Raw genomic sequence first — 72,089 nt, 5'->3', positions numbered from 1 at the left:
ATGTTTATTATCTGAAATGATTTACCACTTTAAGAATTGCATGCTATCTGTTATTTGATATGATTGGAAGCATGTTAGACTGCAACTGAATCAGAACTCGATCTCTTGAGAAGGCATGGTGTGCTTATCAGAGGCGGACTGAAACAAAATTGTGTTATGATATGATGATGAGTTGTACACTAATATGTTTGATTATCATATATGCCTCCTCGACCAGCACCGACTACTAGACAGACTTTGGCAATGAATCAGCCAGAACAGACTAATGTGGCACAGATACTAGTGACAGCACTTGAACATGGACAGAGTAGTACTTCTGCTGATGTGTTTGGTGATGCTAATCCTATGGAAAAACTTCTGAAACGATTTCAATCCTTCAAACCACCGACGTTACAAGGAACTGAGAACTCTTTTGATTGTGAGAATTGGTTGGAGGATATCGAGCAGTTATTTGAATCTCTTGATTATACAGATGACCGTCGGGTTAGACTGGTGATTCATCAATTACATGGCCTTGCAAAGAGTTGGTGGATAGCGACGAAGAGAGCATTTGAAAATCAAGGTACTGTCATTACCTAGTTAGTGTTTCGAACTTCTTTCTATCAACGGTTCTTTCCTGTTTCTTATCGAAAGGACAAAGGAGCAGAGTTTGCAAGTTTGCAACAGGGACAGTTGAATATCAAAGAATATGTTGCAAAGTTCACTAGCTTGTTGAAGTTTGCTCCACATATTGCTGTTAATGATGAAGTGCAAGCCGATCAATTCATCAATGTCTTGAACCCCGATGTGTTCACTCTTGTTAATTCAGGAAGATCGAATACCTTTGCCGATGCTCTGAATCGTGCAAAGGGGGCTGAAGCAGGAATACTGAGGCAACGAGGAGCACAATTTGTACCACATCCGATGAGACAGCCGTAAGAGCAACCACAGATTCCACCACCACCTCGATTTGATGCTGGAGGTAGCAGTAGTGGTAAGAAAAATTTCTTTAAAGGCAAAAGCAAACAGTTTAAGCGTCCAGGTGGTAGCTCTTCGAGTTCAAGTGGATCCAAACAGTTCAGGGGTGGACAGAAATCCAGTACTTCTGATGTTTACTGTTCCAAGTGTGGAGGACGTCATACCAGTGAACAATGCTGAGGAGTTTTTGGTACTTGTCACATTTTCAATCCGACAAGTCATTTTGCGAGAGTATGCCCACGGCGAGGTTCTGGAGGTGCACAGGGTGCAAGTGGATCTCAAACAGTGACACAGCCTGAGAGGCAAGCATCTTCGGTGCATTCATTCCAACCTCAGCAACCGTCATAGAGCCGTACTGGAGGAAATCAAGCTGGGAGTCAGCAGCAGAGGCAACAAGCTCGAGTGTTTTCATTGACTGAAGAGCAAGCACAAGCTGCACCTGATGATGTGATTGCAGGTAACTGTTCTCTTTATTGTTATCCTGCGTATGTGTTAGTTGATACAGGTGCTTCACACACATTTATATCTGAGCGATTTGTTGCATTACATGAATTTCCTGTTGAACCTTTAGTTACTATAGTAGCTATATCGTCACCATTGGGAAAAGGAATAGTATCTGTAAAGTTTGTCAGAAAATTGTGTGCTACAGTACGAAGGTAGTGAAATAGAGCTGGATTGTATTGTTCTTGGTTTCACTAGTAGAATTTATGCCTTTTACTTCGCATATTAACTGAATTCGTAGATAGATAAGTACCGAAGTAGATGCACGTGAAGTAATAGGTACCATTTTACTTCGCTTAATAACCGAAGTATTAGGCATGAAATTACCGAAGTAATAGGGTACCATTTCACTTTGCATAATATTGGACCGGTTCTGAAGTAAAAGCATGCCTTTTACTTCAGCATTTACATTATGTGACGAAGTAATATAACATCTATAACTTCGCCATTTACGTTGACTGACGAATTAAATGCGCGTATTTTACTTCGGCAGTTTTCTTAAGTGACGAAGTAATAGAACTTATATGACTTCCATTGATTCATTAAACGACGAAGTAATAGAACATATATGACTTCGGTATTTACATTGAGTGATGAAGTAAATGCTCTATTTAACTTTAAATGTTATGTAACTTGGCGAAGTAAAAACATGCCCTTACTGCAGCAGTTTCATTAATTGACGAAGTAATAAAGTACATATGGCTTCGGCTTTTACATTGATTGATGAAGTAAAAATATATGTATCACTAAATCAACATTAAACAATTTTAATTAGATACAATAACACCATTAATATATATATATATATATCTGAAACGTAAAATACACTAATTAGATTGATAAATTATCCATCCAAAAGTACATCCATCAATAAAAAATTATGCATCCACGAGTATTTCTACAAAAGATTGATAAATTATCCATCCAAAATTATATCCATCAATAAAAGTATTATGCATCCCAACGTGCATATGACCAATTTATGAACCTACATAGGAGTAGACGAATTCGCTCCATTCACTTCTAATTTCGTCAAATTGAGCTTGGTCGTAATATTGGTTCCTGATGGATCCTGAATACTGAAATGTAAAAAAAATAAAATACATTAGAATAAAATTTAAGATCAAGGATTCATATTTTCCAGTTCACAAATAAGGGTAACGACATATGCAGGTACTGATCACAGGTTGTCATTGCAACAGATGATTAAATTAAAAAATTACTAAATTGAAAACACAGTACTCTATCAAGGATACATATATATTTGTCATTTCACAAATAATTCCAACAGCTAGCTAATGAAAAGCTTGAAGCTTCAACATAATAGATCTAAAGAAAAATTAAATAAAAGTATTTGTGGGTCTATAGCATCACAAGCCTTGCCTCGACCATTTGCAGCACCAATTATTGAAATTCTTGCAATCTTATTCCTTTTTCATATTACGTTTTTGGTTTGGAAATGAGTGCTAAATTTGCAGAATTAGGGAGGCAGAGAATGCGAGAACGAATGGACAGGTGGTGAGAGATAGAGAAATAGCCAATAAGTGCAGAATCAAATGCCCAGAACATAGAACAGTCGCACGAAATACCATTGACCCAATCCAAACTAGAAACAATAATCCATACATCATAGAGCAGTCGCAAGTAATCTCAGACAATTTTGATTCCAACATTTATCAGCATGGAATAATGGCCTTTTTCGTACGAGAAAATATGATATAAACCAGCGAGCAAGTACAATATGTCAATATCTCTGAAAAAGAGTTGTTTAAAAAATAATTATAAAACCCTTTCACCACTAACAGTGCTAAGACAGAATTTTTGGAAAGAAGAATGCCAAAAATGCCAACTTCAAAACAGAGCCTACCATAAATGCCAACTTCAAAACAGATGCCAACTTCAGATTCATTTATGAGCAACTAAGTAGCAAAAAAGGATAGAAACAGATTTTCACGTAAACCAAATCATAAAATGAAAAGGAAACTCACCATTTTATCCAAATGTAGATTTTCACATTCAACTATATCTTTCATATACTTCATCACAAAAAATCCGCATTCAACCGAACCACTTTGTTTTATATTACCCTACAATGAAATAAAAAAATATTTCAGCAATAAGTTTAGAAAAAAAAAACTGAATTAGGTAAGCAAATTAGTAAAGTTCTCAAATATAATATAACACTATAACACTAAAGTTCTCAAATATAATATAACACTAAAATTTCCGAATTAATAGAATACATTGCGTGGATCAAATTGCACAGGTAAATAATAACCAAACACAGTAAAACCACAAACATAAGGAATTGATTATTTGATAGGAACAGTTGAAGAAACACAATTCTGTTTCTTCTCGATTAAGATTTCAAGGGACATGAACCTTTTGGATTTGCTCCAATGCACCTCAAGTTATAAAAGTCTCCTTCCCATTATCATCCACTGTTATTGCTAAAAGTTTATCCAAGGTTACACCAGCTGCGAATGGATGACCTGGATTACTGGTAAACAGTGGCACTATGAAATGGTTGCTTTGGGTTACATTCAGATATCAGGGGAGAAAGAAGCAGAGAAAGGGGGAAGAAAGTAAGGATGAATCCGGTATAAAAACCTGCATACCTCTCAAGATCCTCGTATCTGATGTGAATGTTTGACATTGAAAGCTTTAAATTTCCGATCACTGTATTGATTAACGATCCAAGCCAAGATTTATTCTAACAGAAAGAAAGAGCGTGAAAAAAGGTTAAAAAATCATGATCAAAACAATTCACCAAGAGCCCACAAATTATTCTCAGTCTTCTTTGAATATGATTCAGTATATGCATATATGTACACACACATACACATGCAATAGACCACCACATTCATGCCTGCTCCAAGTAAGTTTCTAATTGCATTTGGTTATTTTTTTCATAACAAGAAAAACAATGTACAGGGGAGGAGGCCTGCCAGTTCCTCCCAATAACTGAAATAGACCAACCGATAAGGATTACTAAGCACACGAAAATAAGATACAAGCAAACACCATAAGTCATCCTGGTGGTATAACATAAGCATAGGCACCCAATCCATGAATATCCTGTGCCTCAAGAAACTTTTTATGCTCCTCTTCCGTCCATTGTTCCCTTTGTTTTGTGATCGTATACTGCTTCCTCACCTGTTTGAACATCACGACAAAAACAAAATAAGCTGTCAAAATGCAAGATAAGTTGAATATTAGCACAAAATTGTTATGATATATACCTAGGGAGAAAACTCTTCCCCATTATGAAAACTGCTCATTCGAAAGAGCACCAGCAGGTGTACCCATTTTTAAAAGAGGTTTATTTCTGCTGCCTGACCCCGTGCCCCCATCTTGTTCCTATGGTATGAGAAATTGCAGCGACATGACGATATCCATAACCGGTGTCTTCAATACCATTTTGTTTCAAAATCTGGAAATCGATGCTGAGGTATACTCCACAGATTTCCAACAAAAACCAATACAATCCTTTGCAAGAGGACCATAAACCTTTTCCTGACACAGTCGACCTCTCCGAAGTTGCGCTGGACCGATGGGATCTGGCCTCAAAGTGGAGATCAAGAATGGAGATCGAGAGAGGAACCCTAAAGCATGCCATATACATAATTCTCATTCCCATTAAAACTCTGCTCAAGTTTGTGTGAAAGAAGAACAAGAACTAGCTTTTGGTGCACTTGCGAAAAAATGTTAAGAGAAGTAAACAAAGGATTCTATTACAAAATACCTTTACTGTCCAATTTGAAGATCTTGCATACTGATTATTTGTTCTGAACTGCATAATCAAGGAACAACTAATTTAATGTAGAGTTTCATAATGGGAATATTGCCAAACAAAAAAAAAACTTCTCATTACATCTTTAGGAACATCCTTGGGACAGTCATAAACTGCATCTAATGGGTAAAATTTTGTAATTTCCATCAAACAACCATCTGGCAACCTATAGCATCAATTCCAAACCATTAAACCACACATTAATAAAGAGAAATATTAAAATTATAAATGATGGATATAAGAAAATCCACGCATACACGGGTTAGAGCCTGAAAGATGATATTGTCATCAAGAATATAGAACATGCCAAAAAAGTTCAATTAACACTTGAATATTGAAACATAAATCTCATATACATATAGACACCCATGTACCAATAAATTTCAGCACCTGTGGCTACAAGAGATTTTGTAATAGCTCATCCATAGCCATTATCATCAGCTAAACTAGTAATAAATTCCCTTTTCCCGGAATAAAGTATAATCTATTATATGTATGATTCTCTGTATGGAAATACTTTATCCGTTTCATTTCTATTTGGTTTTAAGATTTTGAAAAAATTTATAAGTGACATGCTATGATCGCCAAAGATCAATAATCACTCTGTATAAAAAAATAATTCAGGTTTTCTCTCATTTTGATTGGATAACATTGGCTTCAAATCAAGTTTTCATATTTTATTGATCTGTTTCCGAAATAGTTATCTGTGACTACACACAATAAGAAGATATTTGAAATACTGTCACGGAAGCGTAAAACAATTTCAAAATCATAACTGGAAATGAAGTCAACATCCGAGATTGGTTCAACCATAACTTCAACAAGTACCTGTTCTACAAGTCTCAAGTGACACAATATATCTAGGAAAATCTTGTAAGAGCTGTAACAAAACCAATAGAAAGAACCTTAAATCATTAGTACGGATTATATGTAAATATTTACATCTTTTAGTTTAAACATCCAAAGCAGTCTGAAACTCCAATAATAATCACATCATGACCATAACAACATAAATTACTTAATAAATTCATAAAATTTAAGGAAAAAAAGCAATGAAGTAGATAAAGAAAAGGAAAACAGAGAGTGATCAAGATTCAACAGTAACATTGGAATGCAACTCCACGGCCAGATCATCGTTTCTATCAGGAGAAATAAAATACAACAAAACATCAAACACGGATTTCTCATACGGACAAGCATGATTCTGTCCAAATTCAAAAATTCCATCCATCATTAAGAAGATAAGAGAAAGAATAGGTACCAGAAAGTAGGAAAAGCTCAATTATAAGAACCTAAAACCAAACCCATTAATATTATCAAATCAACAAGATATATACGAGATAAGACTTGGCTGCCTCAACGTGCAGCGGAGCACGAGGTTAATCCACTGAGCAGAGAAAATGAGTTGCCAAATGTTTCCAAGGACACATTGTGGATCGCTTTTTGGAGCATCCAATATCTCAGACCTTTTTCTCCCATGACCAAGCACCTAAGAAAAACGCAAATTCAAAGAACAAGACAAAAAAAATAACATCAAGAAAACATATTTCAAGAAATAAAAAAGAAATTGCGCAAACATTGTGTTGTAGTATGAATTGATGGCAGACATACAAGCATCTTAACAAGTTCTCACTTCTTACTTCGTAACCCCAATTGTATAATTTCATTTCACCTTTCATCTCTCTCTGTAATTATGTTCTGGAAACCTAGGATTTATCTTGTGGGTTATATATATGGAAGTCGGAAGCTTGAAAATGCTATTTTCTTTCCTTTTCATAGTATATTAGTATGTGCATTTTCTCCAAATTTATCTACTTTCTATAGATTTTGACACGTCCAAGAGAAAGCAAAGTACTTATGCAAACATAAAGATGTAGTCAGGAAATTGTGTTTCATAAACAAGAATCTTAGATCCAATCTAGTTAATGACATCCAATTTAACACACATTTTCCTTCTCACTACATTGTCAAGTCAAGTGAAGTTCTACAAGTCCACCCTTAATTGAATAAATAGAATAAAAAATTTTCCTGACTAAATATGAAATAAGAAAATTTGCCCATTCTTAAGCAAGATCGAGTCTGAAAGCCTACGGCAGTGAACGGTGGACTTGCGGCGGCCGTGACTGAAATATGTCGGAAAATTTGAGGAGGTGCCATAAATCTCTATAAAACTCAAATCCAAGCAACCTACAACCAGAAAACACCAAAATCGATCGAAAAACGGCCGGAAAAACGCAATTAATTCCAACAACCGAAATAAAAATCTGGAATTTCCTTATGGAATGGGTATCGAGAGAGAGCTTGCGACGAGATCTTACCAAATATGTAGTCAACTGAACATTTCCGTCAAAGAGGCGGAGGTGGAAGGCGAAGATGCAAATCGGCGGCGATTGGGCTGGAGAAGAAAGGGAATAGCGTTTAAGGATAAATTTTAGATAGAAAAGTGTGAGGGAAATTAAAATCTAAGATACCCGGTTATTCTTTTTACTTCAGTAATTATAATTATAAATTTTATTTTTTAGCTTTTTACTTCGCCTAAATTAAAATACTGAAGTAAAATGTTATCAAAAATATAAGTGAAGCCCATGTTTTTTAAATTCTGAAGTAAAAAAATAGTTTTTACTTCACCAATGTTATTACCGAAGTTGATTGTTCCATATTACTTCGTCAATAATAATTGCCGAAGTAATAGGTGGCGAAGTAAAAAGCCAAAATTCTACTAGTGTTTATCTGATTTTGATTGTATTATCGGTATCGATATGCTAACCAAGTACAGAGCCACGGTTGATTGCTTCCAGAAAATTGTGAGGTTCAAACCGGAGATGGCTGAAGAATGGAAATTTTATGGTAAGGGTTCACGAGCCAAAATTCTTTTGATATTTGTTCTTGCTATGACCGATTTGTTGCAGAAAGGGGCAGAGGGATTTCTGATTTATGCAGTTGATGTACTGAAAACTAGCCCGAAATTGGATGACTTTCCAGTGGTTAGTGAATTCGCTGATTTCTTTCCTGGTGAGATTCCGAGATTGCCTCCATTTTGAGAGGTAGACTTCAGTATTGAATTGATTCCAGGTACACAACCGATATCGAAAGCACCTTATCGTATGGAACCAATTGAATTGAGAGAACTGAAAGAATAGCTTGAAGATCTGTTGGCCAAAGGATATATTAGACCAAGTGTTTCCCCATGGGGTGCCCCAGTATTATTTGTTAGAAAGAAAGACGGATCGATGAGACTATGTATTGACTACCGGAAATTGAACAAAGCAACGATAAAGAATCGTTATCCTTTACCTCGTATCGATGATTTATTTGATCAATTGCAGGGATTGTCGGTATATTCGAAGATTGATCTACGATCCGGTTATCATCAATTGAGGGTTAAAGACGAGGACATTCCTAAGACTGCATTTAGAACCAGGTATGGCCATTATGAATTCATAGTCATGCCTTTTGGTCTAACGAATGCACCAGCAGTATTTATGGGACTGATGAATAGAGTATTTCAAAATTATCTAGATGACTTCGTGATCATATTTATCGATGATATTTTGATTTACTCCAAGAATTTATGTGATCATGCTGACCACTTGAGAACAGTTTTGAAGACGTTGAGAGAGGAGAAACTGTATGCAAAGCTATCCAAATGTGAGTTTTGGTTGAAACAGGTGGTATTTTTGGGTCATATTATTTTAGGAGATGGTATTGCAGTTGATCCAAGTAAAGTTGAAGCTGTGATCAGTTGGCAGAGACCGACATCTGTACCTGAAATCAGAAGTTTTATGGGCTTGGCAGGATATTATCGTCGATTCATCCGAGATTTCTCATCTATTGCAAATCCTATTACTCAGCTTACACAGAAGAATGCACCGTTTGTGTGGTCGAAGCATGTGAAACAAGTTTTCTTGAGTTGAAGAAAATATTGACTACAACACCAGTCTTGACAATCCCTTCAAGTACTGGTGATTTTGTTGTTTATTGCGATGCTTCTCATCGAGGTTTGGGATGTATTTTAATGCAGAAAATACATGTTGTTGCTTATGCTTCTCGACAACTGAAATCACATGAAATCAGATATCCAATTCATGATCTTGAATTGGCAGCAATCGTTTTTGCATTGAAGATCTGGCGACATTATTTGTATGGTGAGAAATTTGAAATATTTTTTGATCACAAGAGTTTGAAGTATTTGTTTTCACAATCTGAATTGAATATGCAACAACGAAGATGGCTCGATTTATTGAAATATTTTGACTGTGAAATTAAATATTATCTGGGGAAGTCGAATGCAGCAGCTGATGCCCTAAGTGGGAAGGTATGTGCTTTATCCTTGTCTACTATAGGTGTATCTACTTTGATTGAAGATTTCTGTATTTTTGGTTATATATTTGAGACAGATCGAAGACCGATGAGAATTTGTGCTATCAGTGTTGAGCCTAAATTATTGATTCGAGTCAAAGAAGCACAATAATCTGATTTGAATGTACAGAAGTCGATTGAAATGATCAGATCAGGACATCAGTCTGAGTACAAGGTTAGTGATGATGATATTCTGTATGTGAATAACCGAATTGTTGTTCCCGATCTTTCAGATTTAAAACAGAGTATTTTGAAAGAAGCTCATTGTAGTCGATACAGTATTCATCCTGGAGGCAGAAATATGTACAACGACTTGAAGAGTCAGTATTGGTGGAAACAAATGAAATCTGATGTGACTCAATTTGTATCAAAATGTCTGAATTGCCAACAGGTGAAGGCTGAAAGAAAGAAACCAGGTGGCTTATTACAGAGTTTAACTATTCCTGAATGGAAATGGGACCATATTTCCATGGACTTTGTGACGAAATTGCCACGATCATCCCGAGGATGCGATGCTATTTGGGTGATCATCGATAGATTAACGAAATCTGCGTGTTTTATTCCCTATCGAATGACTTATCGTCATGATCAAATGGCAGATCTCTATATTTGAGAAGTGGTAAGACTACATGGTGTGCCAAAGTCGATTGTATCTGATCGAGATCCTAGATTTACTTCGCACTTTTGGCATAGCCTACAGGAAGCTCTAGGTACGCGTTTACATTTGAGTTCCGCTTATCATCCTCAAACTGACGGTCAATCTGAACGAACTATTCAGACTCTTGAGGATATGCTTAGAGCTGTGATACTTGATTTTGGTGTTACATGGCAAGACTCTATTCCACTTGTGGAATTCTCTTATAACAACAGTTATCACTACAAGAAAATTGGCAATACACATCACTCAAAAGACAACGGTTTTATAGAAAACCGTTGTCTTTTGGCCTTTAACAACGGTTTTTAGAAAAACCGTTGTTAATGGGCGTTTTTTTAAAATTTACGACAACGGTTTAATAAAAACCGACGTTGTTTTGGGTCTACGACAACGGTTTTTAAAAACCGTTGTCTATGAGCATTTTTTTAAAAAAAATTAGACAACAGTTATTCTAAACCATTGTCTTTGTGTGTTGTTGATCAAGCTTTGGATTATTTTTATTAAAAAAAAAGTTAAAAGATTAAAAAAAATCATAAAAGATGTCGTGAAATTTTCCCCCACAAATGTTTACAAGTACTAATTGGGGATCGGGAAAACTCTCGCTCCCATGGCGCCTAGACCTAAACCCATCGCGCATCATCTTCAGCTCCCCCGGTCGATTCTAAGTTTCTGCCCTTTTTCTTGAATCGATTCTCAGCCAGCTTCCTCTTTTTCTAAATCGATTGATTATCTCTTGTTGAGATTGATTATAAGTTTCTGCCCTTTTTCTTGATACGATTCTCATCCAGCTTTCTCTTTACCTAAATCGATCGATTATCTCTTAGATTTTCCCCTTTCGCTGCTCGTACGTTTATAAACATTGATCGATTATCTATTAGCTTATTATCTCCGATCCGACGGCGGCAGAAGGAAGCGGTGTGGATGCTCGGGAGCTTCGCGATGTGGTGGATTTTCCCCCTTTATGTGTATACTTATGTATCTTTTATGCTTTTCACTTCATTATTTTGAATTCATCACAGTTTTACGGCTATTGTTTCTTTTGTCAGTGTTGTCCTTGCAATTTTTTCTTTTTGCAGCTTTTATAACTTTGTTGTTTCTTATTTCTTTGTTCACACATGAATATCCGTTGTGGGCACTGGTTTTATTAATCTCATATTCTTTGTGTTTGTTGTCTTTATTGGTATATCCGTATCATATTACATGCTTTACTTGCATTTGATACGTTGAATTGACAAGTTAAATGGTATCACATATATTACTTGTTTATGAATTTTAATCTGGAATTCTGAACCAGATCAATCATGGTAATGTGAATACTGAGTGGTCTTTGATTAAATTATATTTCTTGAGTTGATTCACATGTTAAAATAGATTAAGAATGACAAATTGGGAGTGTACTTTGATGTAATTATATTTTTGGAAAATATATTGTGTGTTCATACCACCCACCATGTCTTCATGGATATGGTGTACTACTACATATCTTTTTTAATATGGTTGATTTGTTTGCTTTTTTAATACCCCGTCACATTTTCCATGTCTTCATGGATATGGAAAACCTGTAATTAGTTGAATGATCCTCCGCCAAAGACGAAGCGGGAAAGGGGACGGAGATAACATGGCCTCAACATAGATAATAATTGGTGGGTTTCTTCTTGCTAGTTTAGTTCTTCTACTACGCTGAGTCTTTGGGGGAAATGAGAGAAATTTATGGTAAAATTTGTTGAATAATTTAGGACCCATTTTTCTTTGCATGTGTCTGTTTTTTTGTCTCTATCGGCACCGATAGATAAGAATAATAATCAACTGGGAATGAGTCACGACACTCATGTGGATAGAATTCTATTTTGAATTATATATTACCATTTTTCGAGACACGGATTTAATAAACAAATAGAAAGAGAAATTAACAAAATAATATGGATGTATATTCCATTTTTGGTGAGTAAATGTGCTTAATGTGTATCAATTATGGATTCATTTTCTTGTAATAGCATCTCTTTATAGAGTTTGACTTCTTGTTCCTTTATATATTACAGAAACAGAGAGTGCGTTGAAGTTTGGGTTGTTTTTCTTGTTTTACTTGGTGAGTTTCTTATATGAGTTGTCATGGATTTTTGTATCTGCAAACTGATCACAATCCTTCATTGCATATCCTTACAGCTTAACATTGGCTTTTGTATATTTGTGGCACTTGCGCCTCCAATTGTTTTCAAAGGTAAATCCCTGGTGTAATTCTTCCTTGAAATTTTTTCATTTCATGATTTTCGCCTGCGAATCCTTGTTCACTTAATTTTGCATTATTTCATTTGAATTCGTGTTGTATTATCCTCGAAGCTTTTCGAATGATGTTTAGTCTGATCACGGATGATGGTTTTTACAAAGTATCATGCCAGCTATAGATATCATAGGCGATCATGTTATAGACGGGGTGAGTTTTTAATCCCCACTGAGCTGTGATGATGAGCAAGTAGTTTAACATATATGTAGCAGATTAAGTTTATGACTTTATTGATGCAAAAGAGATTCCTCCACTTTCTTCTGTAGCAGTAATTTGATAACAAAATAATCAATTTCACAGGTTTTCTACTTCATTGGGTTCGGTCTAAGCCTTTGGGTTATCCAGGTCTGACATGTTTTATCTGTTGCTTTTCTAGATATTCATTACATTTTGTGCAGTTCGTGAAGTTCTTGTAATAATGTTTCCATTGTTTATACAATAAGTGACATGGTTTTTCTTTTGATAGATATCCAACCATGATATTAAGGAAGGGGATCATTGTATTGAAAATTCATAGGCGCATTCTCGAATCTCTACATGGGATACTCCCCACAAGGTGAACTTCAAAGAACTAGATACGTGTTTCTCGATGGAGAGTGATACCAACATCAGACAAGCTGAAGGTTATAGCAAGGAACTTGATAATGTAAGAATTATGATATACAGATGTTCTTAAACAAACCTGCAAATGTGCCTCCGAGAGAGCTATTATATTTATTTTATGATTGATCACAACTAAAAATACATGTGGTTTCTGAAAAATCATGTCTTGAGTTGAAATGGTTAATAAAAATAGCTATTGCCTGTTGTTACCCTGACTTAGGAGGAATTTATTTATTTAACGACACATATTTGGAATCCCCTTTTCTCTGCTTCAGAACATTTTTTAGTTACCACTAATGTTCCTTTACTCTATAAAAAATCTGAAATAAAAAAATAAAAGAACACATGTACAAGACTACTGAAAATTAAAGACATGTGGAGGCAAATTGATATCTTTTCTCTCAAATAAGTAGATACATGTTTCTTTCGGAACAATAATTCTCTAAATGTCTTTTGGCCATTCAGTTTGCTATTCTCTTGGTCGTAATTTATTATTCCTGAACATATGATTCTTCATTTGTATGGATTTATATTTAATTAATATATATTATATCATGAAGGTCAATAATTTCCCACCTCTGCGGCTCCACCATGATCAACTCAGTGCCGTTTCCATGTCTCTGAAAAAATTAGGAAGGTGGTAAGTTCTATATATTCCATAATACTTTGTTTAGTTATTCTCGCTGCCCCCGTATGTTTGAAGTAACACGATGCCATCTATTTGATGATTTGACTGGAATTTTGCATATTAAATTTGTTTCTATTTTCCTTGATAATGATTTTGCATATTAAATCTGTTTCTGTTTTCCTTCATAATGATATTGCAATTGCATATTAAATCTGGAATTTCTCACCTCTGCGGCTCCATGCATTTGGCCTACTTCGTTCTGAAGATTCTTTCATATTCCCATTTTATAAAATCATTTCTAAAGTTTATCTCATTTGCGTCTACATCACTATCTCTATGGTATTTTCATTGCTTATAAACGGTATTTTCATCAGCTTATTCTTAAAGATTTTGATTTTCTTCTACTTGTTTTTATTTCGTTAGCAGTAAATTGAGTTAAATGAAAAGTCGTTCGTGGTTGATTTGAAGAAGAGGATTAAAGAAGGCTTTCTTGTTCTCTATCTGATTCCATGTTTATTATATATAGCTCTATATTCTAGTGTGCATAGAATATGATTCAAATTTTAATTTTTTAATTTTGAGTCATAGGTTATACTAAATTATTTTATAATAAATTTTATTTTCAATTTCATGTAATTTATAATATTGGAGAACCGTATATTAATTTTTTTTATATTTTATAGTTGAAAAAAGACAAGGGTGGAAAAACATTGTCTATTACATGTTTAAAACCGATGTTAAAGATCCTGTTGTTAAAAGTGTGGTGAAAGACAACGGTTTTTCACCGTTGTATTTTTAGCAAATGACAATGGTTTTTCACTCGAACAACAACGGTGAAAAACCGTTGTCGTAAACTCAAAATAACAACAGTGAAAAACCGTTGTCTTTGACCAGGCTTTTAACAACATAGCTTTTAACATCGGTTTTAGACCCCCTTTTAACAACGTTTTTTCACCCTTGTCTATTACCTTTTTTGTTGTAGTGTATCAGACGAGTATAGAGATGGCTCCTGTAGTAGCCCGTAACCAAAATCAGTAATTAAGGGATTAATCATAATTACTTGGGTAGAGTTCGGAAGCTCCGAAGGTGAGTTCGGAAGCTCCGAACAGGATCGGAAGCTCCGAAGGTGGATCGGAAGCTCCGATGGTATTACGTCAGGCATGACGTGTGGTTAGATCGGAAGCTCCGATCAGGATCGTAAGCTCCGATCACCCCTATCCGAAGTCAACAAGTGATATTTTGACACGTGGCAGATTAGGATCTTCGGAAGCTCCGATGGCAGGATCGAACATTCCGATCGAGGTTCGGATGTTCCGATCGAGGATCGGAGGCTCCGATCATTGTCTATAAATAGGAGGCCGAGAATTCATTTTCAATTGCCAATTACGGATTTCCTCTCTACTCTAGTCGTATTTGAGTTGTTCTAGCCTTCCTAGGCTTGACCCGGAAGTCGTCGAGGCGTTCGATAGTCGTAGCGGAGTTGTGCCCAAGTTCTGGAGGCATCGACATCAAAGGGCTAACGACGGACGAAGGTATAGCTTTTGCTTCCTAAAAATATTTAGGAGTATGCTTTAGCTTAGTTAAGGCTTTCAGAGCGCTATAATGATAGTAGTATCATTTGGCAGTGTAGAACAGACTATAGGCGTGGACCTAGAGTTGGTAGAGCTTGCACTGATTTGAGGTACGAAAGTACTGTTCGAGATATCCTGACTGAGTATGCATGTATTATGTGACTGCATGGTTTATATGTCATTAATTTATGCTGCATTCATTTGCATACTGAGCTATCTCCTTCGAGATGTCTGTTAGTAGGGTTTTTCCCTATCCTGTTAGTGGTTGGACTTCCATCGATTTGGGTCCGGCATATCCACTTGTATTTCAGTATGGGAGCCACCTCCTGAAGCGACGGCACAGCGTGCTACATACCAGGGCCTGGTCTGTCTCTGTTATCTGATCCTTGACCTCGAGTTTATAGGGAGTTCACTTTGCATGCATGTATACTCATACTCTCGTATTGAGCGTTTTATGCTCACTTCTCATACTCTGTGTTTCTGGACACCCTATTTCATGGGGCAGGTTTGCGATTGGACGAGGCTGGGGGATCCAAGAGTGGCTAGGCAGTGGTTGGCCAGCTGGAGCTTCGTCTAGGTTTTATTTCTTTTGCTTTGGGTTGATAGAGCTATTCGATTTGGTTGTATAATTTTTGGATAAATTACAGATTCCTTTTCTTGGGATTGTATTTATTTATGGTTTCCGCAAGATTATTCTGATATCTGTTTTATTAAGTTAATTGCATGACTAAGTTCTGTTTAGTAGGTGATCCGGGTAAGGGTCACTACATTTATGGTATCAAAGCATGCAAAAGTATTCTTGGGATTTAGTCTTATCATGAGGTATTTTTGTAGATGGCAGATCGTGATGACCAGAGTTCTCATGGCAGTATTGGTGGGCATTGGGGTGATGCCGACCGAGAGCATCGTCGAGAACGGCTTCATCGTCATCATGATGACGAGCGTTTCACTGTGCGTCGATTCTTAGCTATGGGTCCTAAGCCCTTAGTTGGAGGTGAGTCTCCGGAGGATGCGGAGAACTGGTTAGACCGCATGGAGATGACTTTTCAGACTTTCCAATGCACCGAGGAGTAGAAGATGGAGACCCTGGGTTATCTTTTGGATGGACATGCGCGCAGGTGGTGGAGGTTTACTTCTGCACCTTTTGTTGTGGCGAGAGGAGTGGCCACCTGGGCCGAATTCCGCACAGCTTTTCAGAAGCTATATTTTCCTCCTGCACTCCGACAGTCGAAGGCAGGCGAGCTACTGAGTCTGCGATAGGGAGCCATGTCTATCGATGAGTATCAGCAGAAGTTCTTTGATCTTCTATCCTATTACCCCGAGATTGCTGACAGCTCTGGGATGAAGTATAATCTGTTCCTTCAGGGCCTTAACCCTGAGATCCATGACCGTGTGGCAGTTGGCAACGACATGTCCTACGAGGGTTTGGTGAGCCGTTGTCACCAGGCGGAGGACAGCATTCGGCGTAACAGGTCTTTTCCTCAGTCGAGGCCTGCTAGTTCTTTGGGTCCCCGTGCCCAAACTTTTAAGAAGTCTGGATCTACTTCTTCCTCTGGTTCTGGAGGTGTTGTCCGTTTCGGTAAGAAGGACAAGTGTGATCACTGTGGGAAGAACCATCCATCCGACAAGTGCCGTAGAGCTTCTGGAGCTTGTTTCCACTGTGGAGAGACTGGTCACATCCGGAGGGATTGTCCACTTCTGGGGGAGGCGGTTCTGGTTCTGGTTCAGGATCTGGTTCTCAGGCCACCGTTCAGCAGAGGTCGTAGGGACAGCCTGATGGGAGTTCTCATTTGAGGCCACGAGCTTCTGGCCAGGTGTTTGCCCTGAGACATGATCAGGTAGTGGAGGAGAATGAAAAAGTCATCGCAGGTACATTTCTGCTTTATGGTATACCTGCTCTTGTACTTATTGACACTGGTGCATCTCATTCCTTCATTTTTGCACGTTTTGTTAAGAGGCATAAGTTACCATGCATTGCACTAGACGTAGTGATGTCTGTTTCTACTCCGATGGGCCAATATGCTTTGGCTAAGCGTCTAGTGATGGGTTGTCCTTTAGAGTTTGAAGGAAACATTCTGTTAGCGAATCTCATGGTCCTGGCGATGGACGATTTTGATTGCATTCTGGGAATAGATATGTTGACTACCTATCGAGCTTCAGTGGACTGCTATCAGAGATTAGTACGCTTTCATCCGGAGGGGAGTGAGAGCTGGTTTTTCTATGGAGAGGGCGCGCGACCTCCGATGCCTTTGGTATCAACCTTGAGAGCCTGTCGAGCTCTAGAGTCTGGTGGGGAAGGCTACCTTATCTATGCAGTTGATTTGTCCGCTGAGAGTATTGGGATAGATAACATTTCTGTTGTGAATGAATTCCCAGATGTATTTCCTGATGAGATTCCGGGTTTTCCTCCTATTAGGGAAGTCGAGTTTGGCATAGAGTTGATGTCGGGTACTTCGCCTATTTCTCGAGCACCGTATCGTCTGGCTCCATCAGGGATGCGTGAGTTGAAGAATCAGCTACAGGATCTTTTGGACAAGGGGTACATTCGTCCTAGTGTATCTCCTTGGGGAGCTCCTGTTCTCTTTGTGAAGAAGAAGGATGGGTTGATGCGGCTGTGCATTGACTATCGGCAGCTGAATCGAGTCACTGTGAAGAACAAGTATCCGTTGCCTCGTATTTATGACTTGTTTGATCAGCTGCAGGGCACGTCAGTTTACTCCAAGATTGACTTGAGATCTGGTTATCAACAGTTGAGAGTCCGTGATCAGGACGTAGCCAAGACTGCATTACGTACTCGCTATGGGCATTACGAGTTCCTAGTGATGCCGTTTGGTTTGACTAATGCACCGGCTATATTCATGGATATGATGAACCGTGTTTTCAGGGAGTATTTGGACAAGTTTGTCGTGGTTTTCATTGACGACATCTTGGTGTATTCGCGTAATACAGAAGAGCATGTTTCTCACTTGCGGTTGGTACTACAGACTCTTCGGGATGAGCAGTTGTACGCCAAGCTGAGAAAGTGTGAGTTCTGGATGGATCGAGTGGTCTTTCTTGGCCATATCATATCCAGGGAAGGGATTTCTGTTGATCCAAGCAAGATTGAAGCGGTACTTAATTGGTCGCGTCCGACGACAGTTGCTGAGATCCGTAGTTTTTTGGGTCTAGCAGGGTATTACCGTCGCTTCATTCTGAACTTCTCTCAACTAGCTCGACCTTTGACGCAGCTTACCCGCAAGGGTGTGGATTTCGAGTGGTCCTCCGAGTGTGAGGAAAATTTCTGTGAGCTTCGATGGCGGTTGACTTCTGCGCCGGTGTTGGCATTACCGTCAAGATCTGGAGGGTATGTGGTATACACTGATGCTTCTCTTCAGGGGTTAGGTTGTGTCCTGACTCAGAATGGGCATGTGATAGCATACGCTTCTAGACAGCTAAAGCTTTACGAGGACAACTACCCAGTCCATGATTTGGAGTTAGCAGCCATTGTGTTCTCTTTGAAGATCTGGCGTCATTATTTGTATGGCGAGAAATTTGAGATCTTCACTGACCATAAGAGTCTCAAGTATTTGTTCACTCGTGCGGAGTTGAACATGAGGCAGAGACGTTGGATGAACTTTCTTAAGGATTATGATTGCAAGATTAAGTACCATCCGGGAGCTGCTAATCTCACCGCTGATGCATTGAGTCGCAAGGTGCGACTATCCGCACTTTAGACTTGTTCGATGTCTAGTGCGATCAGTGACTGTTGTACTTCGGGATATACCTTCAAGCATAAGAAAGGTATGCAGAGTATCCAGATGTTTGCGATACTATCTGAGCCAGCTTTGTATTCGCGGATTCGAGATGCTCAGATGTCTGATTCGAAGACCCAGCGTTTAGCTCGTCTAGCTAACGAGGGTAGCTCATCTGGATTTCACTATCAATCAGATGGCTTTCTGTGTTTGTCTGGTAGGCTTGTGATTCCACAGGATGAAGAGTTGCGAGAGGAGATTTTGTCTCAGGCACATCGCACTAAGTTGAGTATTCATCCTGGGAGCAACAAGATGTACAAGGATCTACGTACTCGCTTCTGGTGGAAGGGAATGAAACGCGGTGTTTATTAGTTTGTTTCGAGATGTTTGGTGTGTCAACAGGTCAAGGCAGAGCACCGACAACCTGGAGGATTGCTTCACAGTCTGCCTATTCCTGAATGGAAATGGAAGTTTATCACAATGGACTTTGTGACCCATTTGCCGGTATCCCCGAGGAACTGTGATGCTATCTTGGTTGTGGTGGACCGACTCACCAAGTCAGCTCATTTCATTGCCTATAGCCGAGAGTACAATGTGGATCGTATGGCTCGATTGTACATTCAGGAGATCTTTCGACTTCATGGAGTGCCGGTGAGCATTGTCAGCGATCGGGATCCCAGGTTTACTTCTAGATTCTGGGGGAGTGTTCGGCATGCGATGGGTACTACTCTCAGTTTGAGTACTGCCTATCATTCGGAGACTGATGGTCAGTCAGAGCGCACTATCCGTACTTTGAAAGATATGCTTAGAGCGTGTGTTATGGATTTTGGTTCAGCCTGGCAGGATCATTTGCCGCTGATCGAGTTCGCGTACAACAACAGCTATCATACTAGTATTGGAATGACACCTTTTGAGGCATTGTACGAACGACGTTGTCGTACTCCACTCTTCTGGGAAGAAGTGGGGGAGAGACAGGCTGAGGGACCGGAGCTTATCTAGCAGGCGGTAGACATTGTCGATCAGATCAAGAAACGGATTAAGACTGCACAGGATCGCTAGGCCAGCTATGCTAACACCAAGCGTAGGCCTTTGCAGTTCGATGTCAGAGAGAAAGTGTTTCTGAGAGTGTCACCTTTCCGTAAGATTCTAAGATTTGGTCTTAAGGGTAAGTTGTCTCCCAGGTTTATCGGTCCGTTTGAGATCTTGGAGAGCATCGGCGATTTGGCTTATCGACTAGCTTTGCCACCGCATCTATCCAGTATTCACGACGTGTTTCACGTATCTCTGTTGCGACAGTATGTGGCAGATGAGTCTCATATTCTGCAGCGGTCTGAGGTTCAGGTGAACAAGGATTTGACTTATGTTGAGAAACCTATTTGTATCCTAGATTATAAGGATAAGGTTTTGCGGAACAAAGTCATTCCTTTGGTTTTAGTTCAGTGGCAGCGCCGAGGCACTGAGGAAGCTACTTGGGATCTTGAGGACAGGATGCATGAAGACCATCCTGAGTTGTTTTGATTTCAATTTTAAGTTGTATTCAGTTGCAAACTCTATAAACGTTTGATTTGAATAAAGAATGTTTCTGATTTCTATATTTCAATCAGTACTTAAGATCTGATTTCGAGAACGAAATATCTTAAGTGGGGAAGAATGTAGTAGCCCGTAACCAAAATTAGTAATTAAGGGATTAATCATAATTACTTGGGTAGAGTTCGGAAGCTCCGAAGGTGACTTCGGAAGCTGCGAACATGATCGGAAGCTCCGAAGGTGGATCGGAAGCTCCGATGGTATTACGTCAGGCATGACGTGTGGTTAGATCGGAAGCTCCGATCACCCCTATCCGAAGTCAACAAGTGATATTTTGACACGTGGCAGATCAGGATCTTCGGAAGCTCCGATGGCAGGATCGGACGTTCCGATCGAGGATCAGAGGCTCCGATCGTTGTCTATAAATAGAAGGCCGATAATTCATTTTTAATTGCCAATTCCGGATTTCCTCTCTACTCTAGTCGTATTCGAGTTGTTCTAGCCTTCCTAGGCTTGACTCGGGAGTCGTCGAGGCGTTCGATAGTCGTAGCGGAGTTGTGCCCAAGTTCTGGAGGCATCGACATCAAAGGGCTAACGACGGACGAAGGTATAGCTTTTGCTTCCTAAAAATATTTAGGAGTATGCTTTAGCTTAGTTAAGGCTTTCAGAGCACTATAATGATAGTAGTATCATTTGGCAGTGTAGAGCAGACTATAGGCGTGGACCTAGAGTTGGTAGAGCTTGCACTGATTTGAGGCACGAAAGTACTGTTCGAGATATCCTGACTGAGTATGCATGTATTATGTGACTGCATGGTTTATATGTCATTAATTTATGCTGCATTCATTTGCATACTGAGCTATCTCCTTCGAGATGTCTGTTAGTAGGGTTTTTCCCTATCCTGTTAGTAGTTGGACTTCCATCGATTTGGGTCCGGCATATCCACTTGTATTTCGGTATGGGAGCCACCTCCTGAAGCGACGGCACAGCGTGCTACATAACTGTAACGTCCCGTTTTTATCTTAAATGAGTTTATTTGAGTTAATCAGAGATTACAGAGTTCTCGAGCCGGTTTGTTTTTGATCAGGGTCCTGTTTGCAAATTTTGGAAATTTCAGGGACTAAAACGCAAATATTGATTTTTATATATTATCTACTCTTAGAAATTGATTGGGAAATCTTCATCTTCCTCCCCAAACCGTGAAGCACCATTGAAGCTTGGGGAAATGCCTTTCGAGCTTTTCCAATCTCGGTTTCCGGTCGATCCGTCCGTTAGAAATTATTTCTGAAGGCAGATTATCGATCACGACAACGAGAACTTCGTTATATCGTAAGTTCTCCTTCGATCCGACGCATTATAGTTTTTGGATGTTGTTAGAATCATTCTAGATTCGAGTATGTTGTTCTCTACAGTGTTCTGATCTTTTATTATCTGTCGGTTTTGAAATAGAGCGACGTTCGGAATTGTTATGGTTTTTGGAAGCCATTTTCGAAAGTTTGAGTTTTGAGATTTGTTGGGATTGCCTTGTGGTTGTGGTATTAGCATTGTTATGAGATTATATCGCTATTGAACTGCTGTCTGCGTTGTCGGTTTGTTCAGTTATAGCCGTTATGCCGCCGGTTTGAGTTTTAGAGATTTGAACCGTTTTTGGGCTGTTGGACTTTTGCTTGAGTTGAACGTTGTTGTTGATCAATTTTTGTCTCCGTACAGATTCGTTTGGAGTTTGTTAAGCCAGTGTTAATCAGCCTTTTGATCATCAAGAGATTGGACGAAGAACAGTAAAGAGATTCGCCTTGAACCGTTGTTGTTGTTTAAATTGTATAGCTTTTGATACAATCTTTTGTTGTAGCTTAGCCAGAGTTGGAGATACTGCATTGAAAGGTAAAAGCAGTCATCGTAGCGGGATAGCATACTCGGGACTGTTGGTTCTCGAGTTTCCCTTTTTAAATCACATATTGCATCGATACTTGTTCTAGCATGTGAAACTTGTATTTGGTTGATTGATTGAGTTTTGTTATGTGGCTTATGTTTATGTTTTTGTTATGCATTCATCTTGAGCCTACTTTTATTTCAGCGGGCAGAACCGCCTTTTTTGTTTAGACGTTTGGGAACTATGATTGAGTGGCCTAGGTTGTAGTATTTCGCCTAGTGCTAGCATACTCATTATGGTTGCTCAAAGTCTAGAGGAGTGGGATACGTGGCACCACCTCGATTGGGAGAGTCGGTGAGTCATTCGTGATCTCATCCTCGAGATCCCAAAAGCAGAGCAGTACTCCCTTGTTTATCAGAATTGATATCCTGGTTTTAAAGACATGCATATCATTAGCTTCGACTTGAATATGTTGTTTGATAGCATGTTGTATATTCATTACTTGTTATGTTGTTTTTATTGGGAATGTCATTCTCACCGGTTTATCCGGTTGTTGCTTTGTTTTGTATGTGTACTTGGCAACAGGTGGGGCAGGACCAAGTCAGCGAAGGCCTGGTTAGCAACAAGAGGGAGAGCTAGTAGTGAGACTCGATTTAGAAGTCGTGTCAGCATGTCTACCTAGTTGTATTTGAACATGTTTAGATATCGAACTTCGTTATGTTATTGTATTGTTTATGCGAGCTGTGTTGAAAGTTTGTCGTTACAAATCCAATACTTTTGAGCGGTTGTGTAACCCTAGAATTTCATGTATTAGTTGGAGAACTTGTGATTGTAATGCATGATAAAATGTTGTTGGTTTTGGACTCAAGTTCTAGCATGATTTATGCTGTTTTTTCTCTGTTTCTGTCACCGGTCGATCCGCAAGATCTTGCGGATCGAGCGAGGGCAAGCTGTTATATCCTCTGTTTCAAATTTTTGGTGGCTCGCTCGATCTGCAAGATATTGCGGATCGAGCGAGGGCTGAGTTTTTCGGGCAGTAACTTTGGCAAAGTTGCTCGCTCGATCCGCAAGATCATGCGGATCGAGCGAGGCACTGTTTCAAAAAAAAAAAATCTTATTGCTTTTAACCTTTGGTTATTGTATGCCTTATTGTTGTTTAATCCCGAGATTAGTTGTTTGGAATCGAGGTCTCACATTAAGTGGTATCAGAGAGTTAAGATTCTTGGTTGAACTAGAGTGAGCGGGTAGATCGAGTCTGCGTGTATTGGCTCCTCGCATGTGTTTGAATTATTTTAACTGTGTACTTAATTCCATGCGAGCATGCTTTATTATTGAGAATTATTGAATTACATGGTTATGTGATTTAATTTATAAAGCATGATCTACTTGAGATATAACTGTTTCTGCTATCGACTGGTATCCGGTATTCCAAGCGGTTGTAAGGTCACTGATTGTAGCGATTGAGATATCTCGTGTCCTAACCTTTGATTATCAGATGGGTCCTCGTCGAGTGATAAACAGAAACACACCGCCAGTTATCCCTGCAACTGAGCAAGCTAGCACTGAAGTTGATCAGTTGGATGCTTCAGCAACGCCTATGGAAACCTTGCTGAAGAGGTTTTAGTCTTTCAATCCGCCATTGTTGTTAGGTTCAGAAAATCCAGTTGACTGTGAAAGTTGGTTGGATGATATTGATCAGCTGTTTGATTCCATTGATTACACAGATGACCGCAGAATCAGGTTAGTCATTCATCAGCTACGTGGGGTTGCTAAGGGCTGGTGGATCATGACAAAGAAAGCAATAGAGAATAGAGGTACGGAAGTTACTTGGACTCTTTTTAAATCTGAATTCTATAAGCGGTTTTTCCCTATCTCGTACCGTAAGGACAAGGGAGCAGAATTTGCCAATTTGAGACAAGGGAATCTGAACATCGAAGAGTACGTTGCCAAGTTTGATAGTCTGTTGCGTTTTGCACCACTAATTGCCGGAGATGAAGAAGCTAAGGCAGATCACTTCATTAATGGCTTGAATCCTGACATCTTCACTTTGGTGAACACTGCTAGGCCTGACAACTTTGCGGATGCCATGAATCATGCAAAGGGAGCAGAAGCAGGCTTGTGGAGGCAAAGAGGTAATCAGGTGGCACCTCAGCAGCAGAGGCAGTATCAAAACCAACCGTCTCAGTATCAGAATCAACCATCTCAGAATCAGTACCAGCAGCAGAGGTATGAAGGTGGTAACAGTGGGGGAAACCGAAAGGATCAGTACAAAGCGAGAGGTAAACAGTTCAAAAGACAGGGGAACAGTTCTTCTAGTTCCAGTGGCTCCAAACAGTTTGGTTCAGGGCAGAGTTCTGGATCATCAACCTTGTACTGTAGTAAGTGTGGAGGAAGGCACTCACCGGATCAGTGTGTGGAAGTCTTTGGTAATTGTAACACATGTCAGCAACCGGGACACTTCTCTAAGGTGTGCCCTCAATGTAACAGAGATAGAGCTCAGAGTGGGAGTTCGTCTAGACCTGCAGTTCAGCCGAAGAGGCAGTTGTCTGCAGTGCACTCTTTCCAACCTCAGCAGCAGCAGAACAGACAGGGAGGTAGTACCACTACTAGAAAAAATACATTTCCTGACACTTTTTTAATGACATTTTGTAAAAAATGTCATTAATATATACATATCACGACATTAATTAAAAAAAGAAAATTTTATAAAATAAAAACCCTATTAGATATATTATTGTGACAATATTAAAAAAATGTCACTAAAAATATTACATTTTCACGCCTATTTTTTCCCCTCTCCAATCTCTCCCTCCAATTTTATTAATCAGACTCGCGCCTAGCATCCCCAAATTTCTTTAGCGCCCTAATCTTCGCTCACGCCGCAACAATCTCACTTCTGTGATTTGGAAAATCGTTTCCGCCGGATCCTCCCCCACCCCCGACGTCTTCACCCATCAGCTTCTTCTGCACCGTTTGTCACCAACACCGCCATCCCCACCTTCTGCCGCCCCGCCGAGGTAATCTAATTCTTCTCTTGTCTCTGGCAATCCGTAGCCCTGGGTCGTCGCAAGTTTTGTTCTCTATTTTTGAGTGATTTATTTTTATTTCTTAAAGAAGTTGTAATTTTAACCAAGAAAAACATGTTTATTTCCAGCGGTGATTTGAGTTTTGCAGCAGAGAAACCATCATTCCATTCCAACCATTTTGTTTGGGTATGTTTTTGATTTTGTTTTGGTTTTCATGAAGTGTAAAAGTCGATCCAGTATAATTTAATTTCATTGATTTAGTAGACTGCTCGTGAGATTTTAATTGTTGTACTCGACTAATTAATTTATCAAGGACCATACTGCCCTGTTTTGACTCGATTCGATCCGATCAAGTCTTGGTCGTAGGCAGTTTTGAGTCTCACTATTATAATATTAGCAAAGCATATTGTAAACTGGTTTTGTATTGGCCCTATTTCTTTTGAAATAGATGCTAGTTTCTGCCACAAGACAGGACTTGTGAGTTTGCGAAGTTAACTCCGATGCAGCTCCTTGAGGAGACTGAGAAAGCTGTTGGTAATCCTAGATTACCTGTTCAGCATCACAGTCTGATCATGAAGAGCCATTAAATCAAAATATTTGAACACGTTAGAAATTGCATATCTTTGTTTTTTTAAAATATTACCTCTTGTTTTGTATTGACTGCCGTTTTATTTTGCTTTTTTTCACTTGCTGGAGCAAGGCATATTGTAAGCTGGAATTTATGTCTCATTTTATTGAATATGGTTTCTGTAAAATTATGTAAGTTTCCTCCGTCCATAGCTCATATCATTCTGAATCTGTTAGTTCCTGGAACTGTGAGTTTCTAGTTTTTTGTGAATATATATGGAAATTCTTGCTAGTGTGAGCTCATAAAGAACTGTTGGGGGATTTATTTTAGTGACTGGGCAGCAGCTATCCTGTGCTAATTTATTTTCAATTCCTTAGTTATCACACGTAAAATAATGAATCAATAATATCTAATATGAAGCCAATAAAATAGTTGGGATGACATGCTGAAAATGTATGTGGGCTGCGGCCACGATGGGTAGTAATGGTTTCATGTGATTGAAATAATTTCTCAAGCACAATATTTGATGGGTCTAGATTTCTTGAGAGGAGAAAAAAAATTATAGAGAGACATATAAATGTTGTTAAATTTATTGCAAGAAGTTGACAGTTATATGTTTGTAAAGTAGTTGCAAGCATTTGAATTTATTGCACTAGCTGCATCAAATTTCCTTTGGAGCTTAAAAGTTTTGTAAACAAGTAGATGTTGGTTGGATATTCTTTGTTTGATTTGGATTTTTGGGAACAATGTGTTTGGGATTGCTCTGTCTTGAAAAGTAACTGAAACATGAAATTTTTTATTTGCATCAAATATTGTTTTCTTGCTTGAAATCTGGGGTGGACTAAAGAATATTGAGAGATGGGTAATTAGATGAGTTGATTTATATAATAATTCATCATAATTAAAATAATAATGTAGTTCATTGTATGAAAGAGCTAAGAAAAAATATATATTTATATATATATAATATTATGAATATTTTAAATAATATTTATTAATACATAAAATAATAATATTTGTCAAAAAATATCTTTTTTTTAAATTAATATAAAAAAACAAAACAGTACCAATAGGCAATAGTTATAAAAATAAAGTGAATTACCAAATTAACAAAATCTGGCTTAGATCGATACTTCCACCTTCATATGTTATAAATTACTTTCTTGTGTTAATTAAATTATGAGAAATATATTTTATTTTAAGATGTTGCATGTAAATTTATTTTAGTAATGTTCTCGCCAATTAATTATGAGTGAAGTAATTTTAGATTAATATTTTGAACATAGATTAATTTATAAGTAGAAGTTTATTATATAACATGTTGATTGTGGTGTGATTCTACTTTAACAACTTTTAAAAAATTAATATCATCTCATTTCTTATATTTATAATTTATATAATAATTTATAATTGATATGTCTTGTTTGGTATTCATACTCCACATATATATACATATATTATATGTTTGTTTTTTTGAACTTGTGTTAGTAGATCTTTTAGTAATGTCGACGTTTCTTGTAAAGTTATTTTAGTAATGTTTTCGCCAATTAATTATGAGTGAAGTAATTTTACATTAATATTTTGAATGTAAATTAATTTATAAGTAGAAGTTTATTATATTACATGTTGATTGTGGAGTGATTCTACTTTAAAAGCTTTTAAAAAATTAATATCATCTCATTTCTTATATTTATAGTTTATATAATAATTTATAATTGATATGTCTTGTTTGATATTCATACTCCACATATATATACATATATATTACATATTTGTTTTCTGAACTTGTGTTAGTAGATCTTTTTATCAAACTTGTGATGGATAAAACTTGGATGTATTTGTCGAGACAAACTGAGGAATACAGAAAAGGGCTGGAGAGTTTCCTAGATTTTGCATTTTCTAATGCAAACATAAATGGAAAAATCGCATGTCCTTGTGCAAGATGTAAGATTGGCATTTGTGTTTCAAGAGAGGATGCTTATGATCATTTGACGGTTGATGGATTTATCAAAGGTTATACTCACTGGGTTGCTCATGGAGAGATCTCATGTAGTGCATCTTCAATATCTAGTTCTGTTTCATATCGTGATGATGTAGATGATATGGAAGGGCTAGTTCACGAGGCTTTTGGGGTCCCACAACATGATGACAATATTAACAACACATCAGGATTTGAAAGGGATAAAGATATTCCAACTGGAGAGGCCCAAAAATTCTATAAATTAATTGATGATTCGCAAAAAGAGTTATATCCTGGCTGCAAGAAATTCTCAAAACTTGCATTCATCATTCGCTTGCTTCACTTAAAATGTCTTGGAAAAATGATCAATAAAATCTTCGATATGCTTTTGGATTTGTTGAGAGAAGCATTTCCTAATGCCATGAATGATTTACCAAAGTCATACTATGAAGCAGAAAAATTGATGAGGCAATTAGGACTTGGTTACGAAAAGATCGATGCTTGCCCAAATGATTGCACTTTTTACTGGGGGTTGGACAAAGAAAGAGTTCAGTGCAAAACATGTGATGAGCCCAGATGGGAAACTTCTGAAGGTGATCCTACTGGTGAGAAGAGAAAAGTTTCACGCAAGGTTTTATGGTATTTTCCAATAAAGCCTAGGTTACAACGTTTGTTCATGTCGAGCAAAACAGCAGTCCATATGAGATGGCATTCTGAATCTCGCACAAAAGACGGTTACATGCAACATCCAGCTGATTCCCCAGCTTGGCAAACGTTTGACCATAACCACCCGGAATTCGCAAAGGATCCCCGGAACATAAGGCTAGGATTAGCTTCAGATGGATTTAATCCATTCAAAAATATGAGTGTGGTGCATAGTATATGGCCAGTCGTTTTAGTGCCATATAATCTTCCGCCATGGATGTGTATGAAACAACCATACTTTATGTTGTCGTTGTTAATACTTGGTCCATCTGCTCCTGGAAATAACATCGACATCTACTTGCAACCCCTTATTGCTGATTTGAAGGATTTGTGGGAGGTAGGAGTGGAGACATATGATGCATCAACCAAGCAGAATTTTCAATTGCATGCCGCATTACTATGGACGATAAGTGATTTTCCTGGATATGCAACCTTATCTGGGTGGAGCACCAAATTTCAATTTTCATGCCCAGTGTGCCACAAATTTACTCATTCACGGTGGTTAAAAAATGGGAAAAAACATTGCTATATGGGTCACCGCAAATTTTTGAACAGTGACCATGAGTTTCGGAAAAATGCTCACAGAAGAGTACGGAAGACCACCACCCATACTTTTTGGAGACAGTGTGATCAATGAGTTGAAAAATTTTAAATTGAAATTCGGAAAAACCATGGATGATAATCCGAAACTACCGTACAATTGGAAAAAGTTGAGTATTTTCTTCGATTTACCATATTGGAAAGATAATGTGATACGTCACAACCTATCTTATGCATATTGAAAAGAATGTTTGTGAATTGATTTGGGGGACATTGCTGAATATGGAAGGGAAAACAAAAGATAGTATGAAATCACGTCTTGATTTGCAAGAAATTGGGATAAGATCAGCACTTCATCCTATTGAGAAAGGACCGAGTAGAGTTTTTCTTCCTCCATCATGCTATTCAATGGGGAAAAAAGAGAAAGGTATATTTTGCAAAGTTTTGAAAAAAGTTAAAGTTCCAGATGGCTACGCATCTAACATTTCACGATGTGTTCAACTGAAACCAGCAAAATTAATCGGTCTAAAAAGCCATGACAATCATGTTTTGATGCAGCAGTTGTTACCAGTAGCACTACGTAGAACTTTGTCTAAATCAGTACAGACTCCTTTGATTAAATTGAGCAGGTATATCAGAAAGCTATGCTGCAAAGTAATTTCTCCTACTGATGTGGTTCGTCTTAGGGGAGAGATTGTGGTGATCCTTTGTCAACTAGAGAAGATTTTTCCTCCCTCATTTTTTGACATAATGATTCATCTAACTGTACATTTGGCTACTGAAGTACAACTTGCTGGACCAGTTCACTATCGTTGGATGTATCCATTTGAAAGGTAATAGAATTATAGAAATCTCAGTGTTTGTTTATTTAAGTTACTATTTTTGCTATATAATACAAAATTTATGTTTTTGATATAAGGTACTTGGGGACACTGAAGTCTTATGTCCGAAATAGAGGTAGACCTGAAGGATCCATTGCTGAGGGGTATTTGGCTGAGGAATGTTTGACATTCTGTTCTTTATATTTAGCTTATTATGTAGAGACAAAATTCAATCAATCAACAAGAAATGATGATACAACTATAGGCTCAACATTCGCATTGGATGTGTTTACAAACTCTGGTTACCCACTCGGAAAGGCCATTGCAACAAAGTTTGATGATGAGACATTAAAGAAGGCACATCAATATGTGTTATTTAACTGTCATCACGTACAATCTTATATAGAGTATGTTATTTTATATTTTATTTAATTTATATATATAATCATCATTTTTTTATCAAATTATCGTTCTTAATTTGCAGTGAACACCGTGAGATTTTGAATCTTAGTTATTCCGGCCTTCCTCCACACCAAATTGAACGTATGCATAGTGAGTCTTTTGCCTCTTGGTTTGCCAAACATGTAAGTTTTTGTTGTAAACTTCATTAGTTATATATTCTGATTTTTTCATTCATAATTTATCAATTTGTTCTTGTGTGATAGATTGAAGATACAAATCTTCCACAAGAAGATCCCGTATCAAATGATCTGAAATCACTTGCCAGAGGCCCGAATTTCATAGGGATACAATATGCAAAATTTGTTTCCAATGGATTTAGGTTTCATACAAAAGAAGTTGAACGCAAGAGAAAAACACAGAATTGTGGTGTAATTGTTCGCGCCACTACTTCAAGTTATTCAAGTATAAGAGATCAAAATCCAGTATCAAGTGAACTTGATTATTATGGGATTTTGAAAAATGTGATTGAGTTAGATTATGGGGGAGGTCGAAGAGTTGTTTTATTTGAATGTGATTGGGTCTCCAAAGGCAAACGGCTAAAACTGGATGTTGATGGTTTTGTGTTGGCTAATTTTACAAATGTGAAGCGCCATAACGAGCCTTATATATTGGCATCTCAGGCCATGCAAGTTTTTTATGTGGAAGATCCAGTTGATTGTAATTGGCATGTTATTATCACCACTGATGCACGAGCAAAGTATAAAATGCAACCTATGGCAGATGTTGATGCATATCTTCAAAGTTTTATTGGTAATCCTGAAGACGATGATGAACCAGAAGAAGTCGTTTGGGTTTGGGATGACATTGCAGGAGAGGAAATTGATATTAATACATGATGAGATTTTCTAGAATATATATTTTCTATGTTTAGTTAATATGATATAAAGTGATATTAGTAGGGTGGATTTGCTAGATACTTGAAGAATGAAAACATTGTGAATTTTAATTTTCATTATCAATGTGGACCTATTTATTTTCATATCAAAGTACATGCTACTAACTTTATTTTTATTGGTAAATTGTAATTTTTGCTCTAGACAGGAATGACTCGTGAGGGCAAGACTGTTGGAAAATCTCATTTTCAAAATCAAGGTGAGATAGACACACAACCTCGAATTATGATTGCCAATCACGCAGCTCGAAACTCAAAAAAGGTAGCATGTTACTTTATGCATCAAGGATTTGTTTTCTAATGTTGTATAAATCTTATTTGAGTTTTTTTTAATGAATGTTCTGCACTTGTTCAAGTTGGTCTTGCAAAGCAACTTGGTGGCACGGTAGCTAGTGAAAAAGGTTAGAAATTTCTTGTTCATATTTAAAAACTCAGCTTGATTATATTTTTGTGTAATCATTACTTGTGCAGAATTTCAAAACATACAAGGTAAGCTGAATAACCAAACAGATGAAGCTTCAAATCAACAACACTATGATGCACAAGGTATTAGATATAAAAAAAAATATGAAACATAGAAAGTTTTAGATAAAAAATTAAGATTGGATATGTATAATGTTTACTTCATGTTTTCTTTATCCAATATGCAAAAATCTGTAATTTGTAAATTTTTCTTTTGATAGGAATGACTCGTAAGGTTAAAGCTGTTGGAAAACCTCATTTTGAACTTCGAAATGAGTTTGATGCACAACCACATATGATTGCCAATCATGCAGGTCAAAATTCAAAAGAAAATGGTAGTGTCTAATTTTATGAATACATAAACAATTTGTTGGTTGCTTCTGTATAATTCTTATTTTACCTTTTGCATTTTTATAAATATATATACTTTGTTCAAGTCGGTGTTGTAAAGGAACTTGGTAACATGGTAGCTAATGAAAAAACTAAACTTGCTTATATTTTGGTTTAATTAATATTTGTGCAGAATGTCAAAACATACAAGATATGTCGAATATCCATATGGATAAAGTTTCAATGCAACAACACAAAAATGCACAAGGTATTAGATGTAAAAACATATAAATCTGATGGATGTTTTTATTTCAAAAGATTAAGTTTGGATATAATTTGGTATAATTCTTATTTTATGCTTTATTTATCCTATATATCTTTTTTTTTTACAGGAATGACTCGAAAGAGTAAAACTGTTGGAAAATCTCATTTTCAACTTCAAGATTTGACAAATAATCAATCCCGGATTAATATCAACGATGAGGTAGCTCGATATTTAAAAGAAAAAGGTAGCATATCATTTTATACATCAAAAAATTGTTGGTTTCTTGTGCATAACTCTTATTTGACATTTTTCATTTATATGTTATGCACTTTGTCCAAGTCTATCATGCAAGGGAAGTTGGTATCGTGGCAGCTAGAGGAGAAGGTAAGAATGCTCTTCCTTATAATTAAAAACTCAAATTTCATATATTTTGGTGAAACCATACTTGTGCAGATTGTCAAAACATACAAGGTGCATCGAATAACCAAATATATGAAGCTTCAAATCAGAAACACCTCGAGTTGCAAGGTAATACCCTACAAATTAAGATATAAAAAGAAACGAAATTATAGTTTTTAGTGTCAATGATTAAATTTAGATATAACTTAGTATAATACTTACGTCATCCTTTATTTATCCTATATACGAATATACAGATTTGACCTCTAGGATCACATCCAACATTAACCCACGTGTTGAAAATACGGGTCATGACCAAAATGATTTTATGGATGAAGAATATGATCAAGGTAAATTATAAGAATAATGTAATAATTTGTTCCAATGTATTTATTCAATTATTTATTTTTCAATTTTTTTTGTATCTAGATGTTGATAGGGAAATTGAATCTGATGATGCTGAGAAGAAAACTAGAGGTCCTACATTTATGAAAGAAATTTGGGGTCGACCTAGCACGCTGCCACGTATTAATATTCAATGTGATGATATGGGGCGTCCTATAGGATCAAGAAGAAATAAATTTACTGACTTCTTGGGTACTTTGGCTAGAAATGGTAAATTTTGTCCAATTGATGTGGAAGGTTGGCATAAAATGTCATTGGATACTAAGAAAAAAATGTTAGATGTTGTAAAGGTAATTGAAATGTTATTGCATAATTTTTTTACTACGTACATTTTTATTACGAGGGTAAACTGCTCGGATGTCTTCGTAGGAAAATTATGACCTTCCTCCTGGAACAGAAAGTTGGACACTCAATTCAATAGCAAAAAAATGGAGAAACTGGAAGTCAGAACTAAAAAAGAAGTATGATCCTGAGTTGCCAATGCAATTTCTTCTGCAAGAAAGAGATCAAAGAGCCTTTGCTGAACAATATGTGAAACTAGTTGCTCATTGGAACACAGAAAAATCAAAGGTATGCAATATTTTATATGTTTATAAATTTTTTCATATACTTTTGTCTTTTGTATCAAGTTTAATTTAATATATTAGGAGAGAAGTGAAAAAAATAAAATTGCCCGAAAGCAAAAGATAATGAATCAGACAACTGGAAGAAGATCTTTCGCTCAAGTGCAACAAAAATTGGTAATTTCTCTTATTAATTTTTAGTTCTTCCTGTATTAGAATGTATAAATTGATAACCAATTGTAATTTTAGAAAATTGAAAAGGGGCAGATTTCATCACGAGTTGAATTATTTCATGCTTGCTTCACTCATGCCAATGGAAGTCCCTCGAGCAACATAGTGGCAGAAAAATTGGTAAGTTGCATTATAAATTTCAAGTACATTAATTTCAAAGATATTTGTTTCATCATCATTTTGTATAAATTATGGTTTTTGAATTTTTGGTAAAGGCTGCAATGAAAGAACTAGAAAATTAACTTCATGAAGATGAGGATGATGAGGTAGGTCAAAATGACATTTTTGCTCAGATCATTGGACCTGATAGACCAGGCCGAGTGCGTATGTTTGGAGATGGTGTTAACCCATCTGATTTATGGGGAGAAGTTCCAAGCCGTAGTACATGCAATCGAATAGTGATGGAGCAAAAGACACTGTTAGAAAAAATGGATGAACAAATTAAAAAGCAAAGCCAACACATCGCAATGTTAGAATCAAAGATTTTCAATCAACCAAACCAGAACCTTGGTTCGAACTGCAACAATATACAACATACTCCATCATCTAGCAGTCCATTACTTTCTGATCCAGCTAGTTTATCTCTGAGGGTAAAGTCTTTTTTCAGTTTTTTATTTTATTAATCCACCATGGTCTTTTTGGTTAAGAACATTAGTTATATTCATAAATGATTTTTTGTTGTTTATTTATTATGATATTATTTATTTTTTGATGTGCCATAATGAGTTGGATTTTGCTTACTTGTAAGCAACGTTTTGTGCAATTTGGGTTGGGAATCGAAGCATGAAATGCACCCCTTCTGTGGAAAGTTTGATTTTGTAGAAAAGTTTGATTTTCCGGTGGTGGTCCTATACTCTTCTTTAGTTTGCTTCTTAATTTAGTTTTTTGGCAGTGACTTGATCAATTGTTTTGAAGGTGGTTTTTAATGGAATGTAGGCTTATCTCTTTTCATCATGTTTTTTCCAGTTGTTTATGATTATTCTTAGTATCATATTTGTTTTCATGTAGATTGGATGTTCTGTCTCGATAAAAAGTCTATTTGATTCAAAAAAAATTGTTGCAAAAGGAGTTGTTCGTGGTATGGATGCGAATATTGAAGTAGGGAAACAAATGTTGGGACCAAATTGGTGTGAAATACAAGTCCTAGAACATGAAAAGAGTTTGATTAGGCCATATGATTTTTTACAAAAGTTTGGGGATGCGCTTGGAGGAATGATAGCCTGGCCTTGTCATCTGGTATGATATTCGAATTTTAATTAACTATTTATTTGTATAAACTCTTCATGTTATTGTCTTTTTAAAGCAATATCAATTATATTTGCAGTTGAAAGTTAATGAAGAATTCTATTAGCTGCATTTGGATAAATGTCAATTTGTCATTTGGTATGATGTTAATTAGTTTGAATTACATTTTAATCTCTTTATTTATTTTATGTGAATATTTTATTTATTATATTTAAACAAATATATGAATTTTTATTGTAGGTGACAAGAATATTATTAGATTTTGTTTAAGATGCGACGGATGAAGATGCGCTACAAGTTTCCAGATGTTTTTCTTTATGAGACATAGTTTTTTACTTGTTTTTAAACATGATATTTTGGATACATTTTGGTGTACGTAGATATTATTTGAGGTGAAAAATTTGTCATTAGTATTGCACATTATTTATTGCAAGATGAATGTCAATGATTTATTAGCCTTTTGATTTTTATTTTAAAATTTTTTATTTGTATATTTATGTTAATTTGTTATATAGGAATATTATAGAATGAAATCTTGAAATTGGACAATATTATAATACATGAAAATTCTTTATGTCACAATAGACAATAAAATCATGTACATAAAAATGTCATAGTAAAACTCATATGAAGACATTTCAAAAAGTCATTATAAATAAATATTAATGACGACGTTTAATGTCCATATAGGTAAGTATAAAAGACATTTATAAGTGTCACCATAAATTACATAACGAGACATTTTAAATTGACCTTATAAACTATCATTAGTGACATTTGTTATTGTCACTTTAAATAAAATACAAGGCATTTGTCGTTGTCTTTATAAATTATTTTAAATGACACATAAATTTGTCATTATTACCATAATAACAAGACAAATATAAATGTCCTTAAAACATGAGTTTTCCTGACATTTCATGTTGTCATTATATTATTATTTTGTGACACCTATGGAGTTGACATTAATATCATATAATGACATTACATAATGTCAGCAAACTTAAGACGACATTAGAATAGAGGACATTTGTTGGTGATGTCACTAAAACTTTAATGTCACTAAAGGTTGAATATAATGACAAATATGAATGTCACTATAACCATTTTTTCTAGTAGTGTACCAGTGCAAATCAGCCTCCGAGACAGCAAGCACGAGTCTTTGCTCTGACAGAGGATCAGGCTCAAGTAGCACCTGACGATGTTATAGCAAGTAACTGTTCGATTTTCGGTTATTCTGCTCATGTCTTGATAGATACAGGTGCTTCCCATTCTTTTATCTCTGAGAAATTCGTATTATTGCATGCTTTGCCAACTGAATTGTTGCCTACAGTAGTAGCTGTTACTTCACCTTTGGGTGGAAGAATTGTTTCTGTCAGATTAGTCAGGAACTGTGAACTGTGTTTTGAAGGAAATTTGTTAGAATTCGACTGTATTGTACTTGGACTGTCAGATTTTGATTGTATTGTCGGGATAGATGCTTTAACCAAGTACAGGGCAACAGTTGATTGTTTTCTGAAGGTTGTCAGGTTCAAACCTGAAATGGCAGACGAGTGGAAATTCTTTGGTAAGGGTTCTCGATCTAGAATTCCTTTTATTTCAGTGTTATCTATGACATGTTTGTTACAGAGAGGTGCAGAAGGATTTTTGGTTTATGCGGTTGATGTACTGAAATCTAGCCCAGCGTTGGTAGATTTACCAGTGGTTAGAGAATTTGCGGATGTATTCTCGGAAGATGTTCCTGGATTGCCGCCTATTCGAGAAATCGAATTCAGCATTGACTTAGTGCCAAGTACTCAACCTATCTCCAAAGCTCCGTATCGTATGACACTTATTGAATTGAGAGAGTTGAAGGAGCAGCTTGAGGATTTGATTGCCAAGGGATACATCAGACCTAGTGTATCGCCTTGGGGTGCTCCTGTGCTTTTTGTTCGGAAGAAGGATGGTTCTATGCGGCTCTGTATCGACTACCGCCAATTGAATCAGGCTACAATTAAGAACAGGTATCCTTTACCCCAAATAGATGACCTTTTTGATCAGCTGCAGGGTTCTTCTGTCTACTCTAAGATTGATCTGAGGTCAGGTTATCACCAGTTGAGAGTGCGAGAGGAAGACGTTCCTAAGACCGCATTCAGGATGAGGTATGGTCACTTTGAGTTTATAGTCATGTCATTTAGTTTGAGTAACACTCCAACGGTTTTTATGGGTTTGATGAACCGTATCTTTCAGCGTTATTTAGATGAGTTTGTCATTATCTTTATCGATGATATTCTTATCTACTCGAAGAACCATACTGACCATGCAGATCACTTGAGGACCGTACTGCAGATTTTGCGAGTTGAGCAGTTGTTTGCCAAGCTGTCTAAGTGTGAATTCTGGTTAGATCGAGTTGTCTTTCTCGGTCATATTATTTTTAAAGATGGGATTTCTGTCGATCCCAGAAAGATTGAAGCGGTTATGAATTGGCCTAGACCGACATCAGTACCTGAGATCCAAAGCTTCATGGGTTTAGCTGGTTATTATCGCCGATTCATCAAGGGTTTCTCGTCTATTGCCAAGCCTATTACCCAGCTGACTTAGAAGAATGCGCCTTTTGTCTGGACTTCAGATTGTGAGGCTAGCTTTGTTGATCTAAAGAGGAGACTGACCAGTGCTTTGATTCTTTCTATTCCGAAGGGTACTGGAGGTTTCACAGTCTATTGTGATGCTTCTAACCGAGGCTTGGGTTGTGTTTTTATGCAGCATAAGCATGTGATAGCGTATGCATCGAGACAGCTGAAACCGCACGAGACCCGTTATCCGGTTCACGATCTTGAACTAGCTGCGATCGTCTTTGCACTGAAGATCTGGCGTCACTATCTTTATGGTGAGTCTTTCGAGATCTTTTCTGACCATAAGAGCCTCAAGTACTTATTTTCGCAGGCAGAGCTGAATATGAGACAGAGAAGATGGTTAGATCTGTTGAAAGATTTTGACTGCGAAATCAAGTATTATCCCGGGAAGTCGAATGCAGTTGCAGATGCCTTGAGCCGAAAGCTTTGTTCTTTATCTCTTTCTACTATTGGTGTTTCTCAGTTGATCGATGATTGTTGCACTTCAGGTTTAGAGTTTGAAACAGATAGGGAGACTATCAGAGTGTTTGCTATTCAAGCCGAACCGGAGTTGTTTGTTGCAATCAGAGAAGCACAGAAGTCTGAGCCGAGCATTCAGGTTTCAGTAGAGAAAGTCAGATCTGGGCATCAGTCTTAATTCCAGGTTAGAGATGACATCTTGTTTGTGAATAACCGTCTTGTTGTGCCAGATATTGCGGAGTTGAGACAGCGTATTCTTCGAGAGGCTCATTGCAGTCGGTTCAGTATTCATCCTGGAGGTCGTAAGATGAACAAAGATCTGAAGAGTCAATTCTGGTGGAAGAGAATGAAGAGCGAAGTAGCGAAGTTTGTATCTCGGTGTTTGAACTGCCAGCAAGTAAAAGCAGAGCGAAAGCGACCAGGAGGTCTTTTGCAAAGCCTATCGGTTCCTGAATGGAAATGGGATCACATTTCTTTGGATTTCGTCACGAAGCTACCACGATCCGTTCGAGGATGCGATGCTATTTGGGTAGTGATCGACCGATTGACGAAGTCTGCTTGTTTTATTCCGTACAAGATGACGTATCGTCATGATCAGATGGCTGAGTTGTATGTTAGCAATGTTGTGAGATTGCATGGTGTACCGAAGTCGATCGTTTCAGACAGAGATCCTAGATTCACTTCGCACTTCTGGCATAGTCTTCAGGAGGCACTTGGTACTCGATTGCATCTGAGTACAGTTTATCATCCTCAGACAGATGGACAGTCAGAGCGGACTATCCAGACGTTAGAGGATATGCTGCGAGCGGTGGTGCTTGACTTTGGCACTAGTTGGCAGGATTCTTTGCCTCTTGTCGAGTTTTCTTACAACAAGAGCTTCCAAGCGAGTATCGGTATGGCGACTTTTGAGGCTTTGTACGGCAAGAAGTGCCGATCTCCGCTGTTTTGGGATGATTTGTCCGAGTCACCAGATTTGGGGCCGGAAATGCTTTGAGATATGGTAGAGCAGGTTAAGATCATTCAGACCAGAATGAAGTCAGATCAAGATAGACAGGCGAAGTATGCGAATGTCAGACGTAGACCTCTGAGTTTCGAGCAGGGAGACCGTGTTTTTCTTAAGATTTCTCCGTTCAGAGGCACTGTCAGATTCGGCAAGAGAGGGAAGTTATCTCCGAGATTCATCGGTCCGTACGAGATTCTCGAGAAGATAGGTGATCTTGCCTACAGACTTGCACTTCCTCCGTCTTTATCTGGTATTAACGACGTTTTTCACGTCTCTATGCTGCGAAAGTATCATCCAGATCCTTCTCATATCCTTCAGCCTGACGAAGCCGAGTTAGACGAGACTCTGAGCTACTTTGAGCGACCGATTCAGATCTTTGATCGGAAGGAGAAGCAACTCAGAACCAAGTTGATTTCGTTAGTGAAAGTTCAGTGGAGCCGTCTCGGAGTCGAGGAAGCGACTTGGGAGACAGAGTCTGACATGAGACAGCGTTTTCCAGAGTTATTCGGATGACGTGAGTTCTTCTTACTGTCTTTAGTTCTTTATTCTATCTTATGAGTTGTGATTCTCGTTGATTTCGAGGACGAAATCACTTCTTAGTGGGGGAGAATTGTAACGCCCCGTTTTTATCTTAAATGATTTTATTTGAGTTAATCAGAGATTACAGAGTTCTCGAGCCGGTTTGTTTTTGATCAGGGTCCTTTTTGCAAATTTTGGAAATTTCAGGGACTAAAATGCAAATATTGATTTTTATATATTATCTACACTTAGAAATTGATTGGTAAATCTTCATCTTCCTCCCCAAACCGTGAAGCACCATTGAAGCTTGGGGAAAAGCCTTTCGAGCTTTTCCAATCTCGGTTTCCGGTCGATCCGTCCGTTAGAAATTATTTTTGAAGGCAGATTATCGATCACGGCAACGAGAACTTCGTTATATCTTAAGTTCTCCTTCGATCCGACGCATTCTAGTTTTTGTATGTTGTTATAATCATTCTAGATTCGAGTATGTTGTTCTCTACAGTGTTCTGATCGTTTATTATCTGTCGGTTTTGAAATAGAGCGGCGTTCGGAATTGTTATGATTTTTGGAAGCCATTTTTGAAAGTTTGAGTTTTGAGATTTGTTGGGATTGCCTTGTTGTTGTGGTATTAGCATTGTTATGAGATTATATCGCTATTGAACTGCTGTCTGCGTTGTCGGTTTGTTCAGTTGTAGCCGTTATGCCGCCGGTTTGAGTTTTAGAGATTTGAACCGTTTTTGGGCTGTTGGACTTTTGCTTGAGTTGAACGTTGTTGTTGATCACTTTTTGTCTCCGTACAGATTCGTTTGGAGTTTGTGAAGCCAGTGTTAATCAGCCTTTTGAACGTCAAGAGATTGGACGAAGAACGGTAAAGAGATTCGCCTTGAACCGTTGTTGTTGTTTAGATTGTGTAGCTTTTGATACAATCTTTTGTTGTAGCTTAGCCAGAGTTGGAGATACTGCATTGAAAGGTAAAAGCAGTCAACGTAGCGGGATAGCATACTCGGGACTGTTGGTTCTCGAGTTTCCCTTTTTAAATCACATATTGCATCGATACTTGTTCTAGCATGTGTAACTTGTATTTGGTTGATTGATTGAGTTTTGTTATGTGGCTTATGTTTATGTTTCTGTTATGCATTCATCTTGAGCCTACTTTGATTTCAGCGGGCAGAACCACCCTTTTTGTTTAGACGTTTGGGAACTATGATTGAGTGGCCTAGGTTGTAGTATTTCGCCTAGTGCTAGCATACTCATTATGGTTGCTCAAAGTCTAGAGGAGTGGGATACGTGGCACCACCTCGATTGGGAGAGTCGGTGAGTCGTTACGTGATCTCATCCTCGGGATCCCAAAAGCAGAGCAGTACTCCCTTGTTTATCAGAATTGATATCCTAGTTTTAAAGACATGCATATCATTAGCTTCGACTTGAATATGTTGTTTGATAGCATGTTGTATATTCATTACTTGTTATGTTGTTTTTACTGGGAATGTCATTCTCACCGGTTTATCCGACTGCTGCTTTGTTTTGTATGTGTACTTGGCAACAGGTGGGGCAGGACCAAGTCAGCGAAGGCCTAGTTAGCAACAAGAGAGAGAGCTAGTAGTGAGACTCGGTTTAGAAGTCGTGTCAGCATGTCTGAAACGACCCTAACTCTCTAAATATAAATAAATATGCGGAATTTTTTTTTTTTAAATAATACTAAGTAAAATAGATGTACATACATGCCCATACATATATGCACAGAATAAATAGATTTTAAAATAAATAACTTAAATAAAAATGCAACCTTTAATAAATTAAATATCTGAGTCAAATATTTAATAAAATACTGACATAAGCAAAATAACTTAATTTAATTATTTAGGCCCACTAAGAAAATTAAATATAGCCCATTAATTTTATTAAACTAATTAGCCCAATTAAACACTTAGACTTATTAATTAACTTAAAAATAAAATACCCGAGCCCAACTAACTTGACCCGGACCCGGACCCAACTAACATAACCCAAGACCCACTGACTTGACTCGGACCACCAACCCGACCCGGACCCATCACTGAAACCCTAAACCCGTCGCACCCCCTACTCTCGTTTCTGCCGCGGCCGTGAGCAGCAACCACTCCTTGGCTGCTGCCAGCCTGCTCCGACCGCCCCTGGCCGAAGCGCCGCCGCCCAGACGTAGCCCACGTCTTGGCGGTTCGAACCTAGCCACTAACCCAGCCCCATGCACCCTAGAACCCTTAGCCGAACCCTACTTCCCGTGAACCCTAGTCTGCGTCTCCCATGGAAGCCGACCTGCATCAGCTGGTTTCCTGGGCTCGTTTGGCTCGAGCCACTCGAGCCATTCGAGTCTAGGCCACCCTCACACATCCTAAATCCCTTTGACCAGCAGTGGTACGAACCATGGCTAAGAAAATCATGAATATGATCAAGAATCACAAGAACAAACGCATAAACCAAAACTGATCTCGTTTTTCTAAAATTTTTTGAAGAAAACTGATGCTCACACACACACACGCATAAACAGTGATATGGCACATTAAAAACGAAAAGAAACATGCCTTGCACCGTAGAATGGAAAGAAGAAGACGTATATGACGATTCCGGGACGACGAACGACCAAAAATCCTCAAGAATTAAGCTTGATCGGCTACGGGGTTGATTTTTCTGATAAAGAGGCGTGAAGGAGGGTTGATGAAGATGTTGGAGGCGGCTGAAGGTTTTAATGTAGGGTAGAAAATTTGTTTTTGATTTAATTAGAATATAGGGTAATTAAAATATTAATAAGGGTTTTAAATATACAATATATATAACTTAAAAACTCTAAATATTAAGTAAAATCTGATAACTAACTTAAAAATCCCAAAATAATTATTTTAGGGAATTTTAAAGGTAATTAAAAGTCAATATTTTGGCTAAATTTGGATAAAAATGGACTCCTAAAATTATATAAAATTTAATACTAAAAATTTTGAGGAGATAAAACTCAAAATAATATTTTTGGGCTCTTAAAAGGCTCATGAAATAAATTGGATAGAAAGTTGTCATCTCGTCCGTCCACGGTCCCGTCTACGCGATAAAATAATTAAATGTCCATAAATCATGAAAAATCACTAATTATGGGTTAAATGCTTAAAAATAACTTAAAACATGCACAAATAATTTCACATAATTATTTAACCCATAATCTAAAATTCTAAATAAATAAAATCCCTAATTATGCATGCGAATTTACGTACTAAAAATACTGGGTGCTAAAATTCTCCCCCCCTTAATTTGAATTTCGTTCTCGAAATTAAAGTACTTACCCGAACAACTCCGGGTAGCGAGTCCTCATGTCTGCCTCGGTCTCCCAAGTAGCTTCCTCCTCCGAATGATTTAGCCACTGGACTTTGACCATCGGTATGACCCGCGTCCTCAATCTGCGCTCCTCCCTAGCCAAGATCCGTATAGGCCTCTCCTCAAATGCTAACTCCGGTGTCAACTTAAGAGGCTCAAAATCCAACACATGTGACGGGTTCGAGATGTATCTCCGAAGCGTGGATACATGGAATACATTGTGCACTGCCGCTAGCACTGGTGGTAGAGCTAAACGGTAGGCCAACGTGCCAACTCTCTCCAAGATCTTGAATGGCCCTATATATCTAGGGTTAAGCTTGCCTCTCCGGCCAAATCGCACTACTCCCTTCATAGGTGACACTCTCAGAAACACGTGATCAGCTACTGCAAACTCCAAATCTCATCGTCAAGTATCTGCATAACTCTTCTGACGACTCTGAGCAGTCCTCATTCGATCCCGAATCTGAGTCACAATGTCAGCTGTCTGCTGCACGATCTCAGGACCAAGTAAAATCCTCTCACCAACCTCATCCCAATGCACAGGAGATCTGCACCTCCTCCCGTACAATGCTGCATAAGGAGCCATACCTATAGACGACTGAAAACTGTTGTTATAGGTAAACTCCAGTTGTAGTGACCCTTACCCGGATCACCTACTAAACAGAACTTAGGCATGCAATTAACTTAATTAAACAGATATCAGAATAAAACTGCGTAAACCATAAACATTATAAAATCCCAAGTAAAGGAATCTGTAATTTATCCAATAATATACAACCAAATCGAATAGCTGTATAAACCCAAACAAATAATAAAACCTAGACGAAGCTCCAGCTGGCCAACCACTGACTAGCCCCTCCTGGATCCACCCTCCTCATCCAATCGCAAACCTGCCCCATGGAATAGGGTGTCCAGAAACACAGAGTACGAGACGTGAGAATAAAACGCTCAGTACGAGAGTATGAGTATACATGCATGCAAAGTGAACTCCCTATAGACTCGAGGTCAAGGATCAGATAACAGATACAGACCGGGCCCTGGTATGTAGCACGCTGTGCCGTCGCTTCAGGAGGTGGCTCCCATACCGAGATAACCGTGGATACGCCGGACCCAAATCGATGGAAGTCCATCCACTAACAGGATAGGGTACAACCCTAATAACAGACATCTCGAAAGAGATACAACAAGATGCAAATGAATGCAACATAATATCATGGCATATAAATCATGCAGTCACATAATACATGCATACTCAGTCAGGATATCTCGAACAGTACTTTCGTACCTCAAAACAGAGCAAGCTCTACCAACTCTAGGTCCACGCCTATAGTCTGCTCTACACTGCCAAATGATACTACTATCATTAAAGTGCTCTAAAAGCCTTAACTAAGCTATTGCATACTTCTAAATATTTATAGGAAGCAAAAGCTATACCTTCGTCCGTCGTTAGCCCTTTGATGTCGATGCCTCCAGAACTTGGGCACAACTCCGCTACGACTACCGAACGCCTCGCCAACCTTCGGACCAAGCCTAAGAAGACTAGAACAGCTCCAAAAGGACTAGAATGGAAAGGAGAACTCGGAATTGGCAAATAAAAGTGAAGCCTCGGCCTTCTATTTATAGACAACGATCGGAACTTCCGATCCTTGATCGGAACGTCCGAACCTCGATCGGAACGTCCGATCCTGCCATCGAAGCTTCCAAAGATCCTGATCTGCCACGTGTCAAAATATAACTTGTTGACTCCGGATAGGGGTGATCGGAGCTTCCGGTCCTGATCGGAGCTTCCGATCTTGCCACACGTCATGCCAGACGTAATATTGATCGGAGCTTCCGATCCTGTTCGGAGCTTCCGATCCTGATCGGAGCTTCCGAACTCTACCCAAGTAATTATGATTAATTCATTAATTACTGATTTTGGTTACGGGCTACTACATTATCCCCCACTTAAGATATTTCGTCCTCGAAATCAGATCTTAAGTACCGAATGCAAATACAGAAATCAGAAACATTCTTTATTCAAATCAAACGTTTACAGAGTTTTCAACTGAATACAACTTTAAAGAATGAAATCAAAACAACTCAGGATGGACTTTACGCATCCTTTCCTCAAGCTCCCAAGTAGCTTCCTCAGTGCCTCGGTGCTGCCACTGAACTAAAACCAAAGGAATGACTTTGTTTCACAAAACCTTATCCTTATAATCCAGGATACGAAGAGGTTTCTCAACATAAATCAAATCCTTGTCTACCTGAACCTCAGACCGCTGCAGAATATGAGACTCATCCGCCACATACCGTCGCAACAGAGATACGTGGAACACGTCTTGAATACTGGATAGATGCGGTGGCAAAGCTAGTCAATAAGCCAAATTGCCAATGCTCTCCAAGATCTCAAACGGACCGATAAATCTGGGAGACAACTTGCCCTTAAGGCCAAATCTGAGAATCTTGCGGAAAGGTGACACTCTCAGAAACACTTTCTCCCCGACCTCGAACTGCAAGGGCCTACGCTTGATATTAGCATAACTGGCCTGACGATCTTGTGCAGTCTTAATCCGTTTCTTGATTTGATCAACAATATTTATCGCCTGCTGGATAAACTCCGGTCCCTCAGCCTGTCTCTCCCCCACTTCTTCCCAGAAGAGTGGAGTACGACAACGTCGCCCATACAACGCCTCAAAAGGTGCCATCCCAATACTAGTGTGATAGTTGTTGTTGTAAGCGAACTCGATCAATGGTAAATGATCCTGCCAGGCTGAACCAAAATCCATGACGCACGCTCTAAGCATATCCTCTAACGTACGGATAGTGCGCTCTGACTGACCATCAGTCTCCGGATGATAGGCTGTACTCAAACTGAGAGTAGTACCCATCGCACGCTGAACACTCCCCTAGAATCTAGAAGTAAACATGGGGTCCCGATCGCTGACAATACTCATAGGCACTCCATGAAGTCGAACGATCTCCTGAATGTACATCCGTGCCATGCGATCCACAGAGTACTCTCGGCTATAGGCAATGAAATGCGCTGATTTGGTGAGTCGGTCCACCACAACCCAGATAGCATCACAGTTCCTCGGGGATACCGGCAAATGGGTCACAAAGTCCATTGTGATAAACTCCCATTTCCATTCAGGAATAGGCAGACTGTGAAGCAATCCTCCAGGTCGTCGGTGCTCTGCCTTGACCTGTTGACACACCAAACATATCGAAACAAACTGATAAACACTGCGTTTCATTCCCTTCCACCAGAAACGAGTACGTAGGTCATTGTACATCTTGTTGCTCCCAGGATGAATACTCAACTTAGTGCGATGCGCCTGAGACAAAATCTCCTCTCGCAACTCTTCATCCTGCGGAATCACAAGCCTACCAGACAAACACAGAAAGCCATCTGACTGATAATGAAATCCAGACGAGCTACCCTCGTTAGCTAGACGAGCTAAACGCTGGGTCTTTGAATCAGACATCTGAGCATCTCGGATCCGCGAATACAAGGCTGGCTCAGATAATATCGCAAACATCTGGATACTCTGCATACCTTTCTTATGCTTGAAGGTATAACCTGAAGTATAACAGTCATTGATCGCACTAGATATCGAACAAGTATGATGTGCGGATAGTCGCACCCTGCGACTCAAAGCATCAGCGGTGAGATTAGCAGCTCCCGGATGGTATTTAATCTCGCAATCATAGTCCTTAAGCAAGTCCATCCAACGTCTCTGCCTCATGTTCAACTCCGCCTGAGTGAACAAATACTTGAGACTCTTATGGTCGGTGAAGATCTCAAATTTCTCGCCATACAGATAATGACGCCAGATCTTCAAAGCGAACACAATGGCTGCTAACTCCAAATCATGGACTGGGTAGTTGTCCTCGTGAAGCTTCAGCTGTCTAGAAGCGTATGCGATTACATGCCCATTCTGAGTCAGGACACAACCTAACCCCTGAAGAGAAGCATCCATGTAAACCACATACCCTCCAGATCCTGACGGTAATGCCAACACTGGTGCAGAAGTCAACCGCCGTCGAAGCTCACAGAAATTCTCCTCGCACTCGGAGGACTACTCGAAATCCACACCCTTGCGGGTAAGCTGCGTCAACGGTCTAGCTAACTGAGAGAAGTTCAGAATGAAGCAACGGTAATACCCTGCTAGACCCAGAAAACTACGGATCTCAGCAACTGTCATCGGACGCGACCAATTAAGTACCTCTTCAATCTTGCTTGGATCAACAGAAATCCCCTCCCTGGATATGATATGGCCAAGAAAGACCACTCTATCCATCCAGAACTCATACTTACTCAGCTTAGCGTACAACTGCTCATCTCGAAGAGTCTGTAGTACCAACCACAAGTGAGAAACATGCTCATCCGTATTACGCGAATACACCAAGATGTCGTCAATAAAGACCATGACAAACTTGTCCAAATACTCCCTGAAGACACGGTTCATCAGATCCATGAATATAGCCGGCGCATTAGTCAAACCAAATGGCATTACTAGGAATTCGTAATGCCCATAGCGAGTACGGAATGCAGTCTTGGCTACGTCCTGATAACGGACTCTCAACTGATGATACCCAGATCTCAAGTCAATCTTGGAGTAAACTGATGTACCCTGCAGCTGGTCAAACAAGTCATCAATACGAGGCAACAGATACTTGTTCTTCACAGTGACTCGATTCAGCTGCCGATAGTCAATGCACAGCCGCATCGACCCATCCTTCTTCTTCATGAAGAGAACAGGAGCTCCCCAAGGAGATACACTAGGACGAATGTACCCCTTGTCAAAAAGATCCTATAGCTGATTCTTCAACTCACGCATCTCTGACGGAGCCAGACAATACGGTGCTCTAGAAATAGGCGAAGTACCCGGCATCAACTCTATGCCAAACTCGACTTCCCTAGCAGGAGGAAAACCCGGAATCTCATCAGGAAATACATCTAAAAATTCATCCACAACAGGAATGCTCTCTATCTCAATACTCTCAGCGGACAAATCAACTGCATAGATAAGGTAGCCTTCCCCGCCAGACTCTAGAGCTCGACAGGCTCTCAAAGCTATTACCAAAGGCATCGGGGGTCGCGCTCCCTCACCATAGAAAAACCAACTCTCACTCCCCTCTGGATGAAAGCGTACTAATCTTTGATAGCAGTCCACTGAAGCTCGATAGGTAGTCAACATATCTATTCCCAGAATGCAATCAAAGTCGTCCATCTCCAGGACCATGAGATTCGCTAACAGAATGTTCCCTTCGAACTCTAAAGGAAAACCCATTACTAGACGCTTAGCCAAAGCAGATTGGCCCGTCGGAGTAGAAATAGACATCACTACGTCTAGTGCAATGCATTGTAACTTATGCCTCTTAACAAAACGTGCAGAAATGAAGTAATGAGATGCACCAGTGTCAATAAGTACAAGAGCAGGTATACCAAAAAGCAGAAATGTACCTGCGATGACTTTCTCATTCTCCTCCACAGCCTGATCATGTCTCAAGGCAAACACCTGGCCAGAAGCTCGTGGCCTCAAATGAGAACTCCCAGCAGACTGTCCCTGCGACCTCTACTGTACGGTGGTCTGAGAACCCGATCCTGAACCAGATCCAGAACCGCCTCCCCCAGACAGTGGACAATCCCTCCGGATATGACCAGTCTCTCCACAACGGAAACAAGCTCCAAAAGCTCTACGGCACTTGTCGGATGGATGGTTCTTCCCACAATGATCACACTTGTCCTTCTTACCATAACGGACAACACCTCCAGAACCAGAGGAAGAAGAAGATCCAGACTTCTTGAAAGTTTGGGCACGGGGACCCAAAGAACTAGTAGGCCTCGACTGAGGGAAAGACCTGTTCCGCCGAATGCTGTCCTCCACCTGGTGACAACGGCTCACCAAACCCTCGTAGGACATGTCGTCGCCAACCGCCACACGTTCATGGATCTCAGGGTTAAGGCCCTGAAGGAACAGATTATACTTCATCTCTGAGCTATCAGCAATCTCGGGGCAATAGGATAGCAGATCAAAGAACTTCTGCTGATACTCATCAATAGACATGGCTCCCTGTCACAGACTCAGTAGCTCGCCTGCCTTCGACTGTCGGAGTGTAGGAGGAAAATACCGCTTTTGGAAAGCGGTGCGGAACTCGGCCTAGGTGGCCACTCCTCTCGCCACAACAAAAGGTGCAGAAGTAAACCTCCACCACCTGCGCGCACGCCCATCCAGAAGATAGCCAAGGGTCTCCACCTTCTGCTCCTCGGTGCATTGTAAAGTCTGAAAAGTCGTCTCCATGCGGTCTAACCAGTTCTCCGCATCCTCCGGAGACTCACCTCCAACTAAGGGCTTAGGACCCATAGCTAAGAATCGACGCACATTGAAACGCTCGTCGTCATGATGACGATGACGCCGTTCTCGACGAGGCTCCCAGTCGGCATCACCCCAATGCCCACCAACACTGCCATGAGAACTCCGGTCGTCATGATTTGCCATCTACAAAAATACCTCAAGATGAGACTAAATCCCAAGAATTCTTTTGAATGCTCTGATACCATAAATGTAGTGACCCTTACCCGGATCACCTACTAAACAGAACTTAGGCATGCAATTAACTTAATTAAACAGATATCAGAATAAAACTGCGGAAACCATAAACATTATACAATCCCAAGTAAAGGAATCTGTAATTTATCCAATAATATACAACCAAATCGAATAGCTGTATAAACCCAAACAAATAATAAAACCTATACGAAGCTCCAGCTGGCCAACCACTGACTAGCCCCTCCTGGATCCACCCTCCTCGTCCAATCGCAAACCTGCCCCATGGAATAGGGTGTCCAGAAACACAGAGTACGAGACGTGAGCATAAAATGCTCAGTGCGAGAGTATGAGTATACATGCATGCAAAGTGAACTCCCTATAGACTCGAGGTCAAGGATCAGATAACAGATACAGACCGGGCCCTGGTATGTAGCACGTTGTGCCGTCTCTTCAGGAGGTGGCTCCCATACCGAGATAACCGTGGATACGCCGGACCCAAATCAATGGAAGTCCATCCACTAACAGGATAGGGTACAACCCTACTAACAGACATCTCGAAAGAGATACAGCAAGATGCAAATGAATGCAGCATAATATCATGGCATATAAATCATGCAGTCACATAATACATGCATACTCAGTCAGGATATCTCGAACAGTACTTTCGTACCTCAAAACAGAGCAAGCTCTACCAACTCTAGGTCCACGCCTATAGTCTGCTCTACACTGCCAAATGATACTACTATCATTAAAGTGCTCTAAAAGCCTTAACTAAGCTATTGCATACTTCTAAATATTTATAGGAAGCAAAAGCTATACCTTCGTCCGTCGTTAGCCCTTTGATGTCGATGCCTCCAGAACTTGGGCACAACTCCGCTACGACTACCGAACGCCTCGCCGACCTCCGGACCAAGCCTAAGAAGACTAGAACAGCTTCAAAAGGACTAGAATGGAAAGGAGAACTCGGAATTGGCAAATGAAAGTGAAGCCTCAGCCTTCTATTTATAGACAACGATCGGAACTTCCAATCCTTGATCGGAACGTCCGAACCTTGATCGGAACGTCCGATCCTGCCATCGGAGCTTCCGAAGATCCTGATCTGCCACGTGTCAAAATATCACTTGTTGACTCCGGATAGGGGTGATCGAAGCTTCCGGTCCTTATCGGAGCTTCCGATCTTGCCATACGTCATGCCTGACGTAATATTGATCGGAGCTTCCGATCCTGTTCGGAGCTTCCGATCCTGTTCGGAGCTTCCGATCCTGATCGGAGCTTCCGAACTCACCATCGGAGCTTTCGAACTCTACCCAAGTAATTATGATTAATTCCTAATTACTGATTTTGGTTACGGGCTACTACACCACTAATGGCAGTCTAGTCTCCCACGAGCCCTGAAAGTCGATGACACAAGCTCTCAGTAGATCCTCGAGAACCTGGATCACTCTATCAGACTGACCATCTGTCTGGGGATGGAACGCTGTACTGAACAAAAGTCTAGTCCCCAATGCAGTGTGCAAACTCTTCCAAAACGCAGACGTAAATCTCGGATCTCTGTCTGATACTATCGACACTGGTATGCCATGCAGTCTAACAATCTCCTTTATGTAAAGCTCTGCATACTGTGTCAACGAGTAAGTAGTCCTCATTGGTAAGAAATTAGCTGACTTGGTGAGTCTATCCACGATGACCCAAATAGCTGTGCAACCTCTGGCACTCCTCGGTAAACCAACTACAAAGTCCATCGTAATGTTCTCCCATTTCCATTCCGGAATAGGAAGAGGTCTAAGAAGTCCTGCTGGACGCTGATGCTCAGCCTTGACCTGCTGACAAGTCAAACACTCTGACACAACTCTCCCGATGTCTCTCTTCATCCCGGGCCACCAATAGAATAGCTGCAAATCTTGGTACATCTTCGTACTTCCGGGGTGAATGGAGTACGGAGATGTGTGAGCCTCTGCTAGAATCTCAGCTCTCAACTGATCGACGTTCGGTACCCACATCCTACCACGGTACTGAACAATGTCATCCACAACTGTATACAGAAGACCACCCTTGGCCTCATCTCTCTGTCTCCAACGCTGCAACTCCTCATCAGTAGACTGCCCCTCTCTGATCCGATCCCGTAAAATCGGCTGCACCGTCAACACTGACAAGCTCGGTGCTTGACCACTTGAGTAAAACTCCAAATCAAACCTCTGAATCTCACTCTGCAGTGGTAACTGCACTGACAAACACGATACCACTGACGACTTCCGACTCAAAGCATCGGCCACTACATTAGCTTTACCCGGATGGTAGCTAATGTCACAGTCGTAATCCTTAACCAACTCCAACCATCTCCGTTGCCTCATGTTCAACTCCTTCTGAGTGAAGAAGTACTTGAGGCTCTTGTGATCAGTGAAAATCTTGCACTTCTAGCCATACAGATAGTGCCTCCAGATTTTCAAAGCGAAGACCACTGCTGCTAACTCCAAGTCATGTGTCGGGTAGTTCTGCTCATGAATCTTCAACTACCTCGACGCATAAGCAATAACCTTACCACACTGCATAAGTACTGCGCCTAAACCTAGCTTAGACGTGTCGGTGTACACCAGTAACTCCTCGTGTGGTACTGTCTTCGCTAAAACCGGTGCAGTAGTGAGTGCTTCCTTCAGCTGATCGAAGCTCCTCTGACAGTCTGAACTCCAAATAAACTTCGCGTTCTTCTTGGTTAAGGAAGTCAAGGGTACTGCAATAGAGGAAAAACCCTTGATGAACTTCCTATAATATCCTGCCAAACCCAAGAAACTGCGAATCTCCGAAGCATTCCTCGGAATACCCCATTTCTGCACTGCCTCAACCTTCGAATGATCCACTGCAATCCCATCTCTCGAAATAATGTGGCCAAGAAATGCCACCTGCTCGAGCCAAAACTCGCACTTGCTGAACTTAGCATACAAATGATGCTCCCTCAAAGTCTGCAAGGCTGTCTGTAGATGCTGCCTATGCTCCTCAATGCTCCTAGAGTAGATCAAGATATCGTCAATGAAGACTATGATGAACTGATCAAGATACGGCTGAAAAACCCGGTTCATGAGATCCATGAAAACCGCTGGAGCATTGGTTATCCCAAATGGCATCACTAAGAACTCGTAATGCCCATAACGTGTCCGGAAAGCAGTCTTGGACACATCTGCATCTCTAACTCGCAGCTGATGATAACCAGATCGCAGGTCGATCTTGGAGAACACTGAAGCTCCCTACAACTGATCAAATAAGTCCTTTATTCTCGGCAGTGGGTACTTATTCTTCACTGTGACCCTGTTGAGCTCTCGATAATTGAAGCACAATCTCATACTGCCATCATTCTTCTTCACAAATAATACTGGAGCTCCCCATGGAGAAAAGCTAGGACGAACAAAGCCTTTCTCTAATAACTCCTGTATCTGCTCCTTCAACTCTTTCATCTCGGTAGGAGCAAGTCTGTATGGTGCCTTAGAGATAGGCACGGTGTCTGGCACTAAGTCGATGCTGAACTCCACATCTCTTACTAGTGGAATTCCTGCAACATCCTCCGAAAAGACGTCCGGAAAGTCACGAACCACCTCTATCTCTAATAATGATCTGCTAGATGGTCCTGAGGCCGTGACAATACTTGCTAGAAAACCTTGGCAACCCCATTTCAACAGCTTCCTCGCCTGAATAAGAGATATCACTTGAGGAATATCACTGCTCTGAGATGCATGGAAGGTAAACGGGTCGCCTTCTGATGGTTTCACTGACACTGATCTCCGACGAAAGTCAATCGAAGCTCCATTGACTGTCAACCAGTCCACACCCAATATCAAATCAAATCCACTCAACGGCAAAACCACCACATCTGCACGAATGGAGTGCCCCTGAAGCTCCAACTCCAGTTCTTGAATGACACTAGAGGTAGAAATAATTTGTCCTGACGGCATAGTGACATCATAACCACTGTCAACAATCTTGGGTGTGATGCCTATCCGTCTGATAAACTCCAGGGAGATAAACGAATGCGTAGCCCCTGAATCTAGCAACGCAAACGTGGAGTTGCCTCCAACTAGAATTCTCCCTGCACGCAGAAGAATCCCAACAATTTCATACCACTACTAAACTTTCCCCCAAAGATAAGTCACTAATAACCCTTAATTATAATCACAAGTAAAACATGCTTCTTATTCTAACATACAGATAGGTAACCCAAATAACAAATTATTCCACAAATAAAAAAAATCGAAATTCTTAAGCAAAGGAAGAAATTATAAAATACTAGAGGTAAGATATACCGGTGATCAAGGAGGTATCTGGGTCTGCCTCCTCTGCCTGCATAACGAACACTCTACCAGTGGTGTTCTTCTTCCTCGAGCAATTAGCTATCTGGTGCCCTGGCTCTCTACAGTGGAAACAAACTCCTGCTCTCAGAAGACAAGGTCCCGAATGCATCTTCTGACAGTTCGGGCAAGTAGGAAAACCTCCAGTATTAGGGGCCCCGCCCCTCGGCTGCTGTGGCCTCTGCTTCTGGTTCGGGCCCTTAGACGGCCCAGTATACTGCTTCTTCGCAGGAGGCTGCGAAGATGGTCGCTGAAATCCAGACTGAATCTATCTCTTTCCGTGCTGCTCTCGCTGTATCTCTCTTCTACCCTCCTCTGACCTCAGTGCTCTAGTAACTGCCGCCTCATATGTAGCGACGTCCATCATACGTACGTCATGCTTGATATCCGCCTTCAGTCCCTCCACAAACTGCCTCATCTTCTCCGGTGGACTGTCTGAAATCAGAGGCACAAAATGACAGCCCCTCTCTAACTGTCTCACATACTCAACCACTGACCTGTCCCCCTGTCGGAGACTCATAAACTCCCGGATCATGCAAATGCGCACATCCTCCGTGAAGTACTTGGCGTAGAAGATACGCCTAAACTCTGCCCAAGTCAATGTAGGAAGATGTACTCCCCTGGAAGCACCCTCCCACCAAAGAGCTGCATCTCCCTTCATCATATAAGTCGCACAGTTCACCCTGTCGGCGTCAGTAATCCCCATGTATTCAAAGATGGACTCCAAAGAGCGAATCCACCCCTCAGCCACCAATGGATCGGTGGTACCTGTGAACTCCTTCAGTCCCTTCTTCTGGAACTGCTCAGCTACGTCCTCCTCGTGGGACAATCTAGGATGTGTAGCCTGCTGCTCCAACAGAGCAGTAATCCCTGCCATCATATTAGCATTGGCCTGCTCCAATGCTGCAAGAGGGTTTTGCGGAGGTGGAGGTGGAGGTGGAGGTGGAGGTTCCCCATGTCTGTTCATAGGTCTCGGAGGCATTCTGCACCACCACATATTTCTTTACGTAAATCGCCATGCATAACTAAGTGTTTTAACATTAATGCTAACTTAAATTCTTAAAATTAAATCATGCTATAAACACTTAAAACATACAGACCGGTAGCGTGTATTTCTGAGCTCGCATAGCAGTAATGACCCCTCCAAGGACTGTGCTTTGATACCAACTGAAACGACCCTAACTCTCTAAATATAAATAAATATGCGGAAATTTTTTTTTTAAATAATACTAAGTAAAATAGATGTACATACATGCCCATACATATATGCACATAATAAATAGATTTTAAAATAAATAACTTAAATAAAAATGCAACCTTTAATAAATTAAATATTTGAGCCAAACATTTAATAAAATACTGACATAAGCAAAATAAATAAAATTTGCACGCACTGAAAATATTTAAATAAAATGAGTAATAATATCCACCACTGAAAATAAATAAAATGTATGACATGATAAAAATATTCAAAACATGACGTAGACTCAGACAACGGTCACGGGGTTACTGCATGTCCGCTCATAGGTCCTCGCCACCGGTGGGTACTACGTCCTCCTCTACGTACTCACCTGTACCATATCAGTGTAGTGAGTCTAGATGAAACGCCCAACTACTAATAAATGCGGAAAAACTTTTTTTTTTATAATACTACTATACATATATGCCCATACATATATGTATAAATACTTAAAATAAAAGATAAATAATCTCATGCATAAAATAAAAATAAGTTTGCATGTTCCAAAAACACCAAGTGCGGAAAATACTAAAGTAAAAGTATAATTTGCTTAAAATCAACATAATAAAAATGTATCTGAAATAATCCTAAAACATGCAACGGTCACGGGGCCACTGTTCCGTGAGCTCATACGTCCTCACCACCGGTAGGAGCTACATAATATTCATCTGTCTCACCTGCACCATATAAGCGTAGTGAGCCTAGAGGCTCAATATGTCTAATCCTTTATAACAAGGTTAAAAATAATGCATCACCTAATTACTAATACATATCATATACCTGAATGGGCATGCTTAAAAATATCATAAACATAACATAAACTTAAATTAGACTTGAATATCATAATAATACATAAACATTGTTGAGCAAAGTATTTTCTAATATCGCATGGTTGTATCCATAGTGTAACCTTAAATCATACATTAAATACTGATCAGCGTGGAAACCAACGTACGTGGCGGTGACGAATCACCTCTTAAATTGGCAGTAAACTGCCCTTCAATAGTTCACATATGGGGACGAATCCCCCTTAAATTGTCACACTACTTAAACTTCCAACATAAAATTATTTTCTTTGCTCAACCTTAAACATTAAATTATGCCATAAAATTATTTCATGAATGCATGCACTGAAAATATGTCCGTAATATATATTTAATTAATTTTTTTCATAATATAATATACTTATAATTAAAATAGACTTTATGCATAAAATAAATTAAATATATATTCCGGACTTATTTATTTTTCATGGGTTGATCCAGACTGCTGGTCACTCACTCTAAGCCCATTAAACTTAAATAAAAGCCCAATAGTCATATCTTAGCCCAAATAACTTAATTAAACTTAATTGGGCCTAAATAAAAATATTTAAGCCCATTAACTTAATTAAACCCAATAAAATTCTAGACTGACCCAAAAATCCACTTACTGGCCCAAAAATTCCTATGGGCCCACGAGCCCATAAAAATTATTGGGCTAACTTAAAAATAATTTTAAAAGCCCAAATTACACTTAAACTCTTAATTGATTTAAAATTAAAATACCCGAGCCCGGCCCACCTAACCTGGACCCGAACCACCTGACCCGAACTTAAACACTATGGACCCGAACCGAACCCCCAGGACCCGACCCTGAACCCACCCCCAGCCCAAACCCGTACCCCCCCTCCCTACTCTCTTGGCTGCGCGAGCAGCAGGCCTTAATGGCCTGCTGCCGCCCGGCTCCAGCCGCCCCTGGCCGAAGCACCACCGCCCAGACGTAGCCCACGTCCGGGCGGTCCTAACCCACCAGGCCTCACCCTCGGCTAGCCCATGCATGGCTTGAACCGAGCCCCCTTCCAGAAACCCTAGACCTGCGCTTGCTGTCCTCCTAGCCAAGACACCCTTCGGCCGAGCCTCTAGCCACCCCTCCCTTGGCCATGGCTCGGTCCCTTAGACCCTACTTGACCCTTAGAACCTCTGTCAACCGTCTGAACCAAGCCCCATGCCAAGAAAATTCGACCCATGCAAACCGTGTGCAAGCAAAAGAAAAGAAAACACTAACATGCTTCAAACCTTCAGAATTTAAACGTGTGAATCATAATATTTCTGATAAACCATGAAGTAATAGCTTATATGGTGTTTAATGGAGGAATTAAACATGCCTTTTATTTATTTGACGAAGAAAGACGCGTATACGAGGCTCCAGAACGACGAACGACCAAATAAATCCTCAAATAAAAGTTGATCGGCTATGGTGGCTTGGTTTCTGCTGAAACCATGAGGAAGAAGCAAAAGATATGGGGGAGGCGGCTAAGGAGATTGTGGTGGGGTGTAGGGTAGGTTTAGGTTTAATAATAAGTTAAAAAAATATATTATTAAATAATATAAATATTATTCCATAAAACTAATATTAAAAAAAACCCTTAATAAATAATAATAATCTGATAGGAAATGCTAAATCCCGAAATATTATAATAGGAAATTTTTAAAATTTAATAAAAGTTATTAAAATGACTTATTTTGGCTAAAAATAACTTCTTAAATAAATATATAATTAAATACTAAAATTCTCTTGACAAAATACCTTAAAATATTATTTTAAGGCTCATAAACTCATAAAATATTTTTGGCTAAGAATTTTGGTATCTCGTCCGTCCACGGTCCCGTCTACGCGATCAAAACAATTAAATTTCCATAAATCATGAAAATCACTAATTATGGGTTACATGCTTAAAATAACTTCAAACATGCACAAATAATTTCACATAATTATTTAACTCATAATCTAAAATTCTAAATAAATAAATTTCCTAATTATGCATGCGAATTCACGTATTTAAAATACCGGGTGTTACAATTCTCCCCCCCCCCCTAAAATTGGATTTCGTCCTCGAAATTAACGTACTTACCCGAAAAACTCCGGGTAGCGAGTCCTCATATCTGCCTCAGTCTCCTAAGTAGCTTCCTCCTCCGAGTGATTCAGCCACTGGACTCTGACCATCGGTATGACACGCGTCCTAAGCCTCCGCTCCTCCCTAGCCAAGATCCGTATAGGCCTCTCCTCAAATGCTAACTCCGGTGTCAACTGAAGAGGCTAAAAATCCAACACATGTGACGGGTTCGCGATGTATCTTCGAAGCATGGATACATGGAATACATTGTGCACTGTCGCTAGCCCTGGTGGTAGAGCTAAACGGTAGGCCAACGTGCCAACTCTCTCTAAGATCTCGAATGGCCCTATATATCTCGGATTAAGCTTGCCTCTCCGGCCAAACCGCACTACTCCCTTCATAGGTGACACCTTCAGGAATACGTGATCACCTACAGCGAACTCCAAATCTCGTCATCGAGTATCTGCATAACTCTTCTGACGACTCTGAGCAGTCCTCATGCGATCCCGAATCTGTGTCACAATATCAGCCGTCTGCTGCACAATCTCAGGTCCAAGTAAAATCCTCTCACCGACCTCATCCCAATGCACAGGAGATCTGCACCTCCTCCCGTACAATGCTGCATAAGGAGTCATACCTATAGACGACTGAAAACTGTTGTTATAGGTAAACTCCACTAATGGCAGTCTAGTCTCCCACGAGCCCTGAAAGTCGATGACACAAGCTCTCAGTAGATCCTCGAGAACCTGGATCACTCTCTTAGACTGACCATCTGTTTGGGGATAGAACGCTGTACTGAACGAAAGTCTAGTCCCCAATGCAGTGTTCAAACTCCTCCAAAACGCAGACGTAAATCTCGGATCTCTGTCTGATACTATCGACACTTGTATGCCATGCAGTCTAACAATTTCCTTGATGTAAAGCTCTGCATACTGTGTCAACGAGTAAGTAGTCCTCACCGGTAAGAAATGAGCTGACTTGGTGAGTATATCCACGATCACCCAAATAGCTGTGCAACCTCTGCACTCCTCGGTAAGCCAACTACAAAGTCCATCGTAATATTCTCCCATTTCCATTCCAAAATAGGAAGAGGTCTAAGAAGTCCTGCTTGATGCTGATGCTCAGCCTTGACCTGCTGACAAGTCAAGCACTCTGACACAACTTTCCCGATGTCTCTCTTCATCCCGGGCCACCAATACAATAATTGCAAATCTCGATACATCTTCGTACTTACGGGGTGAATGGAGTACGGAGATGTGTGAGCCTCTGCTAAGATCTCAGCTCTCAACTAATCAACGTTTGGTACCCACATCCTACCACGGTACTGAACAATGTCATCCACAACTGTATATAGAAGATTACCCTTGGCCTCATCTCTCTGTCTCCATCGCTGCAACTCCTCATCAGTAGACTGTCCATCCCTGATCCGATCTCGCAGAACTGGCTGCACCGTCAACACTGACAAGCTCGGTGCATGCCCACTCGAGTAAAACTCCAAACCAAACCTCTGAATCTCACTCTGCAGTGGTAACTGCACTGACAAACACAATACCACTGACGACTTCCGACTCAAAGCATCGGCCACTACATTAGCTTTACCTGGATAGTAGCTAATGTCACAGTCTTAATCCTTCACCAACTCCAACTATCTCCGTTGCCTCATGTTCAACTCCTTCTGAGTGAAGAAGTACTTGAGGCTCTTATGATCAGTGAAAATCTTGCACTTCTCGCCATACAGATAGTGCCTCCAGATTTTTAAAGCGAAAACCACTGCCGCTAACTCCAAGTCATGTGTCGGGTAGTTCTGCTCATGAATCTTCAACTACCTCGACGCATAATCAATAACCTTACCACACTGCATAAGTACTGCGCCTAAACCCAGCATAGACGCGTCGGTGTACACCACTAACTCCTCGTGTGGTACTGTCACCGCTAACACCGGTGCAGTGGTGAGTGCTTCCTTCAGCTGATCGAAGCTCCTCTGACAGTCTGAACTCCAGATAAACTTCGCGTTCTTCTTGGTTAAGGAAGTCAAGGGTACTGCAATAGAGGAAAAACCCTTGATGAACTTCCTATAATATCCTGCTAAACCCAAGAAACTGTGAATCTCCGAAGCATTCTTTGGAATACCCCAATTCTGCACTGCCTCAACCTTCGACTGATCCACTGCAATCCCATCTCTCGAAATAACGTGGCCAAGAAACGCCACCTGCTCGAGCCAAAACTCGCACTTGCTGAACTTGGCATACAAATGATGCTCCCTCAAAGTCTGCAAGGCTGTCTGTAGGTGCTGTCTATGCTCCTCAATGCTCCTAGAGTAGATCAAGATATCATCAATGAAGACTATGATGAACTGATCTAGATACGGCTGAAAAACTCGGTTCATGAGATCCATGAAAACCGTGGGAGCATTGGTCAACCCAAATGGCATCACCAAGAACTCGTAATGCCCATAACGTGTCCGGAAATCAGTCTTGGACACATCTGCCACTCTAGCTCGCAGTTGATGGTAACCAGATCACAGGTTGATCTTGGAGAACACCGAAGCTCCCTGCAACTGATCAAATAAGTCCTCTATCCTTGGCAGTGGGTACTTATTCTTCACTGTGACCCTATTGAGCTCTCGATAATCGATGTACAGTCTCATACTGACATCCTTCTTCTTCACAAATAACACTGGAGCTCCCCATGGAGAAAAGCTAGGACGAACAAAGCCTTTCTCTAATAATTTCTGTATCTGCTCCTTCAACTCTTTCATCTCGGTAAGCGCAAGTCTGTATGGTGCCTTAGCGATAGGCATGGTGTCTGGCACTAAGTCGATGCTGAACTCCACATCTCTCACTGGTGGAATTCCTGCAACATCCTCCGGAAAGACATCCGGAAAGTCACGAACCACCTCTATCTCTTATAATGATCTGCTAGATGGTTCTGAGGTTGTGACAATACTTGCTAGAAACCCCTGGCAGCCCCGCCTCAACAACTTCCTCGCCTGAATAAGAGATATCACCTGAGGAAAATCACTGCTCTGAGATGCATGGAAAGTAAACGGGTCGCCTTCTGATGGTTTCACTGACACTGATCTCCGACGAAAGTCAATCGAAGCTCAATTGACTATCAACCAGTCCATACCCAAAATCAAATCAAAACCACTCAATGTCAAAACCACCACATCTGCTCGAATGGAGTGTCCCTGAAGCTCCAACTCCAGTTCTTGAATGACCTTCGAGGTAGAAATAATCTGCCCTGATGGCATAGTAACATCATACACACTGTCAATAATCTCAGGTGTGATGCCTATCCGCCTGATAAACTCCAGGGAGATAAACGAATGCGTAGCCCCAGAATCTAGCAACGCAAATGTGGAGTTGCCTCCAACTAGAATTCTCCCGGTGATCAAGGAGGTGTCTGGGTCTGCCTCCTATGGCTGCATGACGAACACTCTACCAGCAGTGTTCTTCTTCCTCGGGCAGTTAGCTATCTGGTGCCCTGGCTCCCTACAGTGGAAACAAACTCCTGTTCCCAATAGACAAGGTCCCGAATGCATCTTCTGACACTTCGGGCAAGTAGGAAAACCTATAACATTAGGGGCCCCGCCCCTCGGCTGCTGTGGCCTCTGCTGCAGATTCGGGCCCTTAGCCGGCCCAGTAAACTGCTTCTTCGCAGGAGGCTGCGAAGATGGTCGCTGATACCCAGACTGAAACTGCCTCTTACCCTGCTGCTCCCTCTGGATCTCTCTCCTGCCCTCCTCGGAACTCAAGGCTCTACTGACTGCAGTCTCATAAGTAGGGACGTCCGCCATGCGAACGTCATGCCAGATATCCGCCTTCAGACCCTCCACAAACTGCCTCATCTTCTCCTGTGGACTGTCTGAAATCAGAGGCACAAAGTGACAGCCCCTCTCAAACTGTCTCACATACTCAACCACAGATCTGTCCCCCTGTCGGAGACTCATAAACTCCCTGAACATGCGACTACGCACATTCTTCGTGAAATACTTGGCGTAGAAGATACGCCTGAACTCTGTCCACGTCAGTGTAGGAAGGTGAACTCCCCTGGCAGCACCCTCCCACCACAAAGCTGCATCTTCCCTCATCATATACGTCGCACAGTTCACCCTATCGGCATCTGTGATCCCCATATAAGCAAAGGTGGACTCCAAAGAGCGAATCCACCCCTCAGCCACCAAAGGATCGGTGGTACCAGTGAACTCCTTGGGTCCCTTCTTCTGGAACCGCTCAGCTACGTCCTCCTCATGGGACATTCTAGGACGTGAAGCATGCTTCTCTAACAGAGCAGTAACCCCTGCCATCAAAGTAGCATTGACCTGCTCCAATGCTGCAAGTGGGTTCTGCAGAGGTGGAGGTGGAGGTGTAGATTTCCCACGTCTGTTCATCGGTCTGGGAGGCATTCTGCACCACCACATATTTCTTTACATAAATCGCCATGCATAACTAAGTGTTTGAAAATTAATGCTAACTTAAATTCTTAAAAGTAAATCATGCTATAAACACTTAAAACTTACAGACCGGTAGCGTGGATTTCTGAGCTCGCATAGCAGTGATGACCCCTCCAAGGACCGTGCTTTGATACCAACTGAAACGACTCTAACTCTCTAATATAAATAAATATGCGGAATTTTTTTTTTTATATACTTACAAAGTAAAAATATGTACATACATGCCCATACATATATGCACAGAATAAATAGATTTAAAAATAATAAACTAAACAAAAATGCAACCTTTAATAAATTGAATATCTGAGTCAAACATTTAATAAAATATTGACATGAGCAAAAACAAATAAAAATTTCATGCACTGAAAATATTTAAGTAAAATATCCCATACTGTCAACCACTGAAAATAAATAAATAAATGTATAACATGCTAAAATATTCAAAACATGCATAAAGACTCAGACGACTATCACGGTCACGGGGTCACTGCATGTTCGCTCATATGTCCTCGCCGCCGGTGGGTACCACATCCTCCTCTACGTACTCACCTGCACCATACCAGTGTAGTGAGCCTAGAGGCCCAACATGCTAACATAACAAGGGTTTAAAATAATTTAAATCACTTTAATACTAATACATATCATATACATGAATGGGCATGCTTAAAAATATCATAAACATAACATAAACTTAAATTAGACTTGAATATCATAATAATACATAAACATTGTTGAGCAAAGTATTTTTTAACATCGCATGGTTGTATCCATAGTGTAACCTTAAATCATACATTAAATACTGATCAGCGTGGAAACCAACGTACGTAGCGGTGACGAATCACCTCTTAAATTGGCATTAAAATGCCCTTCAATAGTTCACATATGGGGACGAATCCCCCTTAAATTGTCACACTACTTCAACTTCCAACATAAAATTATTTTCTTTGCTCAACCTTAAACATTAAATTATGCCATAAAATTATTTCAAGAATGCATGCACTGAAAATATGTCCGTAATATATATTTAATTAATTTTTTTCATAATATTATATACTTATACTTAAAATAGACTTTATGCATAAAAATAATTAAATATATATTCCGGACTTATTTATTTTTCATGGGTTGATCCAGACTGCTGGTCACTCACTCTAAGCCCATTAAACTTAAATAAAAGCCCAATAGTCATATCTTAGCCCAAATAACTTAATTAAACTTAATTGGGCCTAAATAAAAATATTTAAGCCCATTAACTTAATTAAACCCAATAAAATTCTAGACTGGCCCAAAAATCCACTGAATGGCCCAAAAATTCCTATGGGCCCACGAGCCCATAAAAATTATTGGGCTAACTTAAAAATAATTTTAAAAGCCCAAATTACACTTAAACTCTTAATTGATTTAAAATTAAAATACCCGAGTCCGGCCCACCTAACCCGGACCCGAACCACCTGACCCGAACCTAGACACTACGGACCCGACCCGGACCCCCAGTACCAGACCCTGAACCCACCCCCAGCCCAAACGCGTACCCCCCCTCCCTAATCTCTTGGCTGCGTGAGCAGCAGGCCTTAATGGCCTGCTGCCGCCCGGCTCCGGCCGCCCCTGGCCGAAGCACCGCCACCCAGACGTAGCCCACGTCTGGGCGGTCCTAACCCACCAGGCCTCACCCTCGGCTAGCCCCTGCATGGCTCGAACTGAGCCCCCTTCCAGAAACCCTAGACATGCGCTTGCTGTCCTCCTAGCCGAGACACCCTTCGGCCGAGCCTCTAGCCACCCCTCCCTTGGCCATGGCTCAGTCCCTTAGACCCTACTTGATCCTTAGAACCTCTGTCAACCGTCTGAACCAAGCCCCATGCCAAGAAAATTCGACCCATGCAAACCGTGTGCAAGCAAAAGAAAAGAAAACACTAACATGCTTCAACCCTTCAGAATTTAAACGTGTGAATCATAATATTTATGATAAACCATGAAGTAATAGCTTATATGGTGTTGAATGGAGGAATTAAACATGCCTTTTATTTATTTGACGAAGAAAGACGCGTATTCGAGGCTCCGGGACGACGAACGACCAAATAAATCCTCAAATAAAAGTTGATCGGCTATGGTGGCTTGTTTTCTGCTGAAACCGTGAGGAAGATGCAGAAAGATATGGGGGAGGCGGCTAAGGAGATTGTGGTGGGGTGTAGGGTAGGTTTAGGTTTAATAATAAGTTAAAAAAAATATTATTAAATAATATAAATATTATTCCAGAAAACTAATATTAAAAAAAAACCCTTAATAAATAATAATAATCTGATGGGAAATGCTAAATCCCGAAATATTATAATAGGGAATTTTTAAAATTTAATAAAAGTCATTAAAATGACTTATTTTGGCTAAAAATAAACCCTTAAATAAATATATAATTAAATACTAAAATTTTCTTGACAAAATACCTTAAAATATTATTTTAAGGCTCATAAACTCATAAAATATTTTTGGCTAAGAATTTTGGTATCTCGTCCGTCCACGGTCCCGTCTACGCGATCAGAACAATTAAATTTCCATAAATCATGAAAATCACTAATTATGGGTTAAATGCTTAAAATAACTTAAAACATGCACAAATAATTTCACATAATTATTTGACCCATAATCTAAAATTCTAAATAAATAAATTTTCTAATTATGCATGCGAATTCACATATTTAAAATATCGGGTGTTACACTAGAGGCCCAACATGCTAACATAACAAGGGTTTAAAATAATTTAAATCACTTTAATACTAATACATAACATATACATGAATGAGCATGCTTAAAAATATCATGAACATAACATAAACTTAAATTAAACTTGAATATCATAATAATACATAAACATTGTTGAGCAAAGTATTTTCTAACATCGAAAGGTCGTATCCATAGTGTAACCATACATTCATTAAATACTGATCAGCGTGGTAAACCAACGTAAGTGGCGGTGACGAATCACCTCTTAAATTGGCATTAAACTGCCCTTCACTAGTTCACATATGGGGACGAATCCCCCTTAAATTGTCACACTACTTCAACTTCCAACATAAAATTATTTTCTTTTTGCTCAACCTTAAACATTAAATCATGCATAAAAATTATTTCATGAATGCATATACTTAAATAAAATGTGTGTCCTTCATATATATTTAATTTAATTTCATACTAACATATAAATATTAAAAATAACTTCCATGCATAAAAATAATTAAATATATATTCAGGACACATGCAATTTCTCATGGGTTGTACTGAACTGCTGGCCCTAACACTTAAGCTCAATTTCTTAAATTTTGGCCCATTAACACTGAGACTGGCCCATTAACACATTTCTAAGCCCAGTAAAATTTTCTGGCCCAATAACACACTATTCTGGCCCAATGGGTCCAAAAGCCCAAAGACTGGCCCAATAACTTCCATGGGCCCCCAAGCCCATAAAAATTATTGGACTAACTTAATTTAATTATTTAGGCCCACTAAGAAAATTAAATATAGCCCATTAATTTAATTAAACTAATTAGCCCAATTAAACACTTAGACTTATTAATTAACTTAAAAATAAAATACCCGAGCCCAACTAACTTGACCCGGACCACCAACCCGACCCGAACCCATCACTGAAACCCTAAACCCGTCGCCCCCCTACTCTCGTTTCTGCCGCGGCCGTGAGCAGCAGCCACTCCTTGGCTGCTGTCGGCCTGCTCCGGCCGCCTCTGGCCGGAGCGCCGCCGCCCAAACATAACCCACATCTTGGCGGTTTGAACCTAGCCACTAACCCAGCCCCATGCACCCTAGAACCCTTAGCCGAACCCTACTTCCCGTGAACCCTAGTCTGCGTCTCCCATGGAAGCCGACCTGCATCAGCTGGTTTCCTGGGCTCGTTTGGCTCAAGCCACTCGATCCATTCCAGTCTAGGCCACCCTCACACATCCTAAATCCCTTTGACCAGCAGTGGTACGAACCATGGCTAAGAAAATCATGAATATGATCAAGAATCACAAGAACAAACGCATAAACCAAAACTGATCTCGTTTTTCTGAAAACTTTTGAAGAAAACTGATGCTCACGCAAACACACGCATAAACACTGATATGGCACATTAAAAACGAAAAGAAACATGCCTTGCACCATAGAATGAAAAGAAGAAGACGTATATGACGATTTCGGGACGACGAACGAACAAAAATCCTCAAGAATTAAGCTTGATCGGCTACGGGGTTGATTTTTCTGATAAAGAGGCGTGAAGGAGGGTTGATGAAGATGTTGGAGGCGGCTGAAGGTTTTAATGTAGGGTAGAAAATTTGTTTTTGATTTAATTAGAATATAGGGTAATTAAAATATTAATAAGGGTTTTAAATATACAATATATATAACTTAAAAACTCTAAATATTAAGTAAAATATGATAACTAACTTAAAAATCCCGAAATAATTATTTTAGGGAATTTTAAAGGTAATTAAAAGTCAATATTTTGGCTAAATTTGGATAAAAATGGACTCCTAAAATTATATAAAATTAAATACTGAAAATTTTGAGGAGATAAAACTCAAAATAATATTTTTGGGCTCTTAAAAGGCTCATGAAATAAATTGGATAGAAAGTTGTCATCTCGTCCGTCCACGGTCCCGTCTACGCGATAAAATAATTAAATTTCCATAAATCATGAAAAATCACTAATTATGGGTTAAATGCTAAAAAATAACTTAAAACATGCACAAATAATTTCACATAATTATTTAACCCATAATCTAAAATTTTAAATAAATAAAATCCCTAATTATGCATGCGAATTTACGTACTAAAAATACTGGGTGCTACAATGTCTACCTAGTTGTATTTGAACATGTTTAGATATCGAACTTCGTTATGTTATTGTATTGTTTATGCGAGCTGTGTTGAAAGTTTGTCGTTACAAATCCAATACTTTTGAGCGGTTGTGTAACCCTAGAATTTCATGTATTAGTTGGAGAACTTGTGATTGTAATGCATGATAAAATATTGTTGGTTTTGGACTCAAGTTCTAGCATAATTTCTGCTGTTTTTGCTCTGTTTCTGTCACCGCTCAATCCGCAAGATCTTGCGGATCGAGCGAGGGCAAGCTGTTCTGTCCTCTGTTTCAAATTTTTGGTGGCTCGCTCGATCTGCAAGATATTGCGGATCGAGCGAGGGCTGAGTTTTTCGGGCAGTAACTTTGGCAAAGTTGCTCGCTCGATCCGCAAGATCATGCGGATCGAGCGAGGCACTGTTTCAAAAAAAAAAATCTTATTGCTTTTAACCTTTGGTTATTGTATGCCTTATTGTTGTTTAATCCCGAGATTAGTTGTTTGGAATCGAGGTCTCACAATACCAAGGCCCGGTCTGTCTCTGTTATCTGATCCTTGACCTCGAGTTTATAGGGAGTTCACTTTTCATGCATGTATACTCATACTCTCGTACTGAGCGTTTTATGCTCACGTCTCGTACTCTGTGTTTCTGGACACCCTATTCCATGGGGCAGGTTTGCGATTGGACGAGGCTGGGGGATCCAAGAGGGGCTAGGCAGTGGTTGGCCAGCTGGAGCTTCGTCTAGGTTTTATTTCTGTTGTTTTGGGTTGATACAGCTATTAGATTTGGTTGTATAATTTTTGGATAAATTACAGATTTCTTTCCTTGGGATTGTATTTATTTATGATTTCCGCAAGATTATTCTGATATCTATTTTATTAAGTTAATTGCATGCCTAAGTTTTGTTTAGTAGGTGATCCGGGTAAGGGTCACTACAGCTCCATTTTAAGCATTATATGGGTAAAAGTGTCGATCGCCATTGTATTGGGATGATGTGTCAGAGGTGTCTGAGTTGGGACCGGATATGATTAGACAGATGACTGAGAAAGTGAAGTTGATTCAGCAAAGAATGAGAACAGCGCAGCACAAACAGACCAGATATGCGAATGTTCGACGTCGGCCGTTATCTTTTGAACAGGTAGATAGAGTGTTCTTGAAAATTTCACCATTCAGGGGCACAGTCAGATTTGGCAAATGAGGAAAGTTATCTCCGCGATTTATTGGGTCGTATGAGATTCTCGAGAAGATAGGAAATCTTGCTTATGGACTCACTCTTCCTCCATCTTTATCTGGGATACATGATGTCTTTCATGTATCTATGCTGAGGAAATATCTATCTGATGCGTCGCATATTATTCTATCTGATGAAGCTGAATTGGATGAAACTCTTAGCTATTTTAAACAACCGATTCAGATACTTCATAGGAAAGAAAAACAACTCCGAACGAAGATCATTCCATTGGTGAAGATTCAATGGAGTTGGCACGGAGTTGAAGAAGCGACATGGGAAGTTGAAGATGACATGAGACAAAGATTTCCTTATCTATTCCACTGATGTGAGTTCTTATTCAGTTTTTTGTTATTCTTTCCCTTATGAGTATACCGATTGCATATCTATACTGCTTATGAATTCGAGGACGAACTCATGTCTTAGTGGGGGAGAAATGTAATGCCCGGGATTATTTAATTGAATCCGAGATTATTTAATTTTAATCCGAGTATATTTAATTTGGGAATATTTAGAGTTTTGATTTAAATTCTAATATTCTTAAATTATTTAGGATTGAAATTGAATTAAAATAAGGGCCGAGGACTGAATTGTAATTTTTGAAGACTTGAGGGACTTAAGTGCAAATATAATTAATGTTATCATATTATTATTTGATGTATAAGCATGTGCACGTGTAATCTCCATCTCCAATTCAGAATTTCAGAACAGAGCAAGTCGAGATCCTTTCATTTTCTTTGGTTTTCTGATTTTCAAATCGCCGTATCTTTTGATCCGGTTGTCCGATTTTGATTTCGAAAAGTGTTCAGGAAATCTTTACGACGTAGGCTTCGATTTGATGTAAGTCTTGATTTATTTCGACATCTTTTGTAGTTTGAAAGTTGGTAGATATCAGATATTGAGGATATGTTTTATTCTTCGACGTTTATGTATTTCGATATCGAAACCGGGTTGAAGAATTCATGTTGCTTGTACTTAATCTTGATTTTCAGTTTATGTTCGATGGTTATAGCTGTTGTTATCTTGTTCTTTGAGTTGTTATGGTTGAGATAATGTACGTATCAGTTGTATTCGAAGTCGGAAATGGTTTCGATATTTCGTTGGTTACCGATTTTCAGTCGCTATGCCGTCAGTTTATGATTTTAAGCCGTTTTGGTTTTGTGTTGTTTGAACTGAATATGATAGGAGTTCTTAGTGAGATGTTGAGCTTATAATCACTTTATTTCAGATTGATAAGAATTGATGAGCTCGAGATTGTAGCTGTCAAACCAAAGAAGAGTTGTTGAGGTTTGAAGTTGTTCTTGAGGATGGAACTTGAGCAGATTGGTTTCTGAGGTTGATTAGAATTGATATATGTGTTCTTGTTATATGTTTCAGATTTGAAGCTTCAAGAACCAAGACTAAACGAGAAGGTATAAGACGACATCGCAAATAAGGGATTTGAAACTCAAGAATGAAGTTTCTTGAGTTGTCCCACTAAAATCACATACATGTTTATTTCTTTGATTATGTTATGATGTTGTCGATCCATTCCAGGTAGTGGATCCTATTTGATATGAGATATGAATTGATTCTTATGCCAGGGTCTGAGGCGACCTTATTTTCTAGTCCGAAGAGACGACGATAGATGGATATCCATGTCAAGATCGTATACGAATATTGATGGCAAAGAGTGTGATATGAATCAATTCTTTATATATGCGTTTACTCTATTCTTGAGTTGAAATGTTTAGAGTCAATATGTTTTTATTTAACGCGTATATATATTGATTATACTGAGATTGTATTCTCACCGGACGTTTTCGGCTGTTGTCTTGTTTTTATGTGTGCATGATGACAGATGGGGCAGGAGCTGGCCAAAATCGACGAGGGTAGCTCATGAGATAGTCTAGATATGTGGACTCGGGTTGTTGTAGTTGAAACATTGTATATTAAGTCTAGAAAGCATGTTAGAAAACACTTTAGTTGTTGTTCTTGAAGAATTGATGCACACTTTGTATAATTTCATGCTTCTGGTTGGATTTAAACCTCTAGTTTGATGTATGAGCTTGATATAAACATGTTTAGATCTTGTTTTATATATATTTACATGTTTTGGGACATCATTTTGATGTATTGGAATTGATTGAAAGGATTAAAGTTGCTGACAAAAGAACAGAGCAGATTTTCTGCCAAGGATGCACCCGCGCGGCATAAAAATACCGCCCGCGCGCAGCCTGGAGCTCAGCCTACTGTTTTGGAAAAAAACAGGGGCGCCCGGGAGGTAGTTTTTGACCGCCCGTGCCCACCCCTTTTTGGAAAAAAAAAATAAAAATTTCTCGATCCTTATTCTTTCCTTATTAGATTAATGATGCTTATTCATTAATTGTCCCTTAAGATTTGAGATTAGCAACCCGAGGCCCCACATTAAGAGAAGAGAAATTGTATGCCAAGTTATCCAAATGTGAGTTTTGGTTGCAAAGAGTTGTTTTTCTTGGCCATATAATTTCAGGAGATGGCATTTCGGTTGATCCGAGTAAGGTAGAAGATATGATCAGTTGGCAGAGACCGACATCTGTGCCAGAAATTCGAAGTTTTATGAGCTTAGCTGGTTATTACCGTCGATTTATTCAAGATTTTTCATCGATAGTGAAGCCTATTACACAGCTTACACAGAAGAATGCACCATTTATTTGGTCTGAGGCATGTGAAAGGAGTTTTATCGAACTAAAGAAGAGATTGACTACTGTAGTGACCCTGCATGGAATCACCTACTAACTGGCAACTAATAACATGCATTAAACTTAATACAACAAAATACTTAACAGAGTAAAAACGTGCGGAAACATAATCCATAATTTACATATCAGCTTAGTAATATAATCCAGGCTTAAATCTGTAGTGATACAACCAAATCGAAATCTTAAACAGTAAACATTATACAGCTATATCGAATCCTGCTGTATAATAAAATCCTCAAGGCTCCTGCTCCCTAGTCCTGCCTTGAACTACCAGCTCCGTCCATCCTGCGACCTGCCCCATGAAATAGGGTGTCCAAGATAACAACTAGGACGTAAGCGCTACGCCCAGTACATAGACATGAGTAAACATATGTATATAATGCATGCAACATGATGACTGGTACAGGGTCATCTGAAAAGTCATGCTCAGAACCGGCGCCATATGAGTGCTGCCACCGCACGGATCAACCTCTGGGTGCAACCACACTCGTCTAGTACACCAGAGTAGACAGACATAAATGCCCCCGCCGTCGCGGTACTCTCAGTGACAGACTATCGAGTATAGAGCTGAGC

At 39.6% G+C, this 72,089-nt stretch overlaps 3 protein-coding genes and 1 long non-coding RNA gene across 4 annotated transcripts; 3 read left to right on the top strand and 1 right to left on the bottom strand.

Annotated features, from left to right (window-relative positions):
- Positions 1-5,050: 5,050 nt before the first annotated feature.
- LOC140886087 (uncharacterized) lies at positions 5,051-7,684 on the bottom strand. The gene is made up of 7 exons (XM_073292593.1): positions 7,570-7,684; positions 7,343-7,438; positions 6,589-6,740; positions 6,080-6,131; positions 5,333-5,417; positions 5,204-5,251; positions 5,051-5,105 (listed from the first exon to the last, which is right to left on the bottom strand). Exons 2-5 carry the CDS (start codon positions 7,406-7,408, stop codon positions 5,358-5,360), a joined length of 330 nt encoding a protein of 109 aa, XP_073148694.1. The 5' UTR covers positions 7,409-7,438; positions 7,570-7,684; the 3' UTR covers positions 5,051-5,105; positions 5,204-5,251; positions 5,333-5,357.
- A 17,742-nt stretch (positions 7,685-25,426) lies between these two features.
- LOC140888090 (uncharacterized) lies at positions 25,427-29,372 on the top strand. Its single transcript, XM_073295768.1, has 3 exons — positions 25,427-25,493; positions 25,631-25,688; positions 27,868-29,372. The coding sequence occupies exon 3, from the start codon at positions 27,888-27,890 to the stop codon at positions 29,370-29,372; it is 1,485 nt and encodes a 494-aa protein (XP_073151869.1). The 5' UTR covers positions 25,427-25,493; positions 25,631-25,688; positions 27,868-27,887.
- A 141-nt stretch (positions 29,373-29,513) lies between these two features.
- On the top strand, positions 29,514-34,075 carry LOC140888089 (uncharacterized). The gene is made up of 17 exons (XM_073295766.1): positions 29,514-30,108; positions 30,195-30,232; positions 30,305-30,503; positions 30,581-30,680; positions 30,762-31,349; positions 31,596-31,650; positions 31,807-31,851; positions 31,922-31,996; positions 32,134-32,247; positions 32,436-32,510; positions 32,635-32,751; positions 32,847-32,891; positions 32,961-33,035; positions 33,164-33,256; positions 33,336-33,601; positions 33,681-33,881; positions 33,959-34,075. Exons 1-17 carry the CDS (start codon positions 29,558-29,560, stop codon positions 34,073-34,075), a joined length of 2,754 nt encoding a protein of 917 aa, XP_073151867.1. The 5' UTR covers positions 29,514-29,557.
- Positions 34,076-34,131: 56 nt separating this feature from the next.
- LOC140893535 (uncharacterized) lies at positions 34,132-35,252 on the top strand. The gene is made up of 3 exons (XR_012153186.1): positions 34,132-34,225; positions 34,321-34,695; positions 35,114-35,252. It is a non-coding gene; the product is annotated as an uncharacterized lncRNA (long non-coding RNA).
- The last annotated feature ends 36,837 nt before the right edge of the window (positions 35,253-72,089 follow it).

The sequence above is a fragment of the Henckelia pumila genome, chromosome 3, assembly GCF_033568475.1.
Source record: "Henckelia pumila isolate YLH828 chromosome 3, ASM3356847v2, whole genome shotgun sequence".
Classification (NCBI taxonomy): domain Eukaryota; kingdom Viridiplantae; phylum Streptophyta; class Magnoliopsida; order Lamiales; family Gesneriaceae; genus Henckelia; species Henckelia pumila.
This window is presented reverse-complemented; position numbering and strand designations above follow the sequence as displayed.

Coding starts and splice junctions, on each gene's coding strand:
- LOC140886087 (XM_073292593.1), bottom strand. CDS start 7,408: ATGGCACCTCCTCAAATTTTCCGACATATTTCAGTCACGGCCGCCGCA. Junction 6,132..6,588: donor AGGCAGCCAAGTCTTATCTC/GTATATATCTTG, acceptor GTTTTGTTACAG/CTCTTACAAGATTTTCCTAG. Junction 5,418..6,079: donor ACTTGAGACTTGTAGAACAG/GTACTTGTTGAA, acceptor TTGATGCTATAG/GTTGCCAGATGGTTGTTTGA.
- LOC140888090 (XM_073295768.1), top strand. CDS start 27,888: ATGGATAAAACTTGGATGTATTTGTCGAGACAAACTGAGGAATACAGA.
- LOC140888089 (XM_073295766.1), top strand. CDS start 29,558: ATGGAAGGGAAAACAAAAGATAGTATGAAATCACGTCTTGATTTGCAA. Junction 30,233..30,304: donor GTCTTATGTCCGAAATAGAG/GTAGACCTGAAG, acceptor CTTTATATTTAG/CTTATTATGTAGAGACAAAA. Junction 31,651..31,806: donor ATCTCATTTTCAAAATCAAG/GTGAGATAGACA, acceptor CACTTGTTCAAG/TTGGTCTTGCAAAGCAACTT.